The 72,089-nt window shown below is 43.8% G+C and overlaps 1 protein-coding gene and 1 pseudogene across 2 annotated transcripts; one reads left to right on the top strand and one right to left on the bottom strand.

Moving 5' to 3' along the window:
* The first annotated feature begins 43,057 nt into the window (after positions 1 to 43,057).
* LOC103634324 (plasma membrane ATPase 2-like) lies at positions 43,058 to 44,449 on the top strand (annotated as a pseudogene).
* A 12,958-nt stretch (positions 44,450 to 57,407) lies between these two features.
* LOC103633263 (glucan endo-1,3-beta-glucosidase 13) lies at positions 57,408 to 60,206 on the bottom strand. 2 transcript variants are annotated; one of them, XM_008654964.2, is made up of 5 exons: positions 60,096 to 60,206; positions 58,683 to 60,011; positions 58,299 to 58,556; positions 57,948 to 58,202; positions 57,408 to 57,768 (listed from the first exon to the last, which is right to left on the bottom strand). In XM_008654964.2, exons 1-5 carry the CDS (start codon positions 60,157 to 60,159, stop codon positions 57,731 to 57,733), a joined length of 1,944 nt encoding a protein of 647 aa, XP_008653186.1. In that variant the 5' UTR covers positions 60,160 to 60,206; the 3' UTR covers positions 57,408 to 57,730. The 2 variants fall into 2 exon arrangements, with proteins under 2 accessions (XP_008653186.1, XP_008653187.1); XM_008654965.2 differs by lacking the exon at positions 57,948 to 58,202.
* Positions 60,207 to 72,089: the final 11,883 nt, after the last annotated feature.

Raw genomic sequence — 72,089 nt, 5'->3', positions numbered from 1 at the left:
ATTTTGTATGAGGAACATGACAAGTTTGTTAATGTTCAAAAATCTCTTGCTTTAGAAATTAAAAGAAATGAAATGCTATCCTCTGAGTTGTCTGCTTGTCATGAATCTATCTCTAATCTAAAAGATTTAAATGTTGAATTAAATGCTAAACTAGAGGAAGCAAATGCAACTAGATCATGTGTAGAACATGTAGTTATTTGCAATAGATGTAAGGACTTTGATGTTAATGCCTGTGATGAACATCTTATTTCTATTGCTAAATTAAACGATGAGGTGGCAAGTCTTAATGCTCAACTTAAGGCTTGCAAAGTTGATTTTGATAAATTAAAATTTGCTAGGGATGCCTACACTGTTGGTAGACACCCCTCAATTAAGGATGGACTTGGTTTTCGAAAGGAAACCAAGAACTTAACAAGCCAAAGGACTCCCATTCTCAACAAGGAGAAAGGGAAGGCCCCTATGGCTAGTAGTCCTCAAAGGAACCATGCCTTTATTTATGATAGGAAAATTGCTAGTCGTTCTCATTACAATAGGAGTTATGATCATGTTGCTTATAATGATTCACATGCTATGATTGCCTCTAGTTCCACCTTTGTTCATGGTAGAAGTAGGCCTAGGAGAAATCATGTTGTGTCTCATGCGCCTAGGAGAATGTGCAATGGACCTTCTACTATTTATCATGCTTGCAATACTTCTTTTGTACTTTCATGTAAGAATGCAAAAGTAGTTGCTAGGAAGTTGGGATCCAAATGCAAGGGAGACAAGACTTGTATTTGGGTTTCAAAAGTTATTGTGACTAACCTTGCAGGACCCAACAAGAGTTGTGTACCTAAAACCCAAGCTTAAATTGCCTTGCAGGTTTATGCATCCGGGGGCTCAAGCTAGATTATCGACAGCGGATGCACGAACCATATGACGAGGGAGAAGAAAATGTTCACCTCCTACGTCAAGAACAAGGACTCCTAGGATTCGATCATCTTTGGAGATGGGATCCAAGGCAAGGTTAAAGGATTGGGAAAGATAGCCATCACATCCGAGCATTCTATCTCCAATGTGTTTTTAGTTGAATTGCTCGGGTACAACTTATTGTCTATGAGTCAATTATGTAACATGGGTTATAATTGTTTATTCATAAATGTAGATGTATCTGTCTTTACAAGGAGTGATGGTTCATTAGCTTTTAAGGGTGTATTAGATGGCAAGCTCTATTTAGTTGATTTTTCAAAAGAGAATGTCGATCTAGATGCATGCTTAATTGCTAAGACTAGTATGGGCTGGCTTTGGCATCGCTGTCTAGCACATGTTGGGATGAAGAACCTTCATAAGCTTCTAAAGGGAGATCATGTGTTAGGACTAACAGATGTCTGTTTTGAGAAAGACAGACCTTGTGCAGCATGTCAGGCAAGGAAACAGGTGGGAAGCACTCATCACAACAAGAATGTAATGATGACATCAAGACCACTGGAGCTTCTTCACATGGAACTTTTCGGACCCGTTGCCTACCTCAGCATCGGGGGAAGTAAGTATGGTCTTGTAATTGTTGATGATTTTTCATGCTTCACTTGGGTATTCTTTTTGTAGGATAAGTCAGAAACCCAAGAGACCCTAAAGTGCTTCTTAAGGAGAGCTCAAAATGAATTTGAGCTAAAGGTGAAGAAGATAAGAAGCGACAATGGGTCCGAGTTCAAGAATCTACAAGTTGAAGAGTGTCATGAGGAGGAAGGCATCAAGCACGAGTTCTCCGCTCCCTACACACCACAGCAAAATGGTGTGGTAGAGAGTAAGAATAGGACGCTAATCGACATGGCGAGAACAGTGCTTGGAGAGTTCAAGACGCCCGAGCGGTTTTGGTCGGAAGTTGTGAACACAGCCTACCACGCCATAAACTGGCTCTATCTGCATCGCCTCCTCAAGAAGACCTCCTACGAACTCCTTACCGGTAACAAACCCAATGTCTCTTACTTTCGTGTATTTGGGAGCAAATGCTACATTCTAGTGAAGAAAGGTAGACATTCTAAATTTGCTCCCAAGGCAGTAGAAGGGTTTTTACTAGGGTATGACTCAAATACAAAGGCGTATAGGGTCTTCAACAAATCATCAGGATTAGTTGAAGTCTCTAGCAACGTTGTATTTGATGAGACTAATGGCTCTCCAATAGAGCAAGTTGATCTTGATGACATAGATGAAGAAGAAGTTCCGACGGCCGCAATGCACATGATGGCGATAGGCGATGTGCGACCACAGGAACCACATGAAGAAGATCAACCATCTTCCTCAACAATGGTGCATCCCCCAACTCAAGAAGATGTCCAGGTACCTCAAGAAGAAGGGCAGGATCAAGGGGGGCACAGGAAGATCAAGTGGTGGAGGAAGAAGCACCACAGGCCCCTCTAACTCAAGTCCGAGCGTCGATCCAAAGACATCACCCCGTCGATCAGATCTTGGGTGACATCAGCAAGGGAGTAACTACTCGCTCACGATTAGCTAATTTTTGTGAGCATTACTTGTTTGTCTCTTCTATTGAGCCTTTCAAGGTACAAGAGGCCTTGCAGGATCCGGACTGGGTGTTGGCCATGCAGGAAGAGCTCAACAACTTCAAAAGAAATGAAGTCTAGAACCTGGTGCCACGTCCAAAGCAAAACGTTGTGGGAACCAAGTGGGTGTTCCACAACAAGCAAGATGAGCACGAAGTGGTGACAAGAAACAAGGCTCGACTTGTGGCAAAAGGTTATGCCCAAGTCGCAGGTTTGAACTTTGAGGAGACTTTTGCTCCTGTTGCTAGGCTAGAGTCAATTCGGATATTATTGGCCTATGCTGCTCACTACTCTTTTAGGATGTTCCAAATGGATGTGAAGAGCGCTTTCCTCAACGGGCCAATCAAGGAGGAGGTATACGTGGAACAACCCCCTGGCTTTAAGGATGACAGGTATCCCGACCATGTATATAAGCTCTCTAAGGCGCTCTATGGACTTAAGCAAGCCCCAAGAGCATGGTATGAATGCCTTAGAGATTTCTTTATTTCTAATGCTTTCAAGGTTGGGAAAGCCGATCCCACTCTTTTCACAAAGACTTGCAACGGTGATCTCTTTGTTTGCCAAATTTATGTTGATGACATAATATTTGGTTCTACTAACCAAGAGTCTTGTGAAGAGTTTAGCAGGGTGATGATGCAAAAAATCGAGATGTCGATGATGGGCGAATTGACCTACTTCCTTGGATTCCAAGTGAAGCAACTCAAGGACGACACTTTCATCTCCCAAACGAAGTACACTCAGGATCTTCTCAAGGGGTTTGGGATGAAGGACGCCAAGCCCGCGAAGACACCGATGGGAACTGACGGGCATATTGACCTCAACAAAGGAGGTAAGTCTGTTGATCAAAAGGCATACCGGTCAATGATAGGTTCATTACTTTATCTTTGTGCTAGTAGACCAGACATCATGCTTAGTGTATGTATATGTGCTAGATTTCAATCCGACCCCAAGGAATGTCACCTTGTGGCTGTTAAGCGAATTCTTAGGTATTTAGTTTATATGCCTTGCTTCGAGATCTGGTATCCAAAGGGGTCTACCTTTGACTTGATTGGATACTCAGACTCCGACTATGCTAGGTGCAAGGTTGATAGGAAGAGTACATCAGGGATGTGTCAATTTCTAGGAAGGTCCCTGGTGTCTTGGAGTTTGAAGAAACAAACATTCGTTGCCCTATCCACAACTGAGGCCGAGTACGTTGCCGCAGGACAGTGTTGCGCGCAACTGCTTTGGATGAGGCAAACCCTCCGGGGCTTTGGCTACAATCTGAGCAAAGTCCCACTTCTACGTGACAATGAGAGTGCAATCCGCTTGGCGGATAATCCTGTTAAACACAGCTGCACTAAGCACATAGACATCCGGCATCACTTCCTAAGAGGCCACCAGCAAAAGGGAGATATCGATGTGTACCATATTAGCACCGAGAACTAGCTAGCCGATATTTTCACTAAGCTTTTAGATGAGAAAAGGTTTTGCAGGTTGCACAGTGAGCTAAATGTCTTAGATTCGCGTAACTTGGATTGATCTATAACATACATATGTTCTATGCCTTTGATCATGTTACTTTATGCATTTAAATCAGTTATTGTTTATTTATGGTGCTCAAGTTGTACAAGTCACCCCCGGACCTCACAAGTCCGTATGTAGATGTGCACATGTTTAGGGGGAGATGTGCTGCAACTTGATCCCTTTGAGACTAATTTGTTTGTTTGAGTACACTTGATGTAGTCTCGAAGGTACATTGAAAGGGAAAATGAATTTGGACGACGCAAAGACTTCCACTGCACTCCGGTATTAGTGTATTTAATTCCAAGTTCATCCTTGTGCTCTCATTGCCTTTTGCTCTTAATTGACATTTTTGGTGAGGCAATAGGGTTAAAAAGCCAAAAATAATCCTGTTTTGGTGCTTAATGCCAAAGGGGGAGAAATTAAGGCCAAAGCAAATGGATCAGCCAACCACTTGTGAATTTTGAAAATACTAGAGTTAGAATTTGTGCTTTGACCAAAATACTCTTATTGCAAAATTTGGAGTCTTATGGGGGAGAATTTTAATTATGGGAAAAGGGGGAGTTTTTGGCACTTGATCAATTCTACTAATGGAATATCTCTCTTTGTGCCCAAACAAGCGTGTTGGACTTAGAGATAGGAAAAATAATTTGATTTGCAAAAACAAACGAAGTGGTGGCAAAGAATGATCCAAATATGCCAAATCCTAAGTAAGAAAATTGTGGCAAAGAATGATCCAAATATGCCAAATCCTAAGTAAAGAAAATTTGGTCTTCATTTGCATTAATATTGCACTTCTTTTGTTGCTTTTTGATGTGTTGGCATAAATCACCAAAAAGGGGGAGATTGAAAGGGAAATGTGCCCTTGGGCCATTTCTATAATTGTTTTGGTGATTAGATGCCCAACACAATGTTTTGAATTCTTATGTGCTAAACGAGCAAGAAATGCAAATCAAAGAACAAGGTATGTTTCTAGACTTAGTGAATTGTTTTTGAGTGCTAACATGCTCATCTTAGTGCTAGAAACAGAGGCAAGAAGAGAAGATTTGAATTGAAGAAGAGTTGGCTGTGTACAGCCAACACCTGCTCGGGCATGGTGCACCGGACAGTGTCCGGTAACCCTGAACCAGCTGCTCTCGGGAGTGACGCGGCTATAAATCACCGGACCGTCCGGTGGTGCAGCGGACTGTCCGGTGATTCGTCAGCGACGAACTCGTCGCTCTCGGGAAAAGAAAAAGGCAACGTGGCTATAATTCACCAGACTGTTCGGTGGTGCACCAGACTGTCCGGTGAGCCAACGGCGCCAGCAGCCAAAGGCCATCCGCGCGATCAACGTGCGACACGTGTGAAAGGGAATTAGGCTTACACCTATTTCCTAATTGATTTTGGTGGTTGAATTGCCCAACACAAATAATTGAAATAACTAGTTTGCTCTAGTCTATAAGTTTTACAGGTGCCAAAGGTTCACAATAAGCCAATAAAAAGACCAAGAAAGGGTTCAAACAAGAGAGCAAAAGACAACCCGGAAGGCACCCTGGTCTGGTGCACCGGACAGTGTCCGATGCACCAGGGAATTCGACGCCCAACTCTTCACCTTCGGGAATTTTCAGAGGAGCTCCGCTATAATTCACCGGACTGTCCGGTGCCCCACCGGACAGTGTCCGGTGCCCCACCGGACAGTGTCCGGTGCCCCAAGGGAGAGCGACTCTGAACTCGCCAGCTTCGGGAATCCGCTCCGCTATAATTCACCGGACTGTCTGGTGAGTCACCGGACAGTGTCCGGTGCAGTCCGGTGTGACAGCGGAGCAACGGCTACTTCGCGCGCAATGGTCGACTGCAACGCATTAAATGCGCGCCTGCGCGCGCAGAGGAGCAGAGCACGCGCGGGTGGCACACCGGACAGCCTACAGGGCCTATCTGGTACGCCACCGAACAGCCAGGCGGGCCCAAAAGTCAGAGCTCCAACGGTCGGAACCCAACGGCCAGGTGACGTGGCTGGCGCACCGGACTGTCCGGTGCGCCCGTCGACTACAGCCTCCACCAACGGTCAAGTTTGGTGGTTGGGGCTATAAATACCCCAACCACCCCACATTCAAGTTATCCAAGTTTCTACACTTCTACACCTTACAAGAGCTATAGCATTCATTGCAAGACACACCAAAGAGATCAAATCCTCTCCCAACTCCACACAAAGCTTTAGTGATTAGAGAGAGTGATTTGTTGTGTTCATTTGAGCTCTTGCGCTTGGATTGCTTCTTTTCTTTCTCATTCTTCTTGTGATCAAACTCAATTGTAACCGAGGCAAGAGACACCAATTGTGTGGTGGGCCTTGTGGGGACTTTGTGTCCCGTGTGATTGAGAAGAGAAGCTCACTCGGTCTAAGTGACCGTTTGAGAGAGGGAAAGGGTTGAAAGAGACCCGGTCTTCGTGACCACCTCAACGGGGAGTAGGTTTGAGAGAACCGAACCTCGGTAAAACAAATCCTTGTGTCTCACTTCTTTATTCGCTTGCGATTTGTTTTTACGCCCTCTCTCGGACTCGCATTATATTTCTAACGCTAACCCAACTTGTAGTTGTGATTAACTTTGTAAATTTCAGTTTCGCCCTATTCACCCCCCCTCTAGGCGACTTTTAATTGGTATCAAAGCCCGGTGCTTCATTAGAGCCTAACCGCTCGAAGTGATGTCGGGAGATCACGCCAAGAAGGAGATGGGGACCGGCGAGAAGCCCATTACAAGCCACGGGGAGGCTTCATCGGAAGAGTCCCGCAACAAAGGGAAAGGGAAGGAGAAGAAATCTTCTTCCCACAAGTCGCATCGAAGAGGCGACAAGCACAAGAAGATAAGGAAAGTGGTCTACTACGAGACCGACTCTTCATCACCATCGACCTCCGGCTCCGACGCGCCGTCCGTAACTTCTAAGCGCCATGGGCGCAAGAAGTTTAGTAAGATCCCCCTATGCTATCCTCGCATTCCTAAACATACGCCTTTACTTTTCGTCCCATTGGGCAAACCACCAACGTTTGATGGTGAAGATTATGCTAGGTGGAGTGATATGATGCGATATCACCTAACCTCACTCCACAAAAGTATATGGGATGTTGTTGAGTTTGGTGTACAGGTACCATCCGTAGGGGATGAAGATTATGATGAGGACGAAGTGGCCCAAATAGTGCACTTCAACTCACAAGCCACCACTATACTCCTCACCTCTCTAAGTCGAGAGGAGTATAACAAGGTGCAAGGATTGAAGAGTGCCAAGGAGATTTGGGACGTACTCAAGACCGCGCACGAAGGAGACGAGGTGACCAAAATCACCAAACGGGAGACGATCGAGGGGGAGCTCGGTCGCTTTCGACTTCGCCAAGGAGAAGAGCCACAAGAAATGTACAACCGGCTCAAGACTTTGGTGAACAAAGTGTGCAACCTCGGGAGTAAGAAATGGGATGACCATGAGATGGTTAAGGTTATTCTAAGATCCCTTATTTTCCTTAACCCCACTCAAGTTCAATTAATTCATGGTAATCCTAGATATACACAAATGACCCCCGAGGAAGTAATAGGTAATTTTGTGAGCTTTGAGTTGATGATCAAAGGCTCAAAGAAGATCATCGAGCTAGATGGCCCCTCCGCGCCTGAAGCACAACCGGTTGCATTCAAGGCGACGGAGGAGAAAAAGGAAGAGTCTACATCAAGTTGACAACCAATCGACGCCTCTAAGCTCGACAATGAGGAGATGGCGCTCATCATCAAGAGCTTCCGCCAAATCCTCAAGCAAAGGAGGGGGAAGGACTACAAGCCCCGCTCCAAGAAAGTGTGCTACAAGTGTGGTAAGCCCGGTCACTTTATTGCAAAATGTCCATTATCAAGTGACAGCGACAGGGACAACGACAAGAAGGGCAAGAGGAGAGAGAAGAAGAGGTACTACAAGAAGAAGGGCGGCGATGCCCATGTTTGCCGGGAGTGGGACTCCGACGAGAGCTCCTCCGACTCCTCATCCGACGAGGACGCCGCCAACATCGCCGTCACCAAGGGACTTCTCTTCCCCAACGTCGGCCACAAGTGCCTCATGGCAAAGGACGGCAAAAAGAAGAAGGTTAAATCCAAGTCCTCCACTAAATATGAGTCCTCTAGTGATGATAATGCTAGTGATGAGGAGGATAATTTGCGTACTCTTTTTGCCAACCTAAACATGCAACAAAAAGAAAAATTAAATGAATTAATTAGTGTCATCCATGAAAAGGATGAACTCTTGGACACCCAAGAGGACTTCCTAATCAAGGAAAACAAAAGGCATGTTAAGGTTAAAAATGCTTACGCTCTAGAAGTTGAAAAATGTGAAAAATTGTCTAGTGAGCTAAGCACTTGCCATGATACTATTGCCAACCTTAGAAATGAAAATGCTAAACTTATTGCTAAGGTTGATTCTAATGTTTGTAATGTTTCAATTCCCAATCTTAGAGATGATAATGTTGATTTACTTGCTAAGATTGAAGAATTGAATGATTCTCTTGCTAGTCTTAGAAATGAAAATGAAAAATTGACTGCTAAGGCTAAAGATTTTGATGATTGCAATGTTACTATTTCTAACCTTAGAAGTGAAAATGATATATTACATGTTAAGGTTGTAGAATTAAAATCTTGCAAACCCTCTACATCTACCGTTGAGCATACTTCCATTTGCACTAGATGTAGACACATTAATGTTGATGCTATCCATGACCATCTAGCTTTAATTAAGAAACAAAATGATCACATAGCTCAACTGAATGCTAAAATAAATGAGCATGACTTAGAAAATGAAAAGTTTAAATTTGCTAGAAGCATGCTCTATAGTGGGAGACGCCCTGGCATCAAGGATGGCATTGGCTTCCAAAAGGGAGACAATGTCAAACTTAATGCCCCTCCTAAGAAATTATCCAACTTTGTTAAGGGCAAGGCTCCCATGCCTCAGGATAACGAGGGTTACATTTTGTACCCTGCCGATTATCCCGAGCATAAAATTAGGAGAATTCATTCTAGGAAGTCTCACTCTGGCCCTAATCATGCTTTCATGTATAAGGGTGAGACATCTAGCTCTAGGCAACCAACCCGTGCTAAGTTGCCTAAGAAGAAAACTCCTACTGCATCAAATGATCATAGCATTTCATTAAAAACTTTTGATGCTTCTTATGTGCTAACCAACAAATCAGGCAAGGTAGTTGCCAAGTATATTGGGGGCAAACACAAGAGCTCCAAAACTTGTGTTTGGGTACCCAAAGTTCTTGTCTCTAATGCTAAAGGACCCAAAACTGTTTGGGTACCTAAAATCAAGAACTAAACTTGTTTTGTAGGTTTATGCATCCGGGGGCTCAAGTTGGATCATCGATAGCGGGTGCACAAACCACATGACAGGGGAGAAGAAGATGTTCTCCTCCTATGAGAAAAATCAAGACCCCCAACGAGCTATCACATTCGGGGATGGAAATCAAGGTTTGGTCAAAGGTTTGGGTAAAATTGCTATTTCACCTGACCATTCCATTTGCAATGTTTTTCTTGTAGATTCTTTACATTATAACTTGCGTTCCGTTTCCCAATTATGTCAAATGGGCTACAACTGTCTATTTACTGATGTAGGTGTCACTGTCTTTAGAAGGAGTGATAATTCAATAGCATTTAAGGGAGTGTTAGAGGGTCAGCTATACTTGGTAGATTTTGATAGAGCTGAACTCGACACTTGCTTAATTGCTAAGACTAACATGGGTTGGCTCTGGCACCGCCGACTAGCCCATGTTGGAATGAAGAATCTTCATAAGCTTCTAAAGGGGGAGCACATTTTAGGATTAACAAATGTTCATTTTGAGAAAGACAGGATTTGTAGCGCATGCCAAGCAGGGAAGCAAGTTGGTGTTCATCATCCGCATAAGAACATCATGACTACTGACAGGCCACTGGAGCTCCTACACATGGATCTATTCGGCCCGATTGCTTACATAAGCATCGACGGGAGTAAGTACTGTCTAGTTATTGTGGATGATTATTCTCGCTTCACTTGGGGATTCTTTTTGCAGGAAAAATCTCAAACCCAAGAGACCTTAAAGGGATTCTTGAGACGGGCTCAAAATGAGTTCGGCTTAAGGATCAAGAAAATAAGAAGCGACAACAGAACGGAGTTCAAGAACTCTCAAATTGAAGGCTTCCTTGAGGAGGAGGGCATCAAGCATGAGTTCTCTTCTCCCTACACGCCACAACAAAATGGTGTAGTGGAGAGAAAGAATAGAACTCTACTGGATATGGCGAGGACTATGCTTGATGAGTACAAGACTTCGGATCGGTTTTGGGCCGAGGCGGTCAACACCGCCTCCTACGCCATCAACCGGTTGTATCTGCACTGAATCCTCAAGAAGACGTCATACGAACTCCTAACCGGTAAAAGGCCCAACATTTCATATTTTAGAGTCTTTGGTAGCAAATGCTTTATTCTTGTTAAAAGAGGTAGAAAATCTAAATTTGCTCCTAAGACAGTAGAAGGATTTTTACTAGGATATGATTCAAACACAAGGGCATATAGAGTCTTTAACAAGTCCTCAGGACTAGTTGAAGTTTCTTGTGACGTTGTGTTTGAAGAGACTAACGGCTCTCAAGTAGAGCAAGTTGATCTTGATGAGATAGGTGAAGAAGAGGCTCCGTGCATCGCGCTAAGGAACATGTCCATTGGGGATGTGTGTCCTAAGGAATCCGAAGAGCCTCCAAATGAACAAGATCAACCATCCTCCTCCATGCAAGCATCTCCACCAACCCAAGATGAGGATGAGGCTCAAGATGATGAAGAGGAAGATCAAGAAGATGAGCCACCTCAAGAAGACGACAATGATCAAGGGGGAGATGCAAATAATCAAGACAAGGAGGATGAGCAAGTTGCAAGGCCGCCACACCCAAGAGTCCACCAAGCAATCCAACGAGATCACCCCGTCGACACCATCCTCGGCAACATTCATAAGGGGGTAACCACTAGATCTCGTGTTGCACATTTTTGTGAGCATTACTCTTTTGTTTCCTCTATTGAGCCACACAGGGTAGAGGAAGCACTTTAAGATTCGGATTGGGTGATGGCGATGCAAGAGGAGCTCAACAACTTCACTAGAAATGAGGTATGGCATTTAGTTCCACGTCCTAACCAAAATGTTGTAGGAACCAAGTGGGTCTTCCGCGACAAACAAGATGAGCATGGTGTGGTGACAAGGAACAAAGCCCGACTTGTGGCCAAGGGATATTCATAAGTCGAAGGTTTGGATTTCGGTGAAACCTATGCACCCGTAGCTAGGCTTGAGTCCATTCGTATATTATTAGCCTATGCTACTTACCATGGCTTCAAGCTTTATCAAATGGATGTGAAGAGTGCCTTCCTCAACGGACCAATCAAGGAGGAGATCTATGTTGAGCAACCTCCCGGCTTTGAAGACAGTGAGTATCCTAACCATGTCTATAGGCTCTCTAAGGTGCTTTATGGGCTCAAGCAAGCCCCAAGAGCATGGTATGAATACCTAAGAGATTTCCTTATTGCTAATGGTTTCAAAGTCGGTAAGGCCGATCCTACTTTATTTACTAAGACTCTTGCAAATGATTTGTTCGTATGCCAAATTTATGTTGATGATATTATATTTGGGTCTACTAATGAATCTACATGTGAGGAATTTAGTAGGATCATGACACAGAAATTCGAGATGTCAATGATGGGAGAGTTGAAGTATTTCTTGGGATTTCAAGTAAAGAAACTCCAAGAGGGCACCTTCATTAGCCAAACAAAGTATACTCAAGACATTCTAAACAAGTTTGGAATGAAGGATGCCAATCCCATCAAGACTCCCATGGGAACCAATGGGCATCTCGACCTCGACACGGAAGGTAAATCCGTCGATCAAAAGGTATACCGGTCGATGATAGGTTCATTACTCTATTTATGTGCATCTCGACCGGACATTATGCTTTCCGTATGCATGTGTGCAAGATTCCAAGCCGACCCTAAGGAAGCTCACCTTACGGCCGTAAAACGAATCTTGAGATATTTGGCTTATACTCCTAAGTTTGGGCTTTGGTACCCTCGGGGATCCACATTTGATTTGATTGGTTATTCGGATGCCGATTGGGCGGGGTGTAAGATTAATAGAAAGAGCACATCGGGGACTTGCCAGTTCTTGGGAAGATCCTTGGTGTCTTGGGCTTCAAAGAAGCAAAATTCTGTGGCTCTTTCAACCGCCGAAGCTGAGTATATTGCCGTAGGCCATTGTTGCGTGCAATTGCTTTGGATGAGGCAAACCCTTAGGGACTATGGTTACAAATTAACCAAAGTTCCTCTTCTATGTGATAATGAGAGTGCAATCCGCATGGCGGATAATCCCGTTGAGCATAGCCGCACTAAACACATAGCCATTCGGTATCATTTTCTAAGGGATCACCAACAAAAGGGGGATATCGAGATTGCATATGTTAGCACCAAAGAACAATTAGCCGATATCTTTACCAAACCATTGGATGAACAAACTTTTACCAAACTTAAGCATGAGCTAAATATTCTTGATTCTAGGAATTTTTATTGATGTCTTGCATACATAGCTCATATATATACCTTTGATCATCTCTTTCATGTGCTATGACTAATGTGTTCTTTCAAGTCCATTTCATGCTAAGTCATAGATTAAAAAAGAAAAGGAGTCTTCGGCGAAGACAAGGCTTCCACTCCGCTTCATCGACTCATTCATCCTTCGTCGTCGCTCCACCTCTCCAACTTTGGTATAATCTTCACTCCTTTATTTTTGTCCAAAGGGAGAGAAAATAGTTTAACAAGGGCTTATATTTCACTCTAAGTATCTGTTTTTGGCGATTCATGCCAAAGGGGGAGAAAGTATTAGCCCAAAGCAAAAGGACCGCACCACCACCTAATTTTAAACTAATGAATTTCAAATTGGTATCTTATTATGTTCAAAAGGGAGAGAAAGTAGTATTTTCAAAATTGATATCTTAAAACCCTCTTGAACACTAAGAGGATGAATTTATTGAGGGGAGTTTTGTTTAGTCAAAGGAAAAGCATGTGAAACAGAGGGAGAAAATTTCAAATCTTGAAAATGCTTCGCAAAATCTTATTCATTTACCTTTGACTATTTGCAAAAGGACTTTGAAAAGAATTTACAAAAGAATTTGCAAAAACAAAACATGTGGTGTAAGCGTGGTCCAAAATGTTAAAAATAAAGAAACAATCCATGCATATCTTATGAGAATTTATATTGGCTCAATTCTAAGTAACCTTTGCACTTACAATGATGCAAACTAGTTCAATTATGCACTTCTATATTTGTTTTGGTTTGTGTTGGCATCAATCACCAAAAAAGGGGAGATTGAAAGGGAATTAGGCTTACACCTATTTCCTAATTGATTTTGGTGGTTGAATTACCCAACACAAATAATTGGACTAACTAGTTTGCTCTAGTATATAAGTTTTATAGGTGCCAAATGTTTAGAATAAGCCAATAAAAAGACCAAGAAAGGGTTCAAACAAGTGTAATACCCACTTTGTAATTGGTTAGGAATAATACCAATAGAGAAACAGTTTCTCTTTATGTGAGTTTGATCTTTGTGCATCATCATATGTGAACACCATGTCCAAGAACTATTAATAAAAAGATATGCTACTAAATCCATGCATCATGTTGAATATTCTATTTTTGTGTGCATTTTGTAACAAGAAAATATTAAAGACCAAAAAGGGAAAATTAAAACCTAAAAGAAATCCTTGAAAATAGAGAAGGGAAAGGAATATTATTCAATACAAATAAAATTAGCATTAAAATTACTTCATCACAGTTGATAGGATTGGCCAGTATATAAAGTGCCACAAAGTTTGAATTTGGATTGAAGTTTGGATTTGAAAAAAAGAAAAGAAAACAAGAAAATAGTAAAAACAAAAGAAAAATAAATAGAAAAGGGAAAAGAACCTACCTGGGTCGGCTAGCATCATTTCGGCCCAATGCCCCTCACCGCTGCGAAGCCCACTCGGAGGATGGCGCCGACACGCGGGCCCCTCCCGTCAGCCGCGCTTGCGCCTCCGCGTGCATCGAGCTCTAGCGACCGACAAGTGGGACCGACCCGTCATCCGCATGCGCGCGTGTAGGCTCGCTGTCGCGCGGGCCCGTTTGGACGGTCTCTGGTGCGCGCCTGCTTTCGTTTGTTGACACTGACAGCGGGACCCGCATTGCCCTGTTCCTCTTCCTTCTGGTGACCCCGCGCGCGTGGGAGCTCTTACCGAACTCTGCGCAAAACCGGCCGGGGAAGGCGCTGGGATCGGGTCAGCTCCGTTCGGCGGACTCGATCGCGTCCGCGCGACCTTCTCGGGCGCCCAGAGAAAAACGTGGCCGCCGTTTTTCCCAGGCCATGCGATCCGAGAATTGACACCGCTCGGCTGATGCGCGGACCTCGCGCGGGCGGTTCTAACCATCATTCCGCCTTCCTCTCGTTCGGCGCGGACTCGCTAGTCCATAAGGTGCGAGCGCAGGCCCCTTCCTTCCCCGTATTTCCGCTCTCCACGTCATACACCACACCGCCGCCGCGCCGTGAGAGAACTAAGCCCGCCGCCACATCCGAACCAAGTGGTCACCGGCGTTGGGACCCCAGGGATTAGTCTAGGAGCGTCCGTGGGCCTTTTGGGCGGGTGGCGTGCCGTCCGTGGGGGAGATTGATCGACGAGCAAGGCGCAATTGCTCATCGGACTTCAAATCGCCACCGCGGTCCGCTCTTCGTTGTGGCCAGCATCGCCGTGGCATCGATTACCGGTAACAAGCCCATCCTTGTCCTCGTTATGCATTGCGCATAGTGTAGCAGCGACGAATTGGGGAATGGGGAAGCGGGAGCGCGGGGTGGCCGCCCGCCGGTAGCGAGCGCCACCGTGTGGATCGGGCCGCACCGCCGCTCTGGTCGTCTGGGGAAGAACCAGCCGTGGCCCTAGATCTAGGAGTTAACGGTGGTGATTAGATCACAGGGATGTTGCGCCTCGTCCATAGATTTAGGATCGGACGGCCGGTATTGATCAGAACACGCGTGTGATCCAAACCGTAGATCAGAAATCCGATGGCTATTCCCGCGCGCTGGTTTAAGATATCGGCGATCTAATCGGGGCCCTAGGATTATGATCGGACGATTCAGATTCATAGATACCCCTTCGGCCGAGAAATTTATAAAAGAGACCCTGTATTATCCCTGAATTAACCCGCCGTCCAGTGAGCGCTGTTCACTGTGTCTGGGCTATTTTGCGCCAGAGTCCCTGCCCTTTTACAAATTTGAGGCCCAGTCCAGAACATAACAAAATCAGAGAAAATGGTTATTAAATAGATTTTTAATAGAAAAATAATTGCTAGAACTTCATAAATTCATAGAAAATTCATACTAACTCCAAATTGAGCCATTCCACTTTCTAAAATTTTGTAATTTTATTATCTATCACCTAGAGCCTCTGTTATATCATGAAAACAGTAAGAAATTTATTTATCATTTAATCCTATTTAAAGCACATAAAACCTTTGAAAATCCATAACTTAAATTCTATAACTCCAAAAATTATGATTCCTGTTCCTAGGATTCTATTTTAATATGTAGATTATTACTGTGTATTTTATTTATATGTTTGGTGTAATGTTAATTTCTCTATATACACTGTGCTTGTTTGTATTGTGGCGAGTAGAAGAGCCCGTTGCTGAGGATCCTGGTGAGCAGCAGGTTGAAGTAGCTGAGTAGGAGCTCATTGAAGGCAAGTTGTGCCCTTGACCACTTTTTACCTAATAATGCTCTTTAATATCACTTATCCATGCATAGGTTAATTTTGACGGGACCCAATAGGTCACCCTAGATTTGTTATCTCATTACCTTGATTACCCCTGAATCACTGGGTAGTTTGCTATTGCTTTACATGGTTTTGGGATAATCATTGATTATATCTATGTTCCAATTATTCTTGTTATTCTGTTTATGTTCATGTCAAGTTCATTAATGTTAATTGGAACATAGAGCTTAACTTGAGTAACACGTGCCACCACAAGGGTTTAATGGGACGCCCTTGGCTGATTAATTAGGAAAGCTAGTGGAAGACTACCTTACCCGAAAGGGGCAAGGGCAGTAGGGGAGTGGTCAGTGTAGGGAGGTCCCTGGTTGATTTTGCTGGGATGGCAGTCAGCCAGGAACCCTGCATTGGAACTTCCCATAAACTGTAGCGGGTTTTCGGAAGCTAGTGGAACTTTGTAAAGGCCTCGTAGTGGATCCCTAGCCATTCACCTCGGTAGTGTCTAAGGGCCTTGCAAACCCTGGTGACATGGGATACACGACTTGTGGGTAAAGGGTACAACCTCTGCAGAGTGTAAAACTGGTATACTAGCCGTGCTCGCGGTCATGAGCAGCTCAGGACTCTCTGATGTTTAAATTATGGAACTTAAATTCAATTTTGTCATTTGCATTGCATGGGTTTGTTATTAATTTTGTTCTATTACTTTACTTATGGTTTGGTATTTACTTACACTTAGTAACTGCTAATAAAATTTTGACCAACTACTTAAAAGCAATGCTCAGCTTTAACCCCTATCATTGATTAGCCTTACACATCACATAAACTCACACCTTTGTGAGTTTATGTCCACTGGTTCCCCACAACTTGTTGAGCTATGATCATGTGTGAGCTCACCCTTGCTGTCTCACACCCCCCCCCCCACAGGAGAAGATCAGGTGGTTCAGGAGGAGCCGCCTAACACTGAGGAGTTCGATCTGATCTAGGTGGCGTTTCCCAGTCGACATTGGCGCCAACGATCCTTAGTTCGTTTTATGATTACACTTTTATTTTGTAATAAGTCTTCCGCTATGTAATGAATACTCTGATGTTTTATGACATTTATCTCTATACACTCTGTTATTATATATGTTGTCTTCTTGGCGCATGTATGAGATGCACCCGGCTTTGTTCCTTAAAACCGGGTGTTACAGAAGTGGTATCAGAGGAAATGTTGACCGTAGGACGAAACCTAGATAGAAATGGACAAACCCCTTTCCTACTTACCTTACTCTGACTCATTCTATACTTATCTCATCTTGATCTTGTCTCACCTTTTGCTATTCTACTCTGATTAATCTTATCTTTTCTACTCTAAGACAAAATGGATTTCACACCTTGGAATCCTACCACTATGATTTTTTTTAGAGATAGGGAACCTGAGATGAAAATAAAAGTATTTTCTTTAAAAATGTTGTTTGATTGTGCTGATGCTAAATGCCTGATTTGCTTCTTTGATTGATTGAATTATAGATGGACATCTTAGCATGTACCAACATAAGGAGTTGAATTAGCTTTAGTAGGTAAAATATTAATCTGCTTAGCTAATAAAATTCCCCAAAGTAACTTGCTTGTAAATACCTGCCTTGTCTACTATTTTCTTACCATATGTATCTAACTCAGATGGTCAATACCAGGCGGGGTGGTGGAATTGATTTGCCTCCCAATCGACACACTCGGAGAATATACAGACAACCCCAGCCACAACCTACAGAGATGGATCCTCCTAATCCTCCACCAGGCGGAGTTGACCCACTGGTTGCTGCTCAGATGGCGGTGATGCAGCAAATGGCGGACACTATGGCTGATATGCGTGCCCAGATACAGCAAGAACGCCAGGAGATGCGTCAGGAAAGAGAAGATATACGGCAGGAGTTGCGCCAGGAGCGGGATGAGATACGCCAGGAAAGGAGGGCACAACAACAGCAACAGCAGCAACAAGTGCCACTGCCTCCACCACCACCACCAGTTCCACCCCGTGATAAGCACCGGGAGTTCATGAGTCATAAGCCACCTACATTTGCAAGCTCACCGGATCCACTGGACACGGATGATTGGCTGAAGTCCATTGAGAAGATGCTGAATATTGCACAATGTACTGACCGGGAGAAGGTTTTATATGCTTCTGGACGTCTGACAGGTCCTGCTGCTGACTGGTGGGATTCTTATACTGCTGCCCACGATGCTGCTGATACTATTACTTGGGCAGAGTTCAGTACACAATTCAGGAACTACCATATTCCAGCTGGTATGATAAAGATCAAGAAGAAGGAGTTTCTGTCGCTGAAGCAAGGAAGTATGTCAGTTAGCGAGTACAGAGACAAGTTTATTCAGTTATCCAGATATGCCCCTGAAGAAGTTGCTGAAGACGAGAGGAAGCAGGAGCATTTCATTGAAGGACTTAATGGACCACTGCAGTATGCTCTAGTGGCACACACATTTCCATCATTTCAGAGGCTGCTTGATAAGGCCCTGGCTATTGAACACAAGCGTGTTCAGCTGGGAGATTTGAAGAGAAAGGCTATATCTCAAGGACAAGGAAGCAGCAGTGTTCGTCCTCGCTACAGTTCACCGCAGGGTACACCGACTCGACCAGGAGGACCGCGCCCAGTTCAGCAATCACCACTGAGGACTCCACCCCCTCGACAGGCTACCCCTACTGGCACCCCGACGAAGTTTTCAGGACAGAGTCCAGGTACTACTTGTTTCAAGTGTGGAAAGACTGGTCATTATGCAAATGTCTGCCCACAGAGGATGGCTACTACCCCAGTTCAGAACAGGCATCAAACACCAAGTTCTGGCAAGGGATATTCTATTGCCAAGGTTAATCAAGTCAGCGTTGATGCTACTCCGGATGGAGGGGACCTCGTAATTGGTATGTTTTATGTTAATGCAATTCCTGCAACCATATTATTTGATTCTGGTGCTACACATTCATTCATGTCTGCTCGATATGCCAACACTAATGAGATACCCCTGCTAAATATGAGAAAACCAATGATAGTAATCACACCTAAAGGGCCTGTTGAGGCGAATCAAATGACACGTAGATTGACATTAACCATTATGGGTAGAGAATTTGGAGCTACTGCTATAATATTGGAGTCAAGCAGTATAGATTTGATCCTTGGTATGTCATGGCTAAGAAAGGCAAAGGCCGTTATAGCATGTGGTAGAGGTACCGTAGAACTCACTACTACTAAGGGAGAAAGGTTTCAAGTTAATATTGCAGTAACCTCCTCACCCATGCGCGCAATGTTCTTTATACCGGAGGAGTTTGTTGGTGACAACATCCGGGTGGTTAGAGATTTTCCGAATGTCTTTCCGGAGGAGTTACCAGGGATGCCACCTGAGAGAGAAGTTGAGTTTGTTATTGATCTCTTACCTGGAACCGCCCCTATTTCTAAGCGGCCATATAGGATGTCCGTAGAGGAGTTGAAGGAACTTAAGAAGCAGTTAACTGAGTTACAAGAGGCTGGGTACATTCGTCCGAGTTCCTCACCTTGGGGAGCATCGGTTCTGTTTGTACAGAAGAAGGATGGATCGCATCGGATGTGTGTGGATTATAGATCTCTTAATGATGTTACGGTGAAGAACAAGTATCCGTTGCCCCGTATTGAGGATTTATTTGATCAGATGAGAGGTGCAAGAGTATTTTCGAAGATTGATCTCCGATCGGGATACCATCAGATGAGGATTAGACCATCGGATATTCCCAAGACGGCTTTCTCGACTCGATATGGATTATATGAGTTTACTGTTATGTCGTTTGGATTAACCAATGCGCCAGCTTATTTTATGAACTTAATGAACAAGGTGTTTATGGAGTATTTGGACAGATTCGTCGTGGTATTCATCGACGATATTCTTATCTATTCTAAGAGTGATAGTGATCACGAGGAACATCTAAGGATGGTGCTACAGAAGTTATGAGATAATCAACTCTATGCCAAGTTCAGCAAGTGCGAGTTTTGGATTGGCGAGGTGCCATTTCTTGGTCATATTATTTCTAATGGAGGAATTTCAGTGGATCCTGCTAAGGTTAAGGAGATAATGGAGTGGAGAGTACCCACTACAGTTACTGAGATTCGGAGTTTCTTGGGATTAGCAGGCTATTATCGGAGATTTATTGAAGGATTTTCTAAGATTGCTAAGCCTATGACTTCACTTTTGGAGAAGGAAAAAGAATTTAAGTGGGACGAGAAGTGTCAAGACAGCTTTGATCTATTGAAGAAGAGGTTGATGTCGCCACCGGTATTGGTTATGCCAGACCTACAGAAGGGGTTTGACATTTATTGTGATGCATGTGGCCAAGGACTTGGATGTGTGCTTATGCAAGAAGGACATGTGATTGCCTATGCATCTCGTCAGTTGTGGAAGCATGAATTGAACTACCCCACTCATGACTTGGAACTAGCAGCAGTTGTGCATGCTCTTAAGATTTGGAGACATTACATTATGGGGGACCAAGTGCCAAGTATATACGGATCATAAGAGTTTGAAGTATATATTCACTCAGAAGGATCTCAACCTTAGGCAACGCCGTTGGTTGGAGCTTATTAAGGATTATGATTTGGAGATTCACTATCACTCGGGCAAGGCAAATTTGGTTGCAGATGCCTTGAGTCGCAAGGAGCATGTTCATTCAGCTATTATTGCCCAGCTACCTGATGAGATTGTGGAGGATTTCAGGAGACTTAACCTGGGGATAGTTACTCATACTGAAGGAGTTACTATTGATGTGGAACCTACTTTGGAGCAGGAGATCCGCAAAGGACAAATTGGTGATGCTAAAATAAAAGAGATTAAGGATCTGATTACTGAAGGTCGAGTTCCGGAGTTCACGGAAGATGAGCAAGGCACTGTATGGTTCAAGGATAGAATGTGTGTTCCTGATATTAAAAGCCTTCGAGAGACTATATTGAAAGAGGCCCATGATTCAGATTATTCTATTCATCCTGGTAGTACTAAGATGTATCAGGATTTGAAGCGGAAGTATTGGTGGTATGGATTGAAAAGAGATGTAGCTGCACATGTGGCTATGTGCGATGTATGTCAAAGAGTTAAGGCTGAACACCAGAGGCCAGCTGGACTACTGCATCCACTGAAGATACCCGAGTGGAAATGGGAAGAGATTGGTATGGATTTTATTACTGGATTGCCTCGCACCCAGAAAGGATATGATGCAATATGGGTGATTGTGGATAGATTGACTAAAGTGGCTCACTTTATTCCTGTCAAGACTACTTATAAAGGTTCTCAGCTAGCAGAGTTATATATGGCTCGGATTGTGTGTTTACATGGAGTACCAAAGAAGATCGTGTCTGATCGAGGTTCGCAGTTTACCTCAAGGTTTTGGAGAAGCTTTCATGAGAACATGAGTACAAAGTTGAATTTTAGTACAGCTTATCACCCTCAGACTGATGGACAGACTGAAAGGACTAATCAAGTATTGGAAGATATGTTGAGAGCATGTGCCCTTCAGCATGGAGGAAGTTGGGATAAGAGTCTACCTTATGCTGAGTTCTCATATAATAATGGTTATCAGGCCAGTCTGAAGATGTCACCTTTTGAAGATTTGTATGGGAGGAAGTGCAGAACTCCTTTGTATTGGGATCAAACTGGAGAGAGACAGTTCTTTGGGCCTGAACTGATCCAAGAAGCAGAAGAACAAGTCCGTATAATTCGAGAGAATTTGAGAGTGGCTCAAACCAGGCAAAAGAGTTATGCTGATAATAGAAGGAGGCCACTGGAATTTGAAGAAGGAGATTATGTGTATCTCAAGGTGTCACCACTGCGTGGAATGAGAAGATTCAAAGTTAAGGGCAAATTGTCCCCTCGCTACATTGGACCATTCTTGATCTTTAGGAGAATTGGAGAGATGGCATACCAACTTGAGTTACCTGCTAGTCTATCAGATGTGCATAATGTGTTCCACGTGTCTCAACTTAAGAAGTGTCTCCGTGTTCCTGAGGAGCAGTTACCCATGGATGAGCTCAGTGTTCAAGGTGATTTGACTTACACGGAGTACCCGATCAAGATTCTGGACACTTTGACTCGAGTTACAAGGAATAAGGTTATAAAGATGTGCAAAGTCCAATGGAGTCACCATGGTGAAGATGAAGCAACTTGGGAAAGAGAAGAAGAGCTTCGTATAGATTTTCCCCATCTTTTCTCTAGTTCTTCTTAAATCTCGAGGACGAGATTATTTTTAAGGGGGGTAGGATTTGTAATACCCACTTTGTAATTGGTTAGGAATAATACCAATAGAGAAACAGTTTCTCTTTATGTGAGTTTGATCTTTGTGCATCATCATATGTGAACACCATGTCCAAGAACTATTAATAAAAAGATATGCTACTAAATCCATGCATCATGTTGAATATTCTATTTTTGTGTGCATTTTGTAACAAGAAAATATTAAAGACCAAAAAGGGAAAATTAAAACCTAAAAGAAATCCTTGAAAATAGAGAAGGGAAAGGAATATTATTCAATACAAATAAAATTAGCATTAAAATTACTTCATCACAGTTGATAGGATTGGCCAGTATATAAAGTGCCACAAACTTTGAATTTGGATTGAAGTTTGGATTTGAAAAAAAGAAAAGAAAACAAGAAAATAGTAAAAACAAAAGAAAAATAAATAGAAAAGGGAAAAGAACCTACCTGGGCCGGCTAGCATCATTTCGGCCCAATGCCCCTCACCGCTGCGAAGCCCACTCGGAGGATGGCGCCGACACGCGGGCCCCTCCCGTCAGCCGCGCTTGCGCCTCCGCGTGCATCGAGCTCTAGCGACCGACAAGTGGGACCGACCCGTCATCCGCACGCGCGCGTGTAGGCTCGCTGTCGCGCGGGCCCGTTTGGACGGTCTCTGGTGCGCGCCTGCTTCCGTTTGTTGACACTGACAGCGGGACCCGCATTGCCCTGTTCCTCTTCCTTCTGGTGACCCCGCGCGCGTGGGAGCTCTTACCGAACTCTGCGCAAAACCGGCCGGGGAAGGCGCTGGGATCGGGTCAGCTCCGTTCGGTGGACTCGATCGCGTCCGCGCGACCTTCTCGGGCGCCCAGAGAAAAACGTGGCCGCCGTTTTTCCCAGGCCATGCGATCCGAGAATTGACACCGCTCGGCTGATGCGCGGACCTCGCGCGGGCGGTTCTAACCATCATTCCGCCTTCCTCTCGTTCGGCGCGGACTCGCTAGTCCATAAGGTGCGAGCGCAGGCCCCTTCCTTCCTCGTATTTCCGCTCTCCACGTCATACACCACACCGCCGCCGCGCCGTGAGAGAACTAAGCCCGCCGCCACATCCGAACCAAGTGGTCACCGGCGTTGGGCCCCAGGGATTAGTCTAGGAGCGTCCGTGGGCCTTTTGGGCGGGTGGCGTGCCGTCCGTGGGGGAGATTGATCGACGAGCAAGGCGGAATTGCTCATCGGACTTCAAATCGCCGCCGCGGTCCGCTCTTCGTCGTGGCCAGCGTCGCCGTGGCATCGATTACCGGTAACAAGCCCATCCTTGTCCTCGTTATGCATTGCGCATAGTGTAGCAGCGACGAATTGGGGAATGGGGAAGCGGGAGCGCGGGGTGGCCGCCCGCCGGTAGCGAGCGCCACCGTGTGGATCGGGCCGCACCGCCGCTCTGGTCGTCTGGGGAAGAACCAGCCGTGGCCCTAGATCTAGGAGTTAACGGTGGTGATTAGATCACAGGGATGTTGCGCCTCGTCCATAGATTTAGGATCGGACGGCCGGTATTGATCAGAACACGCGTGTGATCCAAACCGTAGATCAGAAATCCGATGGCTATTCCCGCGCGCTGGTTTAAGATATCGGCGATCTAATCGGGGCCCTAGGATTATGATCGGACGATTCAGATTCATAGATACCCCTTCGGCCGAGAAATTTATAAAAGAGACCCTGTATTATCCCTGAATTAACCCGCCGTCCAGTGAGCGTTGTTCACTGTGTCTGGGCTATTTTGCGCCAGAGTCCCTGCCCTTTTACAAATTTGAGGCCCAGTCCAGAACATAACAAAATCAGAGAAAATGGTTATTAAATAGATTTTTAATAGAAAAATAATTGCTAGAACTTCATAAATTCATAGAAAATTCATACTAACTCCAAATTGAGCCATTCCACTTTCTAAAATTTTGTAATTTTATTATCTATCACCTAGAGCCTCTGTTATATCATGAAAACAGTAAGAAATTTATTTATCATTTAATCCTATTTAAAGCACATAAAACCTTTGAAAATCCATAACTTAAATTCTATAACTCCAAAAATTATGATTCCTGTTCCTAGGATTCTATTTTAATATGTAGATTATTACTGTGTATTTTATTTATATGTTTGGTGTAATGTTAATTTCTCTATATACACTGTGCTTGTTTGTATTGTGGCGAGTAGAAGAGCCCGTTGCTGAGGATCCTGGTGAGCAGCAGGTTGAAGTAGCTGAGCAGGAGCTCATTGAAGGCAAGTTGTGCCCTTGACCACTTTTTACCTAATAATGCTCTTTAATATCACTTATCCATGCATAGGTTAATTTTGACGGGACCCAATAGGTCACCCTAGATTTGTTTATCTCATTACCTTGATTACCCCTGAATCACTGGGTAGTTTGCTATTGCTTTACATGGTTTTGGGATAATCATTGATTATATCTATGTTCCAATTATTCTTGTTATTCTGTTTATGTTCATGTCAAGTTCATTAATGTTAATTGGAACATAGAGCTTAACTTGAGTAACACGTGCCACCACAAGGGTTTAATGGGACGCCCTTGGCTGATTAATTAGGAAAGCTAGTGGAAGACTACCTTACCCGAAAGGGGCAAGGGCAATAGGGGAGTGGTCAGTGTAGGGAGGTCCCTGGTTGATTTTGCTGGGATGGCAGTCAGCCAGGAACCCTGCATTGGAACTTCCCATAAACTGTAGCGGGTTTTCGGAAGCTAGTGGAACTTTGTAAAGGCCTCGTAGTGGATCCCTAGCCATTCACCTCGGTAGTGTCTAAGGGCCTTGCAAACCCTGGTGACATGGGATACACGACTTGTGGGTAAAGGGTACAACCTCTGCAGAGTGTAAAACTGGTATACTAGCCGTGCTCGCGGTCATGAGCAGCTCAGGACTCTCTGATGTTTAAATTATGGAACTTAAATTCAATTTTGTCATTTGCATTGCATGGGTTTGTTATTAATTTTGTTCTATTACTTTACTTATGGTTTGGTATTTACTTACACTTAGTAACTGCTAATAAAATTTTGACCAACTACTTAAAAGCAATGCTCAGCTTTAACCCCTATCATTGATTAGCCTTACATATCACATAAACTCACACCTTTGTGAGTTTATGTCCACTGGTTCCCCACAACTTGTTGAGCTATGATCATGTGTGAGCTCACCCTTGCTGTCTCACACCCCCCCACAGGAGAAGATCAGGTGGTTCAGGAGGAGCCGCCTAACACTGAGGAGTTCGATCTGATCTAGGTGGCGTTTCCCAGTCGACATTGGCGCCAACGATCCTTAGTTCGTTTTATGATTACACTTTTATTTTGTAATAAGTCTTCCGCTATGTAATAAATACTCTGATGTTTTATGACATTTATCTCTATACACTCTGTTATTATATATGTTGTCTTCTTGGCGCATGTATGAGATGCACCCGGCTTTGTTCCTTAAAACCGGGTGTTACAACAAGAGAGCAAAAGACAACCCGGAAGGCACCCTGGTCTGGCGCACCGGACTGTCCGGTGTGCCACCAAACAGTGTCCGGTGCACCACCGGACAGTGTCCGGTGCATCAGGGAACTCAACGCCCAACTCTTCACCTTCGGGAATTTTTAGAGGAGCTCCGCTATAATTCACCGGACTGTCCGGTGCCCCACCGGACAGTGTCCGGTGCCCCAAGGGAGAGCGACTCTGAACTCGCCAGCTTCGGAAATCCGCTCCGCTATAATTCACCGGACTGTCCGGTGTGACAGCGGAGCAACGGCTACTTCGCGCGCAACGGTCGACTACAATGCATTAAATGCGCGCCTGCACGCGTAGAGGAGCAGAGCACGCGCGGGTGGCACACCGGACAGCCTACAGGGCCTGTCCGGTGCGCCACCGGACAGCCAGGCGGGCCCACAAGTCAGAGCTCCAACGGTCGGAACCCAACAGCCAGGTGACGTGGCTGGCACACCGGACAGTGTCCGGTGGCGCACCGGACTGTCCGGTGCGCCCGTCGACTGCAGCCTCCACCAACGGTCAAGTTTGGTGGTTGGGGCTATAAATACCCCAACCACCCCACATTCAAGTTATCCAAGTTTCTACACTTCTACACCTTACAAGAGCTATAGCATTCATTGCAAGACACACCAAAGAGATCAAATCCTCTCCCAACTCCACACAAAGCTTTAGTGATTAGAGAGAGTGATTTGTTGTGTTCATTTGAGCTCTTGCGCTTGGATTGCTTCTTTTCTTTCTCATTCTTCTTGTGATCAAACTCAATTGTAACCGAGGCAAGAGACACCAATTGTGTGGTGGTCCTTGTGGGGACTTTGTGTCCCATGTGATTGAGAAGAGAAGCTCACTCGGTCTAAGTGACCGTTTGAGAGAGGGAAAGGGTTGAAAGAGACCCGGTCTTTGTGACCACCTCAACGGGGAGTAGGTTTGAGAGAACCGAACCTCGGTAAAACAAATCCTTGTGTCTCACTTCTTTATTCGCTTGCGATTTGTTTTTACGCCCTCTCTCGGACTCGCATTATATTTCTAACGCTAACCCGACTTGTAGTTGTGATTAACTTTGTAAATTTCAGTTTTGCCCTATTCACCCCCCTCTAGGCGACTTTCAACGTGGCTCGCTCCAACGGTCGGCTGGGTGCACCGAACGGTCCGGTGCGCCAACCGGTCCCGAGGAGCAACGGTCGGCTGCACCCGATATGGAAAGAGATCGCGCACCGGACATGAACAGTGGCTGTCCGGTGGTGCACCGGACTGTCCGGTGCACCACTCGACAGAAGGCAAGAATGGCCTTTCAAATTGATCTCCAACAGCTCCTAGCTGTCTTGGGGCTATAAAAGGGTCCCCTAGGCGCATGGAGCAGTACACCAAGCTCTCAAGAAACATTCTAAGACTCCCAGACTATGTCTCCACGCATTTGATTCGTTGTGTTAGTGATTTGAGCTCCGTTTGAGTTGCGAACTCCCTGTGCTGTGTTTTGAGCTCAAGTCTTGGCTTTTGTGCGTGGTTGTGCTACGGATTTAAGTCTTGTGTGTGTTGCTCTCCCAACCTTACTCTTGTGCTTTCTTTGTGATCTATATTGTAAGGGCGAGAGGCTCCAACTTATGGAGATTCCTCGCGAACGGGAAGAGTACTCAAAGATAAAAACACTGTGGTATTCAAGTTGATCATTGGATCGCTTGAAAGGGGTTGAGTGCAACCCTCGTCCATTGGGATGCCACAACGTGGAAGTAGGCAAGTGTTACTTGGCCGAACCACGAGATAAAAATCGCGTGTCTCAAAGATAAAAACATTGTTGCTTCTTGTGATTGTTTTGTCCGCACGAGCGTGTTCCATAGCCACTTGATTTCACTAACATCTTAATAATCAAATTTGTGGCTATTTATTGTTTGATTTTACAGGATCACCTATTCACCCCCTCTAGGTGCTCTCAGAGTGGTATACTCATTATATTGGAACCTTAGACCTAAGATCATCATTGTTTCTCGCTTTGTGTAGTGATGCATTTTGCGGTTGACAAATGCTACTTTATAACAGGGTAGTTATAAAAGCTATTTTTAGATGTTCCATGAAACATAGGATGGGACATGAGTAGATTAAGATAGAATTTGTCCCTCCTACATAACGAGAGAGATATCTCTGGACCCACGATGCAGTTAGATTTGAAAAGCACATAACCATGCCGATATGATTAAAGAGTTAATCATGATATGATTAAAGAATTTGTCACGAGTTATAGTCCACTACAAGATCAAGTGAATTCTTGAGCTATTACAAGGGTAGCATAAATTTTGCCTTGAGTTCGACAGATATTGTATGGCAAAATGATTAATACATGAGTATATCAAGATTCGGCTAATATGATCTTTATGTGTACATAAGATTCAATATATACTACTAGGCTCCATTATTGACTAACAGCTCGGAAGCAGTTTTTGATGATGTCCATACATATGAACCTAACGACTCACATACTTAAGGGACTGAAATAGTTACAGAAATAATTGACTCTAGTGCATGTAGAAGATTTTTCAATATATACCAAAAAGACAACCGCCATCCATCAAAATGCTAATGGGATACTAGGGTAAAGGCTCATCGGTAGGGGTTTTTATATATGAATATGAAGGGGCTATCATGCTAGAGGGAAGAAAATCATCTTAGCCGATACCTCTCTTCCTAGCTTTGTGGGTGCCCGAGATGTCTCTACTATTTCTCTCACTGCATGTTCGGTGCTAGCACACCAACGTCATGGTGTTTCATCCTCGCATGCTTGAATACCTGAAGGTGTTGTTGTTGTTGTGGTATTGATTAGCAATAAACTTGAGAAGAACATGTCAAACATGTTGCTGTTGCTGGTACGTGAGGACATACACCTACTTTCGCTACATCGATACACTCTTCTTATATTGCATTGTGCATCTATGGTAACAATCCATAATCATGTACTTACAAGATATTTTGATTCAACATGATTGATATGCTAATATGTAGCATACATGTTTCCCTGCATGCATCCCATCGGTGATGAAGAAGACTTCAAAAGGAGGGGGTGTTGAAATTCAGACAGCTGAAGCTGATAGGTTGTTAGCATCACTATTTGGAAATCCCATTGGAGTAAGTGGAGCTCCACGTTACTTTCCTACTATTAAAAAATCTCATTACACTCTAACTAGTAATCACTAATATGAATCAAATGTGTTTTATAAAAAAAATGTCCACATCTGTCATTAGAAAAATAACCCAAACAATGTCATTGATTTTTATCTAAACTACTCACCCTACTTATAAAACATAACCAAGTAAACCCTTAAATTTTAGTAGTCAAACTAAGGCCTGGGAACCTTGTTACACCGAGCCCAGTTTTTAGCAGCTCATCGGGCATGCTTCAACTTAGCAGCAAGGTTGTCGGTGACGTCCGGATCGTTTCCACCAAGGGCAAGGAGGGGAGGAAAGTGGGGGTTTGACCAGGTGTAGAGGAAGCCAATTAAGTGCCCGTTCAGTTCTTCCTGAATATATGCTTTACTGGATTGGTTTTGGATTGGAATAGTTCACAAATTTGTATTAGCTTGATGAGTTGGAATGGTTTTGGCCTCCAATCTGGACTAAATGAACAGAGCCTAAGGAGAGGGAGCTCTTGAACGCCGAGGGTGTCCAGGGCATCGTTGAAGGCGGCATAGAGACGGGGTCCACGACGTCGTTATTTTTGTCGAACAAGTCGCAGACCAAATTGAAGTCACCAAGGAGGACCCAGGGACTGCGGAGAAGAGGGAGCATGCTTATGATCTTGTCAAAGAAGACGTGCGGGAGCCGTGATTGGATAGGCGTACACGTTGGTGTATATTACCCATGCCTTGCTATCCATAGTCATCACTAGTACAGAGAAGCTCTATAGTGGCGGTCGTAAACCTATTTACAGTGGCGTTTTTCGTAACCGCCAGTACTAGGGGCCAGTAGAAATCATCATTTTTACAGGCGGGTAACTGAGGACCGCCAGTGAAAATCGATTTTCACTGGCGGTCGGTGTAATAAAACCGCCAGTGCAAATCATTTCCAGGAAACATAAAACAGATTTTAAAAATAGCAAAAAAATATTTTTATTAGGGGAGGCCTCGGCCCACCCATCCCACATGCCCGCACGTCTTCGTCGAAGTCGCAGGTCGTGGCACTTTTCGTGCACTACGTGGTTGCTAGAAATCGAACCCCTGACCTCACCTTCACGCGTACCCTCCTCTATCACTCCGTCTATGACATGCTTTGTGTCTAGTTTATAGTTTTGTTGCCCACATATTACAACCAAATGAGTGTAAATTGCTTGTTTGAGACCGTAAATGAATTCAAATAAAAAAGTTGCCAACTACAAGGTTGAATAATTTTTGAAGTTCTACAACTTTTATTTTGACACTTTTTTCATCCGAGGTCGTTTGCAAAATTTGAATTTTAAATTTGACAAATTTAGATACAATTTTTGAGAGCCGAAATGATTTTAAATAAAATAGTTGTCAACTATAAAGTTTTATAACTTTCAGAGATCTACAACTTTTATTTTGATGGTTTCATCATACGAGGTCGTTTGAAAAACTCGAAAAATTAAGTATAAAAATGATTTCTAGTGGCGGTTCCTTAAGAAAACCGCCACTAGTAATCGATTTTTACAGGCGGTTCCTTAAGAAAACTGTCACTAGAAATCATGGATTTATACTGGCGGTTTTCATAAGGAACCGCCTCTAGAAATATGATTTCTAGTGGCGGTTTTCTTAAGAAACCGCCACTAAAAATAGCATAGACGGTTGATAACCGAATCCGCCTGTAAAAATGTATCGCACCACAGGTTTTGAGCCTTTTTCTACTAGTGCATGCCGGTGTCAGTTTACATGTTGTTGAAATTGTAGAATCTAAATCGAACCGGAGGTCCTTAGGTAAGAAATCATAGAACCATAAACATAAAAGTCATTAAAAACATAGGCTTCACTGATTAATCTTAGAATTAGACCCCTTAATTAAGAACGTAAATACGTATAATCGTACAGCAAAACCGTAGATTTTAACAACTATGTGTTGCTTACCGCAAAATCTGTAAAATGCTAGTGACTTGTGTGGACGCTTGGTAGGCAGTGGCAGACCAACTGGCCAAGCAACCTGCAAGCCTAGCTGGAGTCTGACCAAATACTGACCGGAGATACGTTCTAGGGCCTTGTCGATGCAGCACTTCTCTACTATAAAACATCATAGAGGGCCCATAGATTGGACTGGAAAAGACACGGCGACTAAGAGAACATACCTAATTCTTCTTGCTACCTGCCGGGCTTTATTTTGGCCCAGTTATAGAAGAATGCAACAACAAGGAACTACAAAAATACAGGGTTAATGTTCACAGAAATAAATACCAATCCAAGTTAACCGCTTAGGGCTAGTTTAGGAAGTTTGGGAACCTCATTTTACCATGGAATTTCCATTTTCTCTTGAGAAAATAGAAATACATTGGAAAAATGGAGTTTCCAAACTAGCTCTAATTGTAGAATTCGATTTTGTTAAGGGGTTTGAGTTCAAAGGAAGTAGTAAATCTCAGTCAAAACCAGTAACTCGACGATAGATAGCTTCCGAGAGGGGCATGCCGCATGCGTAAGATAAATGTAGATGTTGTTGTTGATAGCTAGTTCTAAAGGGACTGTGGCTGCTGTACGCCCGAGCAATCAAGGACATTTTAATGCTGCCAATGTTGTGTGGTGGTTCCTAATTACTTCTTGTTAAAAGACACTAGGAATTGGAGGTCTGTCCACGCTTCAGGGGACTTTATCCATCTCGGCACTGACGCGTGTACGAATACGTCGGACTCGAAATTTTTCATTCATCTCGAGAGAGCGGACCGCGCGTTGCGTCCGCCTTCCGCGCGTTTCACCGTGCAATCCAGAGGACGGCTCCCTAACATACTCACCATCCCCGCGCCGCTGCCGCTCGATGGAGCTAGGCTCGCCGCCGCTCGACGGAGCTAGGCTCGTTGCCGCTCCACAGCAAGGTGTCCGTACCCATCGTGGTCAACTCTATCTCCGTCTCCCCTCCCCATACGTGCTCGCCAGATCCCCTCTGTCTCCACCACCGTGGTCGGCCCCCGCTCGCCTCCTCCGTCGACCTCGTCCGCTAGCTCCCTTCCTCCTCGTCGCCGCCACCGTCAGCCACGACCCCCCCCCTCCGGCCCCTTCATCTCTCACATCCACCTTCTCCCCTTCTCCAACCCCATCTTCCGGCTCGCCTCTGTCCCGCTCCCGTTCGTGAGCGAGAGGGTAGCTCCCTCATATGTCCCGTCCCTGCTCCGCCGCTCAGCAGCATTTATTAAAAAATGAAACGATGACGCCACCGAGTAAACACCCCAGAACTTGCCAGAGAGGTAGACGACGCCTGAAAGGGAATTAGGCTTACACCTAGTCCCTAATTAATTTTGGTGGTTGAATTGTCCAACACAAATAAAATGACTAACTAGTTTGCTCTAGTGTATAAGTTATACAGGTGCCAAAGGTTCACACTTAGCCAATAAAAAGACCAAGTATTGGGTTCAACAAAAGAGCAAAGGGACAACCGAAGGCACCTCTGGTCTGGCGCACCGGACTGTCCGGTGGCACACACCGGACAGTCCGGTGCACCAGAGGCACTTCGAGGCTGAACTCTTCACTCTCGGGAAAATCCGGAGGCGGCTCGCTATAATTCACCGGACTGTCCGGTGTACACCGGACAGTGTCCGGTGCTCCAAGAAAAGGCGACCTCGGAACTCGCCAGCCTCGGGAATTCGCCTCGGCTGCTCCGCTAAAATTCACCGGACATGTCCGGTGTACACCGGACTGTCCGGTGTAACTGCGGGGCAACGGCTACTTCGCGCCAACGGTCAGCTGCAACAACAATTAATGCGCGCCAGAGCGCGCAGAAGTCAGGCACGCGCGTAGTGGCGCACCGGACACTCTACAGTACATGTCCGGTGCGCCACCGGACATCCAGGCGGGCCCAGAAGACAGAGCTCCAACGGTCGGAACCCAACGGCTTTGGTGACGTGGCTGGCGCACCGGACTGTCCGGTGCACCATACGACAGCCAGCCTGCACCAAACGGCTAGTTTGGTCGTTGGGGCTATAAATACCCCCAACCAACCCACATTCAAGTCATCCAAGTTTTCCCACTTCAACTACTTACAAGAGCTCTAGCATTCAATTCTAGACACACCAAAGTGATCAAATCCTCTCCAAACTCCACACAACGCCCTAGTGATTAGTGAGAGAGATTTGCTTGTGTTCCTTCGAGCTCTTGCGCTTGGATTGCTTTCTTTCTTCTTTGATTCTTCATTGCGATCAAACTCACTTGTAATTGAGGCAAGAGACACCAATCTTGTGGTGGTCCTTGTGGGAACTTTGTGTTCCAAACATTTGAGAAGAGAAAGCTCACTCGGTCCGAGGGACCGTTTGAGAGAGGGTAAGGGTTGAAAGAGACCCGGCCTTTGTGGCCTCCTCAACGGGGAGTAGGTTTGCGAGAACCGAACCTCGGTAAAAAAAATCCACGTGTCACACTCCTTATTCGCTTGTGATTTGTTTTGTGCCCTCTCTCGCGGACTCGATTATATTTCTAACGCTAACCCGACTTGTAGTTGTGTTTATTTTTGAGAATTTCAGTTTCGCCCTATTCACCCCCCCCCCCCTCTAGGCGACTTTCAATTGGTATCAGAGCCTGGTGCTTCATTAGAGCCTAACCGCTCGAAGTGATGTCGGGAGATCACACCAAGAGGGAGATGGAGACCAGCGACAAGCCCACTACGAGCCACGGGAGCACTTCATCGGAAGAGTCCCGCACCAAGAGGAAGGAGAAGAAGAAGGACTCCTCCAAACGGAAGGAGAAAAGATCTTCTTCTTCACACCACAAAGAGAAGAAGGAAAAATCTTCTTCCCACAAGTCGCATCGGAAAGGCGACAAGCACAAGAGGATGTGGAAAGTGGTCTACTACGAGACCGACACTTCATCAACATCGACCTCCGACTCCGATGCGCCGTCCGTAACTTCTAAGCGCCAAGAGCGCAAGAAGTTTAGTAAGATCCTCTTACACTATCCTCGTACATCTAGACATACTCCATTACTTTCCGTTCCATTAGGCAAACCGCCAACCTTTGATGGCGAAGATTATGCTAGGTGGAGTGATTTAATGAAATTTCATCTAACCTCACTCCACAAAAGTATATGGAATGTTGTTGAGTTTGGAGCACAGATACCATCCATAGGGGATGAAGACTATGATACGGACGAAGTGGCCCAAATCGAGCACTTCAACTCCCAAGCCACAACCATACTCCTCGCCTCTCTAAGTAGAGAGGAATATAACAAGGTGCAAGGGTTGAAGAGTGCAAAGGAGATTTGGGACCTACTCAAGACCGCGCACGAAGGTGATGAACTCACCAAGATCACCAAGCGGGAAACGATCGAGGGGGAGCTCGGTCGTTTTCGTCTTCGCCAAGGGGAGGAGCCACAAGATATGTACAACCGGCTCAAAACCTTGGTGAACCAAGTGCGCAACCTCGGGAGCAAAAAGTGGGACGATCACGAGGTGGTTAAGGTTATTCTAAGATCTCTCATTTTCCTTAACCCTACTCAAGTACAATTAATTCGTGGCAACCCAAGATATACACTAATGACTCCCGAGGAAGTAATCGGGAATTTTGTGAGCTTTGAATGTATGATTAAGGGCTCAAAGAAGATCAACGAGCTTGATGAACCCTCCACGTCCGAGGCACAACCGGTGGCTTTTAAGGCGACAGAGGAGAAGAAGGAGTCTACACCAAGTAGACAACCAATTGACGCCTCCAAGCTCGACAATGAGGAGATGGCTTTAATCATCAAAAGCTTTCGCCAAATCCTCAAGCAACGGAAGGGGAAGGATTACAAATCCCGTTCCAAGAAGGTTTGCTACAAGTGTGGTAAGCTCGGTCACTTTATTGCTAAATGTCCATTATCAAGTGACAGTGACAGGGATAATGACAAGAAGGGCAAGAGGAGAGAAAAGAAGAGGTACCACAAGAAGAAGGGCGGTGATGCCCACGTGTGCCGGGAGTGGAACTCCGACGAGAGCTCCACCGACTCCTCCTCCGACGACGAGGACGCCGCCAACATCGCCGTCACCAAGGGACTCCTCTTCCCCAACGTCGGCCACAAGTGCCTCATGGCAAAGGACGGCAAAAGGAAGAAGGTTAAATCTAAATCCTCCACTAAATATGAATCCTCTAGTGATGATAATGCTAGTGATGAGGAAAATAATTTGCGTACCCTTTTTGTCGACCTAAACTTGCAACAAAAGGAAAAACTAAATGAGCTAATTAGTGCCATCCATGAAAAGGATGATTTCTTGGACTCCCAAGAGGACTTCCTAATCAAGGAAAATAAAAAGCATGTTAAGGTTAAGAATGCTTATGCTCTTGAGGTAGAAAAATGTGAGAAATTATCTAGTGAGCTAAGCACATGCCATGACACTATTGCCAACCTTAGAAATGAAAATGCTAAATTAATTGCTAAGGTTGATTCTCATGTTTGTATTGATTCAACTTCCAATCCTGGAAATGATAATGTTGATTTATTTGCTAGGATTGATGAGTTGAATGTCTCTATTGCTAGCCTTAGAAATGAGAATGAGAAATTGATTGCTAAGGCTAAAGAATTAGATGTTTGCAATGTTACAATTTCCAATCTTAGAGATAACAATGATATTTTGTGTGCTAAGATTGTTGAACTTAATTCTTGCAAACCCTCTACATCTACTATTGAGCATGTGTCTATTTGTACTAGATGTAGAGATATTGATGTTGATGCTATTCATGATCACATGGTCTTAATTAAACAACAAAATGATCATATAGCAAAATTAGATGCTAAAATTGCCGAGCATAACTTAGAAAATGAAAAGTTTAAATTTGCTAGAAGTATGCTCTATAATGGGAGACGCCCTGGCATCAAGGATGGCATTGGCTTCCAAAGGGGAGACAATGTCAAACTTAGTGCCCCTCCTAAAAATTGTCAAATTTTGTTAAGGGCAAGGCTCCCATGCCTCAGGATAACGAGGGTTACATTTTATATCCTGCCGGTTATCCTGAGAGCAAAATTAGGAGAATTCATTCTAGGAAGTCTCACTCTGGCCCTAATCATGCTTTTATGTATAAGGGTGAGACATCTAGGTCTAGCTCTAGGCAACCAACCCGTGCTAAGTTGCCTAGAAAGAAAACTCCTAGTGCATCAAATGATCATGGCATTTCATTTAAGACTTTTGATGCATCTTATGTTTTGACTAACAAATCCGGCAAGGTAGTTGCCAAGTTTGTTGGGGGCAAACACAAGGGCTCCAAGACTTGTGTTTGGGTACCCAAAGTTCTTGTTTCTAATGCCAAAGGACCCAAAACCGTTTGGGTACCTAAAATCAAGAACTAAACTTGTTTTGTAGGTTTATGCATCCGGAGGCTCAAGTTGGATCATCGATAGCGGGTGCACAAACCACATGACGGGGGAGAAGAAGATGTTCTCCTCCTACGAGAAAAACAAAGATCCCCAACGAGCTATCACATTCGGGGATGGAAACCAAGGTTTGGTCAAAGGTTTGGGTAAAATAGCTATATCTCCTGACCATTCCATCTCCAATGTTTTTCTTGTAGATTCTTTAGATTACAATTTGCTTTCCGTTTCGCAATTATGTCAAATGGGCTACAACTGTCTCTTTACTGATGTAGGTGTCACTGTCTTTAGAAGAAGTGATGATTCAATAGCATTTAAGGGAGTGTTGGAGGGTCAGCTATACTTGGTAGATTTTGATAGAGCTGAACTCGACACTTGCTTAATTGCTAAGACTAACATGGGTTGGCTCTGGCACCGCCGACTAGCCCATGTTGGAATGAAGAATCTTCATAAGCTTCTAAAGGGAGAGCACATTTTAGGACTAACAAATGTTCATTTTGAGAAAGACAGGATTTGTAGCGCATGCCAAGCCGGGAAGCAAGTTGGCACTCATCATCCACACAAGAACATCATGACAAGTGACAGGCCACTCGAGCTCCTACACATGGATTTATTCGGCCCGATCGCTTACATAAGCATCGACGGGAGTAAGTACTGTCTAGTTATTGTGGATGATTATTCTCGCTTCACTTGGGTATTCTTTTTACAGGAAAAAACTCATACCCAAGAGACCTTAAAGGGATTCTTGAGACGGGCTCAAAATGAGTTCGGCTTAAGGATCAAGAAAATTAGAAGCGACAACGGGACGGAGTTCAAGAACTCTCAAATTGAAGGCTTCCTTGAGGAGGAGGGCATCAAGCATGAGTTCTCTTCTCCCTACACCCCACAACAAAATGGTGTAGTGGAGAGGAAGAATCGAACTCTATTGGACATGGCAAGAACCATGCTTGATGAGTACAAGACGCCGGATCGGTTTTGGGCCGAAGCGGTTAACACCGCTTGCTACGCCATCAACCGATTATATCTACACCGAATCCTCAAGAAGACATCCTATGAACTCCTAACCGGTAAAAAGCCAAATATTTCATATTTTAGAGTTTTTGGTAGCAAATGTTTTATTCTTGTTAAAAGAGGTAGAAAATCTAAATTTGCTCCTAAAACTGTAGAAGGCTTTTTACTAGGATATGACTCAAACACAAGGGCATATAGAGTCTTTAACAAGTCCTCAGGACTTGTTGAAGTTTCTTGTGACGTTGTGTTTGATGAGACTAATGGCTCTCAAGTAGAGCAAGTTGATCTTGATGAGATAGGTGAAGAACAGGCTCCGTGCATCACGCTAAGGAACATGTCCATTGGGGATGTGTGTCCTAAGGAATCCGAAGAGCCTCCAAATGCACAAGATCAACCATCCTCCTCCACACAAGCATCTCCACCAACCCAAAATGAGGACGAGGCTCAAGTTGATGAAGTAGAAGATCAAAGAGATGAGCCACCTCAAGATGACGACAATGATCAAGGGGGAGATGCAAACAATCAAGACAAGGAGGATGAAGAACCAAGGCCGCCACACCCAAGAGTCCACCAAGCAATCCAACGAGATCACCCCGTCGACACCATCCTCGGCGACATTCATAAGGGGGTAACCACTCGATCTCGTGTTGCGCATTTTTGTGAGCATTACTCTTTTGTTTCCTCTATTGAGCCACACAGGGTAGAGGAAGCACTCCAAGATTCGGATTGGGTGATGGCGATGCAAGAGGAGCTCAACAACTTCACTAGGAATGAGGTATGGCATTTAGTTCCACGTCCTAACCAAAATGTTGTAGGAACCAAGTGGGTCTTCCGCAACAAGCAAGACGAACATGGTGTGGTGACAAGGAACAAAGCTCGACTCGTGGCCAAGGGGTATTCACAAGTCGAAGGTTTGGATTTTGGTGAAACCTATGCACCCGAAGCTAGGCTTGAGTCCATTCGCATATTATTAGCCTATGCTACTTACCATGGCTTCAAGCTTTATCAAATGGACGTGAAGAGTGCCTTCCTCAACGGACCAATCAAGGAGGAGGTCTATGTTGAGCAACCTCCCGGCTTTGAAGATAGTGAGTACCCTAACCATGTCTATAGGCTCTCTAAGGCGCTTTATGGGCTCAAGCAAGCCCAAAGAGCATGGTATGAATGCCTTAGAGATTTCCTTATTGCTAATGGCTTCAAAGTCGGCAAGGCCGATCCTACTTTATTCACTAAAACTCTTGACAATGATTTGTTTGTATGCCAAATTTATGTTGATGATATTATATTTGGGTCTACTAATGAATCTACATGTGAAGAATTTAGTAGGATCATGACACAGAAATCCGAGATGTCTATGATGGGGGAGTTGAAGTATTTCTTAGGATTTCAAGTGAAGCAACTCCAAGAAGGCACCTTCATTAGCCAAACGAAGTATACTCAAGACATTCTAAGCAAGTTTGGAATGAAGGATGCCAAGCCCATCAAGACTCCCATGGGAACAAATGGGCATCTCGACCTCGACACAGGAGGTAAGTCCGTGGATCAAAAGGTATACCGGTCAATGATTGGTTCATTGCTTTATTTATGTGCATCTCGACCAGACATTATGCTTTCCGTATGCATGTGTGCAAGATTCCAATCCTACCCTAAGGAATCCCACCTTACGGCCGTAAAACGAATCTTGAGATATTTGGCTTATACTCCTAAGTTTGGGCTTTGGTACCCTCGGGGATCCACATTTGATTTGATTGGTTATTCGGATGCTGATTGGGCGGGGTGTAAGATTAATAGAAAGAGCACATCGGGGACTTGCCAGTTCTTGGGAAGATCCTTGGTGTCTTGGGCTTCAAAGAAGCAAAATTCGGTCGCTCTTTCTACCGCCGAAGCCGAGTATATTGCCACAGGCCACTGTTGCGTGCAATTACTTTGGATGAGGCAAACCCTGCGGGACTACGGTTACAAACTAACCAAAGTTCCTCTTCTATGTGATAATGAGAGTGCAATCCGCATGGCGGACAATCCCGTTGAGCATAGCCGCACTAAACACATAGCCATTCGGTATCATTTTCTTCGGGATCACCAACAAAAGGGGGATATCGAGATTTCATACATTAACACTAAAGATCAATTAGCCGATATCTTTACCAAGCCTCTTGATGAACAAACTTTTACCAAACTTAGGCATGAGCTCAATATTCTTGATTCTAGGAATTTCTTTTGCTAATTTGCACACATAGCTCATAAACATACCTTTGATCATGTCCCTTTGATATATGCTATGACTAATGTGTTTTCAAGTGTATTTCAAACCAAGTCATAGGTATATTGAAAGGAAATTGGAGTCTTCGGCGAAGACAAAGGCTTCCACTCCACTCTACTACTCATCCTTCGCCGTCGCTCCGCTTCACTCTCCGTCTTTGGTATAATCTTCACTCATATGTTTTATTTGCCAAAGGGGAGAATGTAGTTAGAAAAGGGCTTATATCTCACTCAAAGTATCCGTTTTTGGCGATTCATGCCAAAGGGGGAGAAAGTATGAGCCCAAAGCAAAAGGACCGCACCACCACCCTAATTTTAAAATGATTTTCAAATTGATAAATTTCAAATTAGTATCTCTTTATGTTCTAAAGGGGGAGAAAGTAGTACTTTCAAAACTTGATATCTTAAAAACCCTCTTGAACACTAAGAGGAGAATTTATTTGAGGGGGAGTTTTGTTTAGTCAAAGGAAAAACATTTGAAACAAGGGGAGAAAATTTCAAACTTGAAAATGCTTCGCAAAATCTTACTCATTTACCTTTGACTATTTTGCAAAAAGACTTTGGAAAGGATTTACAAAAAGAATTTGCAAAAACAAAACATGTGGTGCAAGCGTGGTCCAAAATGTTAAAAATAAAGAAACAATCCATGCATATCTAGTAAGTAATATTTATTGGCTCAATTCCAAGCAACCTTTGCACTTACATTATGAAAACTAGTTCAATTATGCACTTTTATATTTGCTTTGGTTTGTGTTGGCAACAATCACCAAAAAGGGGGAGATTGAAAGGGAATTAGGCTTAGACCTAGTCCCTAATTAATTTTGGTGGTTGAATTGCCCAACACAAATAAAAGGACTAACTTGTTTGCTCTAGTGTATAAGTTATACAGGTGCCAAAGGTTCACACTTAGCCAATAAAAAGACCAAGTATTGGGTTCAACAAAAGAGCAAACGGACAACCGAAGGCACCTCTGGTCTGGCGCACCGGACTGTCCGGTGTGCCACCGGACATGTCCGGTGCACCAGAGGCACTTCGAGGCTGAACTCTTCACTCTCGGGAAAATCCGGAGGCGGCTCGCTATAATTCACCGGACTGTCCGGTGTACACCGGATAGTGTCCGGTGCTCCAAGAAAAGGCGACCTCGGAACTCGCCAGCCTCGGGAATTCGCCTCGGCTGCTCCGCTAAAATTCACCGGACATGTCCGGTGTACACCGGACTGTCCGGTGTAACTGCGGGGCAACGGCTACTTCGCGCCAACGGTCACCTGCAACAACAATTAATGCGCGCCAGAGCGCGCAGAAGGCAGGCACGCGCGTAGTGGCGCACCGGACACTCTACAGTACATGTCCGGTGCGACACCGGACATCCAGGCGGGCCCAGAAGACAGAGCTCCAACGGTCGGAACCCAACGGCTTTGGTGACGTGGCTGGCGCACCGGACAGTCCGGTGTGCACCGGACTGTCCGGTGCACCATACGACAGCCAGCCTGCACCAAACGGCTAGTTTGGTGGTTGGGGCTATAAATACCCCCAACCACCCCACATTCAAGTCATCCAAGTTTTCCCACTTCAACTACTTACAAGAGCTCTAGCATTCAATTCTAGACACACCAAAGTGATCAAATCCTCTCCAAACTCCACACAACGCCCTAGTGATTAGTGAGAGAGATTTGCTTGTGTTCCTTCGAGCTCTTGCGCTTGGATTGCTTTCTTTCTTCTTTGATTCTTCATTGCGATCAAACTCACTTGTAATTGAGGCAAGAGACACCAATCTTGTGGTGGTCCTTGTGGGAACTTTGTGTTCCAAACATTTGAGAAGAGAAAGCTCACTCGGTCCGAGGGACCGTTTGAGAGAGGGTAAGGGTTGAAAGAGACCCGGCCTTTGTGGCCTCCTCAACGGGAAGTAGGTTTGCGAGAACCGAACCTCGGTAAAAAAAATCCACGTGTCACACTCCTTATTCGCTTGCGATTTGTTTTGTGCCCTCTCTCGCGGACTCGATTATATTTCTAACGCTAACCCGACTTGTAGTTGTGTTTATTTTTGAGAATTTTAGTTTCGCCCTATTCACCCCCCCTCTAGGCGACTTTCAACGCCGCCGCCGACAGCGACTCCGCGGCTTCCGCTGCACTCTCCGACGATTACCGCTTTTCCAGGTAAAAAAAGATTCGTATGCTTCCCTTCTCTACCCACTGGCCGTCCCTTACTATGGCTCCCGCATCCGTTTCGAGGGCGACAGCAAGCCCATGGCTTCCTCGGTCGTCGACGTCCACCTCCGGCCAGTTTCGAGGGACTGCGAGCTCGCGGCTTCCTCTGTCGTCAGCGTCTACATTCGGCCATTGTCACCTTTTTAGGTAAAGAAATGCTTTTAATGTTTTTGTTCGCTTTCCGCCGTTCGTGGCTTACTGCAAATTACACATTTATTTTCCTCATTGCTCTCCAAACTCATGTTGCAATGCGCTCTACATCTACAGCCGCAAACCCACACACTTTTCTCATTTTCTTAGGATATTACAAACCCTAAATCTAAGGGCAGGTATTGTGGACCTGCAGTTGCCTTTTGCTGCTCACGTGTTAGCAAAGCTGTGTTTCTGTTTTATGATTGCAATATTTCCCTAGAAAAAGGGAACAGTTCTTGCGCACCTTTCTTATTTTGGTCTTCTACGGAGTATATTCCTTTTTACATGCATTTACTGAATAGTTTGCGGAGACTTATCTTTTGGTACATTTAAAAGAGACATTATCATTCAAAAACACAACAAAGACCTTAAACGTATTTGTTCCATATGTCCAGTTTATATGGCACTGCAATATCCATTGCTATTTACTTTTGGTGAGCGTGGATTTCAAATTGGTGTTCCATATGTTGAAATGAAGAATGCAGATAATAATAGAAGGTCTCATGTGACTATGCAAGATTTCTTTTGCTATTGTTTTCATTATAAGAAAAAAGAGCCAAACCCTTTTCTATGTTATGGACTATTATCAGGTCACTCTAAGGTTTCTCCAAATGTATGTCAACTTCAATATATTTACAAACCAATCCGTTTCACCTTCTACAACAATGTGCAAACTGTCAATAAACATTTCTCCAAATGTAAGTCAACTTCAATGTATTTACTATTTCGAGTTCATTTTGTTTACCAATTTATTTACATTTATATGTTCTGTTCTAACGCATAATTATACATACAAGCAACAAGTCAATCTTAGAATTGAAGACCAGGACCTGGAAACTTTTGAATCACCACAAAAAGGTACTAAACTCAGATACATAACATGGCAACCTCCTTACTTCCCACACATTCACCATTTTACTATTCTTTTTCGGATCAGATCTAAGTACAGGTCCTTAAAATTCAATTCTGACAAAAATGACTCCGACAAATACAAATGTATGATCTAATTCACTCTACTTTCCCGTCCATACAATCTATTGCAATTCCTTACTTCAATTACAACAACATTTTGTTGAACTTTAAAGTAACTTATTTACCTTAAACTGCAGGAAAGACGTTCTGATTTCAAAGTTAATCCTTGAAAACAATGCCAGATGTATATAACTAATGCCTTATCTGGAAAACAGGATCCTCATGTCTTTTTGTCTATGCATCCTGATATATGTAGACTGAAATGCTACCAGAAACATATTGTTTGCAACTCAGTCTTTTATGTAGCCATAATATATTATATAATGCCCATAATCATCGAAGCACTTTATATCCGTATTGTAATATAATGTCTCTCTTCTACAACTGTACGCCAGTATTAAGTATTTAATTTGCATGCGCGCGCTGGCGCGCGCCATTGATCTAATGTGTACAAACATTGTTCCTATACTATAATAATGAATGTAGATATTGAGTACTCTGTTGATAGGGCGCCCGTAAGGTACCTGAAAGTGTTCGTGTGCGTGTGTGCGATAGCGCCGCCAGGTGTACGTGTGCCCCGAGCCTAGCTGCATACACCATTCCCCTGCTTGAGCCCTCGAGGAGACCTCACTGAGGATCAAGAAGCACTTCTGCAATTGGATAAATGACTGGTATGGATGTACTTTGTAGTGACAAAACTAGAACTCTGACTCTAAATAGACTCACAGTGGACAAGAACCTCATTGAAGTTACACTTGAACAACCATCGTTGGTCCTTCATATCTAACCTTAAAACACTTATATATGCTTGGTTCAGGTTTTTGAAAGGGAGTTCACTCAGGACCAAGTAATTATGAAGGCTGCTAGAGCCTCCCGGATAGAAAATCAAGGTGCTATTGATACTGCAATAGTTGGCATGCTAGCTGATCCAAAAGAGTTATAATACTTTTTGAATAGGGATGGAATATGAATATATATACATACGTGTCTTATTTGTTTGGTGATATGAACAGCTAACAATATTTCCCATAGGCCTGTGCTGGTATTCAAGAGGTTCATTTCCTTCCGTTTAATCCTACCGACAAAAGAACTGCCTTGACATACACTGATAGTGATGGGAAGATGTGCCGTGTTAGTAAAAGTGTGCTAGAGCAGGTCTTAAGAAACTAGATTGCAACATAGCTTCAAAAGTATGACATGATTTTTCTGTTTACATCAAAATCTTGTTGATCAAGAAAGTGACATGCAGATTCTCAACCTTGCCTACAATAAGTCAGGAATAGAACAAAGAGTTCATGCCCTAAATGACAAGTTTGCTGAGCGTGAACTTAGATCACTTGCTGTAGTGTATTAGGTGGGTGAACTTAGAAGGATAGTCATCCAGAATACGCTTAAACATTGCTGAATCTAAGCTAGCTATAGATCATGTAGTATCAACAATTATTTTAAAGTGATGTCGTTCTGATTATGGATGTTCTCTTATTCATACAACAAGTGCCAGATGGAAAGAAAGAGTGTCCTGGTGGGCCATGGTATTTTTTTGCTCTTAGGCCACTCTTTGATCCTCCAAGGCTTGGTCGCTCGCTTGTCATTTTCATGGTTTCAGGTTTGGTTGGGCCGCTCAGGAGGCTACAAGGCATCAGACCCCTTTGGTTACCTGCATTCAGTTGCAAGATGATGTGCGATTATTTTAAATGTCTACATGCAGGTAAGCCACATTTACTGTGTGGACATTGGAACAATTGGGAATAAGGCCTAACTTGGTAATTGGCAGCATGAACAGGTACTGAAGTGGGGTGTATAGTCCTGCCTTTTTTGTACTGCCAGAATACATCACAACTCAGAAGAAAGCATACTTCAAAAGCGAGAGAGGATATTTACTTTGAGAACTATATGAGTTATGAGGTATGTTTCTGCAATCCCATTCTTCCAATTATTAGGCTAGCTAGGTTTACATAATGCAAGATGATTATGAGAAATTTTATCTCGAATGCATGGAGTAGGATTAATAACATCGTTTGCGTCGAGTGTCATCCTTTCCTAGAATGCAGTCACCCTATAACATTGTTTGCATCTCAAATGCAGTGACCCTAAACCAAAACCTTAGGACCATCCTTCCCTAGAACACTTCTCTTTTGAACTAGAAGGATCTCATTTGCATCGAGTGTCATCTTTGGTTTTAGTTTTGAGGGCAAACCACCATCGGCAAAAGAATTTACAACCTGCATGGAGTAGGATGAATAACATCGTTACAGATTATTTATGCCATAATAACAATAAATCAAAGGGACATGACAATGAAGATCAGGTAAAGAACCTCGGATAGACTAATACCTCTTTTCCTTCTCTTGATGTACTCTCCTTTGGGATTAATATCAGTGGCCAGTTGACATTGTGGTCACCTGAGAGCTCCTGTGGGGACTAGTGCTTAGATCAAAGCTTTTTAGACATAAGGAACAAATTGTCTAGATGGTTTAAAACAAGTGTTCCAATGACATAGTCTATATTGATGGAGAGATGACATTGCTTGTGCAGAGGATGAGAGCACTGGCTATATGTATTACCCAATAAAACTCTACTTGAGATATGTTTATTAGTTATCTTAACTTGTTTAGTTGTATTTCTTTGTTTCCTTGGATAATAACTTTTCCCTTGATTTTTGTATTTATAGCAAAGGAGATTCCTATGAGAAGTGGGAAATTGAAAAAAATGGTTAACAAAGAAATTCGTTTCTGCAACAAAATCTCAACATGTTATTAGCGATATAAGGGATGCCATGCCAGCTTCTAGTGCTTTTGAGAATATAGTGGAACAACTGAATAAAAATGCGTAAACACTTTAAAATAAGAGAAAATCGTTTCTCGGCAACGAGCTCAGGGAAGGTGTTTTTTGGACCTTCGGCTCCCCGAAGCTTAAGAGACTTTTTTCACGGATCAAGCTCGTTACGAAAAACGATCTAGCACCGCGAAAGGGGCTACTGTTGGGTCTATGCTTCGTCGCCGAAGGTCTTCAAGGGAGAAGCGGCTTTATAATGTGTGAGCAGGTATCTTCGGACTCGTATCAGAAAGGGAGAAGCTCAAAAGATACAAAGGTTGACACAGCGCCGAAGCTGTGAAGCAGGAAAGCTTCGGCATGTTCGCAGAAAAGGGAACCGACTTAAAGATGAAAAGGCCATTTAGACCTCGATAGAGTGCTATAGAATTATCACCAAATGTAAAGGGCATGTATGTAATTTTGTATGGGTTGTACCCCGCGCCTATAAATAGGTGAACAGTACCCCCGTACTGTTCAGGTGGACTTGGCATTTGCTTTTGCGTCGCACTTGTATTTTCATCTCCTTCCAAGCCGAAGCATTTGAGAACAAGTCCCCAACATTGGCGCCCACCTCCGGTGAACTCACTTCCACTTTTTGAGCTGATGGCTTCGTTCAACGACCAAGTTGGAGCTGCTTCGGACCCGAAGCTGGTGCTCCCGATCACAGGTGGCTCGTCCTTAGAGCCAGCTAACAAGAAACAGAAGAAGGAAGCACAGAGAAGGGTACAGCATGTTGGGGTGCAAGGACCCTTCATCAAGTCAAGATGGTCTCACATTCCTATTACCTTCTCCCAAGAGGACCTTCAGCTCAAAGATTACCCACACAACGATGCCATGGTTATCTCTTGTGTTATCAAAGGATTTCTGGTCCACAATGTCTTGGTTGACACAGGCAGTGCAGCTGACATCATATTTGCTAAGGCCTTCAGACAAATGCAAGAGCCAGAAGATAAGATTCATGATGCTACACATCCTCTCTGTGGCTTCGGAGGAAGACAGATTGTAGCACTGGGCAAGATCACCATGTCAGTGACCTTCGGATTCATCAACAACACTAGAACTGAGCAAGTTGTGTTTGACATTGTTGACATGGAATACCCTTACAATGCAATTATTGGTCGTGGTACTCTCAATGCCTTCGAAGCAATCCTTCATCCTGCCTATCTTTGCATGAAGATACCTTCGGATCAGGGACCCATCGCTATCCATGGAAGTCAGGAAGCTGCAAGAAGGGCCGAAGGTAATTGGACTGACTCAAAAGCAATCCATAACATAGATGGAGCTGAAGCTTGTGAACAGTACAAATTCAGAAGAGAGAAAGCAGCTTCAGCAGACCAGCCGAAGCCTATGCTCTTATGTGAGGACATAGCAGAGCAGAAGGTGCTGTTAGGCTCTCAACTATCTGAAGAGCAGGAAAAAACCTTGATAAGGTTTTTGTTCAATAACAAAGATGTTTTTGCATGGTCAGCCAATGATCTATGCGGAGTTAATAGGGATGTTATTGAGCACTCGCTCAATGTCGATCCATCCTTCAGACCCAGAAAGCAAAGGCTTCAAAAAATGTCAGATGATAAGGCCGAAGGTGCTCGCAATGAAGTCAAAAGACTCCTCAGTGCAGGAGTTATCAGAGAAGTGAAGTACCCAGAATGGCTGGCTAACACTGTTATGGTAAAAAAGGCCAATGGCAAGTGGCGAATGTGCATCGATTTTACAGATCTTAACAAAGCTTGCCCGAAGGATGAATTCCCACTACCAAGGATAGATTTTTTAGTTGATGCAGCAGCTTCTTCAGAGCTCATGAGTCTGTTAGACTGTTATTCAGTCTATCACCAAATTTGGATGAAGAAGGAAGATGAGCCGAAGACTAGCTTCATAACTCCAAGTGGCACATATTGCTATCTTCGGATGCCTGAGGGGCTCAAAAACGATGGAGGAAGTTTCAGCCGAATGACTGCGAAGGTTCTCCAATCTCAAATAGGCAGAAACGTGCTAACTTATGTTGATGACATCATTGTCAAAAGCACGAAGCAGGAGAATCATATTGCTGATCTGCAGGAAACCTTCGCCAGTTTCAGGCAGGCTGGCTTAAAGTTAAATCCAGAAAAATGCGTCTTCGGAGTGAAGAAGGGGAAATTTCTTGGATGCTTGGTTTCAACGAAGGGGATTGAAGCTAATCTAAGTAAAATTGAAGCTATACTTCGGATGGAACCACCAACTACAAAGAAGGGGGCTCAAAGATTGACAGGAAGATTGGCATCTCTCAATAGATTTATATCCAGATCAGTAGAGAGAAACTTACCATTCTTCGAAGTGCTGAAGTCAGCCGAAGTCTTTCAATGGGGACCAATCCAACAGAAGGCCTTTGAAGAGCTAAAACAGTATTTAATAGATCTAACCACATTGACTCCACCAATGCCAGGGGCTCCTTTGTTATTATATGTGGCAGCTTCGCACTCAGCGGTAAGTGCAGCGCTTGTCCAGGAGAAGCTTGATGGTCAAGTCAAGAGGCAGGCCCCAATATATTTTGTATCCGAGGTTCTTAGTTTGTCAAAGAAAAATTATACAGAGTTGGAGAAGGTACTGTATGCTGTCTTGATGGCCTCCAGGAAGCTTCGGCACTATTTCCAAGCTTACAACATAATTGTTCCTTCTTCACAACCTCTGAAGGATATTATGAGGAACCGAGAAGCTACTGGAAGGATTGGAAAATGGGCTGCAGAGCTCAATGAATTTTGTATTGAATATGTTCATAGATCTTTGATTCAGTCACAGGCGCTGGCAGACTTTATTGCTGATTGGACGCCAGGGGCTCAGGAGGAGGAAACGAATAAAGACAACGAAGCCTGGACAGTGTTTTGTGATGGATCTTGGGGAACCTTCGGAGCAGGAGCGGCTGCTGTGTTGGTTTCACCTTCCAAAGTCAAAATTTGTTATGCGGCAAAGCTTGATTTTAATTGCACAAATAACATTGCTGAGTACGAAGCATTGGTTCTAGGTCTTCGGAAGTTAAAAGCAATGGGAATCAGAAGGGCCGTACTTAAAACTGATTCCCAGGTTGTTTCGGGTCATATTGACAAAAGTTGTAAGGCTAAGGATCCGAAGCTTGAAAAATATCTGGATATGGTTCGAAGAGTCGAAGCTTCCTTCGAAGGGTTTTCTGTCAAGAATATCCCTCGAGGACAAAATGAGCATGCTGATCTGCTAGCTAAGTCAGCAGCACAGGGGCTGCCTTTACCTTCGGATGTGTTCTTCGAAACAATAAAAGCACCTTCGGTGGAACTTCTTGAAAGAGCAGTTCTTAATATATCTCCTGTTTTTAGCGAAGATTGGAGAACCGAGATCATCTCTTACCTTCAGGGTAAATTTCTTTCAGATGACGAAGCTTATAACAAGAGGATAGAAGCAAGAGCTCGTCCATATGTCATGATAGAAGGGGAGTTGTACAAACATGGAGTTTGTGCTCCGCTGCTCAAATGCTTATCCAGAACCGAAGGTATAGAGTTAATGAAAGAAATACATGCAGGCCTGTGTGGATCTCACATCGGATCTAGGCCGTTACTCGGAAAAATTTTCCGTCAAGGGTTTTATTGGCCGAAGGCAGCTTCGGATGCAGCAGAATTGGTTCAAAAGTGCGAAGGTTGTCAGAAATGTGCAAGAGATCAAAAACAACCTTCGTCCCTAACACAGCTCATACAACCCACTTGGCCATTGCAAAGGTGGGGCCTTGACTTGTTAGGTCCGTTACCACCGGCCCAAGGGAACCTGAGATATGTTGTAGTAGCTGTGGAATATTTTTCTAAATGGATTGAGGCAAAGCCTTTAGCAACAATAACTTCGGCCACCGTCCAAAAGTTTTTCTGGCAGAATATTGTTTGTCGTTTCGGGGTGCCAAAGGCCATCACTGTGGACAATGGGACACAGTTTGACTCCGAAGCTTTCAGGGATTTCTGTGACCAAATTGGTACGAAGATCCATTTTGCATCAGTTAGGCACCCGGAGTCAAATGGACTCGTTGAAAGAGCCAACGGCATTATAATGACAGGAATAATGAAGTTAATCTTCAATCAACCCAGAGGAAAATGGCCAGATCAGTTAACCAAAGTGGTGTGGAGCCACAACACGACAACATCAAGGTCTACAGGCTTCACTCCATTCAAGTTGTTATTCGGTGACGAAGCAATAACTCCAGAGGAAGCTAAAACCGGATCAATAAGGATAATAGCTTCGGCAGAATCAGATTCCGAAGCTGCTTATTCTATAGAAAAAGATGCTTTAGAAGGGATCAGACTGCAAGCCGTGGAGAATATCAATAAATATCAAGCTGAAACAGTCAAATGGCGGGATAGAAAGGTTCGGCTAAAAAATATTGAGCCAGGGCACTTGGTGCTTCGGAGGGTGGCCAACCCGGAAACAGTGGGCAAATTGCAGTTGAAATGGGACGGGCCTTTCTTAGTAGCATCTTCGTCAAGACCCGGTTCATACAGATTGAAAGATATGGACGGCAATGACATTCCTAGGTCTTGGAATGCGGATGAGCTTCGGCGATATTATGTATAATTCGATGTAATTTTTCACATTTTTATTTTTTCTTTCATGGCACCCTTTTCCTTTCCAAAGGGGGAGAAAGGTTTTTAATGGGGCCAGCATATGTAATTTCCTTTTTTAGTCTTATAAGAGCAAAATCCCCCAAAGAATGTAAATGTAAAAGCTGAGAGCGCACCATCGAGTGCCAAAAAGTAAAAACGAAGAAGCTCCAAAGACGTTCCTAAGGGAATGCAGAGCTTACAGCGAAAAGTCAACGCTGATTCCGCCAAAAGTAAAGGCGAAGAAGCTCCAAAGACGTTCCTAAGGGAATGCAGAGCTTACAGCGAAAAGTCAACGCTGATTCCGCCAAAAGTAAAGGCGAAGAAGCTCCAAAGACGTTCCTAAGGGAATGCAGAGCTTACAGCGAAAAGTCAACGCTGATTCCGCCAAAAGTAAAGGCGAAGAAGCTCCAAAGTCGTTCCTAAGGGAATGCAGAGCTGAGGTGTGATTGTTTTTAAGAAAACAATGGCTATGAATATGGCTTCGGATACGTGTTTGGCCATTCATTTGCACATCACATTACATCATAGCATTTGCATTCATAAACATTCATCTAGGCATATGTAGGATAATCATCTTCATCGCATAAAATGGTTGCTTCGGCAAGAAGAGAAAAAGAAAGGGAAAGAAGGGCTTCGTGCACAAAGAAGAAGGGAAAATGTTGTTTTCTATGAAGGAGAGCTTCGGAAAAAAGGAAAATGTTGTTTTCTATGCTTCGTTGCATACGAAAAGAAGGGAAGGTGTTTTTTCGCCTTCGGCTCAAAAAAAAAGGAAATTTCGTCCACATCAAAGCATTTCTCATACATCAGTGAAAGGTTAAGGATATATTACAAGGTATGAACAGTATACATTAAAAACAAGTTTTGTTTACATTTACTAAAGTTATCTTAAAAGTTTTTCAAGTACTGTCTGCAGTCTACTGTCTAAATCTCCAAGGAGCTTCGGCTTCGGCGTTATTTTTGATCATCAGCTTCGGCTTCGTCATCCTACATGAATAAGGTCGTTGGAAGTCAAAATCAAGTTTACAGGAAAAGGTAAGCACAAGGTATGATTTCTTACTGGATCAAGGTGGCTACGAGCTTCGTCTCCAGCTTTCTCTCGACCACCTTTTGTCCATATCATTTTTACAAATCGATTCGAGATGCTTCGGGCGAGATCAGGGATGTCATCCAGGATTGATGGTGACAAAGTGAAATTTGGCCTGTTGACAATTTTTCCATGATCACAGCCAGCCTTCATGAAGGCTGCAGCAGTCCCTCGAGAAGCCACCCAGGCACAGAAGTCACCATGCCCAGCTATGACTTCGTCGAGCTCGTCAATCTCCCCCTCAATGTGTTCGAAGGTTTTTGGTAGATCTTCAGCTGAGGGGGTAAATTTTTCGCTGCTGGCTCCAACTGAGTAAAAAATCTTTCTTAGTCGTTGAATGCACTTGTTGCTAAATTCCAGGCATTTTTCTTGAAGATTTGTCAGTAGTTTTCTCAAATCCGAATTTTGCTGAGCTTCGGCTTCAAGTTTTGCATTGAGATCTTGTTTTTCTCGTTCGAACTGCTCAGACTGGCGGAGAAGCTTCGTGTTCAGTTCTGATATTTTTGCTTCAGCTTCCGCCAGTAAACCTTCGGCTGCCTGGAGCTCAAAGTTCTTTTTCTCAAAAGCATCTGATTGCTCCTTTATTTTGTTTTCCAAATTTCCGATTATAATTTCATGCTTTTTATCTTCAAGATCTTGCTGCATTTGCAAGGCTTTGCTCAATAACATACTCTACACAAACACAACCTTCGTCAGACATGTTTTTATTAGAAGCAATAAACGTTAAGGGACAAGTCATTCACCTTGAAGTTGGAGTAAAATAAACTACCAACGACATGTTGTCGTCGGTAGCGGCTGATGTCTGTTTCTAGCTTCGGGAATCCAATACTCTTGGACAGAGTACTGATAACTTTGGCCCCTGTTTGGTCCCGAATACACTCTAATTTCTCGTCATCAACGCCTCCGAAGAGGAGTGCCCCAGGTTTGTATCCACAGGATTGGGCATACTCTTTAAGCTCTTCTATTTCAGCTTTTGTTAGATGTTCTCCAACTAAGTTTTGGAACGCGAAGGCTTCGTTTTCTGAAGCTTCATCGGCAATTTCTTTTCCTTTCTTTGACGCTGCGATCACAGTCTCTTCGGCAGCAGTGGCAGCTTCTTCTGCAGCCATGTCTAGCAGCATTTGGTCAATATGTTCAATTGTGCTCTCTAAATTCAAATCTTCAGCTGAGGTAACTTCGGCGGCTGCGGCCTCCGAAGGTGCAATTTCAATATCTGCCCCCTCTGCAGCTGCTCGTGTTTTTTGGGCCGAAGCTCTTGGCGGCGTTTTGTCAATTACCTCTGTCACGGTAATGATTCTTTGTTTCCTTGCCTTGATTGTTTTCTTCGATTTCTCGGGCTCCTTGTCCTTCTGAAAAAACTTTGTCAGTTGAGGACCCAGTGGACTTAGCTTCGCAGGTAAGGATTCAGTCATTACCTTCAGAATTTCCTCAACAACAGCAGCAGAAGGTGATGCGGGAGTTTCTTCTGCTTCGGATATTTGTTGCTTCGGAGAAGAAGCTTTCCTTTTCTTCGGAATTTTCTTCGTTACTGGCTCTTTTTCACCTTCATCTAAGCCTTCAGTTACCCTTTTCCTTTTTTGGTCTCCGGCACCTTTGTTCAGATTTTCGTAGTCTGGGTATTCGAAACCCAAGGCGTCCAACACTCGATTTAGCCTTCGTTTCGGACGAGTGCCGAAGGCTGCGGTCATCAATTGATCTTCTTTTTTGGAATAATTGCCAAGTATTTCATTACACATTGCTTCAATCATATCTAGCCACTCTTGGCAAGGTGCTTTAAAGTACTTTTTAAACTTGAAATAGTAAGGTAAACGTACGAGTTCACCTTCTTTCTTTTCCCCCTGTAGCTTCGGCATTTCCCATTCTCTCAAACTGGGAAAAACTTTGAATGCTAAAAACTCTTGAACCAGGTCCCTTGTGCTGATATGCTCTGCAATAATTCTGAATTCACTCATTGCTTGTTGTGTTGGACCTTCGGGTGTCATATTGCAGCGAGGTCGGGTTTCTCCGAAGATTAATTCCAGCGGGCTTTGTACAAGCTTTTCCTTGTCGTCATCAACCTTGACATAGAACCACTCTGATTTCCAGCCTGCTGCCCACTTGCTTCGGTAGCTAATTACAGGGAACTTTGTAGTTTTCCGATAGGCAAAGTTATAGCAACCAAAATTATCGTGCAATCCATCTTTTCTAGCCTTTGTTTGATAATGCAGCTCGTGAACCCGGCAGAAGCTGTCCGCAAATGGTTCCATTGCTTGGCTTCGGAGTGCCCAGATATAAACAATAAGCCTAACGATAGCATTAGGGGTCAGCTGATGAAAATAGATACCGAACCTCTTCAGCACCTCTCCAATGATCCCATGTAGGGGGAATCTTAGTCCAGCCTTTAAAAAGCTCTTGAAAATAACAATTTCATCTTTCTCCGGTCTTGGGGTAGTCTCTTCTCCCCCGAAGCGCAAAAGCTTCTTCTGATTTTCAGTGAAAAAGCCCGATTTTACCATCTTGGATAGATCAGTCTTCGAAACAGTAGATTTTCCGAAGTCCAAGTGGCTCGGCTTGCTTGGCATGGCAATGCGATAATCATCTTCGGAATCAGTTTCCTCAATATCTTCTTCCTCTGCTTCAGCGATTGCTTGTTTTGCTTGTTCTGTATCATCATGAGGGATCTTTTCCGAAGTTACTAGACCCGATCGTTGCATGGCTTCGGAGATGGGGAGAGTCTCCGAAGCTTCAGTTTCTTCTTCCTCGCGCTCAACCCTGGCGGTAGAGCGGACTCTGGCCATTCAATTATAAACTTGTGAAACTTTAAAATTTTCTTCCTCCGAAGCAGGTTTCAAACTGGAGCTTCGTTCGGTTCTAACAGACAAGCTTCGGTGATGGTTAAAAATTTTGGCAGGGAAACAGTGCAAATAGCAATGAATGCTGTGGTAACTTCACACCTACTCGTCTGTTTATATAGTGCTGCAGGTAAGAAGGCGAAGCGCCAGAGTTTTTACACCAGGCGCACACCCGCGTGCGCTCGCTGCGCAGTGGACCGCAGGGACAAACAGTAAACTCTGCAAGGTGGGACCGCTACGTGCTGGGAAATTAAATCGTTTCTCGGCAACGAGCTCAGGGAAGGTGTTTTTTGGACCTTCGGCTCCCCGAAGCTTAAGAGACTTTTTTCACGGATCAAGCTCGTTACGAAAAACGATCTAGCACCGCGAAAGGGGCTACTGTTGGGTCTATGCTTCGTCGCCGAAGGTCTTCAAGGGAGAAGCGGCTTTATAATGTGTGAGCAGGTATCTTCGGACTCGTATCAGAAAGGGAGAAGCTCAAAAGATACAAAGGTTGACACAGCGCCGAAGCTGTGAAGCAGGAAAGCTTCGGCATGTTCGCAGAAAAGGGAACCGACTTAAAGATGAAAAGGCCATTTAGACCTCGATAGAGTGCTATAGAATTATCACCAAATGTAAAGGGCATGTATGTAATTTTGTATGGGTTGTACCCCGCGCCTATAAATAGGTGAACAGTACCCCCGTACTGTTCAGGTGGACTTGGCATTTGCTTTTGCGTCGCACTTGTATTTTCATCTCCTTCCAAGCCGAAGCATTTGAGAACAAGTCCCCAACACTAGAAGAGATTTGTTGTATGGTTTTAGTTTAACATGCTCCATGTTACTATGAGAATTCTATTCGGTTATCTGCATCATTTGAACTGCAATTATAGTTTTTTGCAGTTAACAGTGCCAGATGTGAAGAACATCAATGAGGACACTGAAATGATTCATGTTGTTAAAACTGAAGATCCGAATGATGCATCTGGTGTGGTTTCTGCGGTGATTACAAATGTTGGTGTTGCTTCCTGTATTACAGGTGAAGCTCTCTTGGTTAATATGCATTTAGAGGACATTGCGACTGAAACAAAGGACTCAGAGATTCAATAGGCAGTGGGTAGGATTCCTTTCTGCTCTGCTAGGGAGGGTAGTGAATGCTGCTGCTACAACCTTAGAAATGATGGAAAAGATGTTGAGCCTTCAGTTTTATTTTTAAATGCTCATTATTACTTGTCATCGTTACGCAACCTATATTAATCTTAGCTTCTAATGTCTTTTCGCCTAAATGTGTTGTGCTGTTGTGTTTGTTTAGATCTTATTCTTACTATCTAATTATTATAGTTGCATAGAGCCATGTTGTCTCGACATTTGCTTTTACCTTCAACTACGGTAGGGCGCCTGAATGGGTGCCTGATGTTCTAGTAAAACTATAAAAGCGATGGCTTGTCTTGAGACAGAGGCACTAGCGCGCTTGCGGAGAATTATTGAGTCTATATACTGATTGTGGCTTCTGATTTGTCTAAGGGCATGTTTAGTTCGCTGGCTAACTTACCATACTTTGTTTAACTTTTCTGTTTAAAGTTAGTTCTTCGATTCAGATGACTAAACTTAACTTAGACAAAGTATGGCACAGTTAGCCATGAACCAAACATGTCCTAAATGTGGTAAGACACCTAAAATCCTTTGATTGTGTGCGCTTCACACACGAAGGCATGAGGTTTAATGGTGAGACTTATTTTCACTACCAAAATCCAGCTCTTTGCCGAATGTCTAGCTCTTTGTTGAGAGCAATTTATCTTTTTTCCTCGGCAAAACATACTTTGCTGAGTACCGCGCTCGACATAGTATAGCACTCGATGAAGAGTATTTTTGCCGAGAGCCAAACACTCGGCATAAAACGGCTCTCGACAAAGACATCTTTGCCGAGAGCCCCGTGCTCAGCAAAAACGGTCACCGACAAAGCGCCGTCAGCTGACGCCAGTTAACTTTGCCGAGTGTCCCAGTCAAACACTCGGTAATATAATTTCTTTGCCGAGTGTATCATTCAGACATTTGACAAAATTTATTTGTTTTTTTCTTTTTTCCATCAAAATTTTTGTACTGTGTTCATACAGCCACTAGACTTACATGTTCAAATTTGGCACAATTATCAAAGTGTTTGCTATAACATTTAGATTTAGTTTGTTTAATTGAATTTCTTCGGATAATTCAGATTTGAACTGCAAGTCACTCCAAAAATGGAAAATAGTGAATGCAAAAAATGATATTTATGTTATTTAGCACAAGTTACAACCTATTTTAGGAACATACCATAACTTTCGAACACCATGCTCAAGAAACATCACCACGAACTTGTTATTCAGTTGTTTTAAAATTGTATAAAACACAAACAAAGTCAGAAAATAATGTAACTTGTCGACATGTCATGATATCATATGTAAAGACTCTGAAAAAATTTGACACTATATCGTGAAAATTATCACGCACTATGTGTAGAAACATATCCAGCCTCCACAGAAGTTTTATCATTTCATGTGATATATGTTTTGTTTGTTTCGATGGAATAATAAAAACAAATAAAAAGAGGGGTTTCTGGTTACTTGGCCGAGTGTTACACTCGACAAAGAATGTCTTTGTCGAGTGCAATAATCATAGCACTCGGTAAAGAAGGCACACCTGAGAACCGGTAAAGCTTCTTTATCATGTGCTTTAGTCCTAGCACTTAGCAAAAAATCTCCCTTTGCCAAGTGTCGGCGAACGCGCTCGGTAAAGGGACTACAAAGGGGCCCACTGGTACTCCCTTTACCGAGTGCTAGACAGACAGGCACCCTTTGTCGAGTGTCAGTTTGTGGTTCTCGGCACAGAGGCTATCGTGGAGAGCTTTCTTTATCGAGTGCCAGGCCAGCAGGCACTAGGCAAAAGGCTCCCTCTTTGCTGAGTATAAAGTTTCTGTCACCATCACTTGTTGTTGTCACGATGATTTTTCTTTGCCGAGTATCAGATGGTACTCGACAAGACTTTGCGGAATGCCCGACATAATACACTCGACAAAGAGGCCATTGTTGATGCACATAGTTCACCGAGTCCACTCGACAAAGAGATTACCAAGTGTTTTTTAAAACTTTGCCGAGTGCTTGCATTGCGGCACTCGGCAAAGCAGTCTGTTCCAGTAGTGTATCTTGCGAAGTATGCATTCATGTTCGCTTGGAGCTGGCCGGCATGTTTCGCCTGGTTCCCCTCCTTTGTTCCTTGATGTAAACATTTTGAAATGAGAAATATATATACCTACCTTCCTCTCGAAAAAAGTTATGGATTTGAGATTTTCAAGAACACGTTCGAGATTTAAACAAAATTACACGTCCAATTAATTTTCACTGTCAGAGCAAAGTTTTCACTGCTGAAATAAGATGAACCATCTAGTAGATAGAGACTTAAAGGTTATTTCATATTATTTTTCATCAAGAGATTGTACAGAAGTACCAATAGCATGCATTATTAGCAGTGAAGACAACACGTTGACATGTGGTATTACACGTACTATTGCAAAGATTTGAGGGGAGGGAGCACCCGGCACAGTCGATTTGCAGGCGCAGGATTTTATTAATAATTTATTAGATAATAGTTTGCCACGCAGAACGATGGAAAATTTATTCCCATCCCAGAAATACTGATCGAGATATATGTTAGCATCTTCATATCGTCGCCTCAAGCAAGCTAAATGTGATGTAGTTTTGTTTCTCGAGTTGATCAGCCGGCGTTCGATGGAAGCACACAGTTTCCCACCTCTGCAGTAAACAACAGAATAAACACCGGACGGTTATTAGGCTCATGCAAGAAACATATGACGTATTAGCTTGTCTAGGTTACTAGGTACATATATTTTGCTATGTATTTAAAATACACAGTAAAATCAATAATGTATTTAGAAAGAAACAAAATATGTTATCCGTCCGATGGAACTCACTGGGTTGCTGGTAAACAATAGAGCCGGCGCCGGAGAAGTCGCACGCCACTCTAGCCCGGTTGTTGCGCTGGTAGTAGCCGTTGAACGCGTACGAGGCATGGGAGGCCTTGTTGTCCGGCTGGAAGCACGCTCCCCCGGGCTGGATGGCGCGGCAGTCCGCGCCATGGCCGCACGCGTAGTCCAGCGCCGTTTGCAGCCGCGCGTCCCCGACACCCGGGTTCGCCACGCACCAGCTTGCCGTCGCGGCGCAGAAGCCTACGTACATGCATGCGGCATGCCTCGCCTCGGTGAACAATAATCAATCAATAATGGACACTACCGGGTGCCGTGATGATGAGATGAATCGCGTACTGGGTTGCTGGTAAACAATAGAGCCGGCGCCGGAGAAGTCGCACGCCACTCTAGCCCGGCCGTTCCGCTGGTAGTAGCTGTTGAACGCGTACGAGGCGTGCGCGGCCACGGTGTCGGGCTGGAAGCAGGAGCCGCCGGACTGGATGGCGCTGCAGTCCGCGCCGTGGCCGCACGCGTAGTCCAGCGCCTGCTGCAGCTGTGCGCCCCCGGCCCCTGGCTTGGCGACGCACCAGCTTGGCTTCGCGCTGCTGCAAGTGACTGCCATATGCCACGGCGGTTAAATAAAATAAATTATTGTTAGTAACTGATCGAAGACGAGACGCATGGTGGAAGTGGAAGCAAGCAGATCGATCGATCGATCGATCGAGTACGCGAATCACACACCGGCTGGTGCCTGGTAGACGATGGAGGCCGCGCCGCTGAAATCGCACGCGCTGGTGGCCCGGCCGTTCCGCTGGTAGTAGCTGTCGAACGCATACGAGGCGTGCGCGAGCTTGGTGTCCGGCTCGAAGCACGACCCGCTGGGCTGGATGGCGCTGCAGTCCGCCCCGTGGCCGCACGCGTAGTCCAGCGCCTGCTGCAGCCTGTCGTCCCCGACGGCCGCGTTCGCCACGCACCAGCTCGCCGCCGCCGGGCCTGCCGGCGGTTGGCCGCCGCCGCCGCCGCCGCCGCGGAAGTTGAAGTCGTAGATCTTCTGCATGTTGGGGTAGAACAAGCCGAAGTTGTTCTCCACGTCGTCCGGATCGGCGCTCTTGTTGTTCTCGTTGAAGAGCGCGAAGATGTAGACGTGCATGTCGGCGCGAGGGCGGTGCGGGGTGCCCGTGTTGCCGGACAGCACGCGGTTGATGACGTAGTTGTTGTACGCTCGGGCGTTGGCGACCGAGGCCTCAGGCTCTGAGCCTCCGTCATCCAACAGACGGCGCCTGCTGCTTCCGACGCCACGCCGGGGTGGTCTGTGCTTTCCTATCTTCCCTTTGTTGGGGCACCCGGTCTCCCCGAGAACGGCCTCCACGTTGCCGAACCCGAGGGCCTCCATGGCGTAGTGCGTGGCGTCGAGCTGGGCGTCCAGGAGGCTGTAGTACTTGTTGCTGCCGTCGAGCACGGCGTGCTGGGCGTTCCCCAGGGCGTAGTCCAGGGGGATGTCGTCCGGCTGCTGCATCTGGGTCAAGCACGGGTAGATGTTGACGGTGAGGAACGAGCCGGTCCGCTGCAGGAGCTGCAGCATGGGCTTCATCACCGGCTGCGCGATGTCGTCCCGGAACCTGGAGCCGGACGGCGGGAACGAATCCCTGACGGCCGAGAAGGCGATCGGCGTGGACACCTTGACGGCGTTGGCGAGGCCCAGATCCGCCAGCGCCTTCTGCACGTTCTTCATGGCGGGGACGAGGGTCATCTTGTCCACGTTCGGGTCGTCGAACACCTCGTTCCCGACGGCGACGGCGTTGATCTGCGTCCTGGGTAAGTACTTCTTCACGTTGTCCTGCACCCACTGCGCCGCGTACACCGGGTCCCTGGCCGCGTGGGCCAGGTTCTGGTTGGGCATCATCACCATCGCCTTGATGCCCGTGTTGGCCAGCGACGTCAGCACGGTTGCGTTGGCGTCATATATCTTCACCATGGTGATGCCGTTCTGCTTGAGCAGCTGCACCACCGACGCAGGGTTCGGCAGGTCGTTCGCCACCATTCCATAGTTCACACCAACCTCGCCCGCCTCTGCGATATACACGATCATATCGATCGTATTATTGCCCAGCTAGGAAGTGCAGTGCACGATCATCATATCGATGGTATTATTACCTGCGGCACAAGAGAAGAGGAGGAGCACCAGAAATGCTGTCCCGAGGCGGAGAGTGAACGCCATTGATCCGCTCTCCAGCGTAGCAAAGGTGAGTGCGGGACAAGCACAAGGGTTGCATGGAAATTTATAGGCGCGGGCGCGGCACTGCTGCAGGCGACAATTAAGTTCAGGGTCGAGCTGAGGTAATGCGCATGCATCACAGATTACAGAAGGTATTTTGAATGTTCTCTGGAAACACCCCCAGCCGGCAATAAAATTGGGGGAAAAAATGTAGCTTTCGACTTAACCGCTGTGTGCCCGTGTCCCTCTCCTCTCCTCGAGACGTGATCAAAATGCATATTATGGCTTGGAAAATGCATAAGTACGTGATACGTGCATAACACCACAGTTTCATATGCTCCGGAAGAGTTGTAATTTTGGCATGAATTAGTTGGGGTTGTATTTTTTATACGGATTTTATGTCAGTTTTCAACTTCTGATAGGATAAGTCCATCCCACTCTTCTCTATATATAACCAATTAAGAATATCTTATCGATAAAAAGTAATACATCTGCTTTTATCTTTATTTTCGAGCCATATAGCTTAGCTTTTTAACCTTGTATCTATCTGTCTTCCGACGACGGTGTTTGTGGAGTAGATTGCTAAAGGGATGTTTGAATACACTGAAACTAACAGTTAGTTAGCTAAAAATTGTTAGTGGAATTAGCTAGCTAATAAATAGTTATCAAAAGCTTAACTTTTTTGTAGGGTTCCTGACCTTGGAAGGTGGCAGCCCACCAAGCGAGGCAGCAAGTACCATCACATTACTTGGTTTAGCTTCCCAATCCTACCGGTGTGAGGAATATTCCTTTGGGACATGATAGATTGTTAGAAATATAGTCATTTTCTATATTATTTTAATTCCATAAATTAACATTATGATGATGACATATAACAGATAATTAATCATAGAAATCGTGATCTCAAATATATCCATAACAATATGGATCATGAGAACATAAAGCATATGAATCATATAAATATAATAAGCATATAAACATGATACATGTATTATGATGGAATAACTGAAAATAAACAGATAGCAACATAAACAACATGATTGTAAAATTAAAACAAACAGATATAACATATTATAATATGACAGAACATATGAGATAAGTTCATGGCTATGTATGAAACAACAGAGATGAATATATGAAACATATATAATCTGCAGAACGTAAAACAGTAAGGAGATAAATTGATCATACCCTCACATGCGCTCTGAGGAACCAGATCTTTGTCCAGCTTCTCTTGTCATGTCGCCAGGAAGAAGAAGATGTTTTGGGCAGTCGCGTAGACGCTCCCCAAAAACCTAATTGCCGATCCCCCGTGCAAGGTCTCGAACGGCAAGGGCTTCGGAGGCATCTGCCCTCTCGCTTCTCTGTGCGCACAGAGCTACGAGATGGAAACACCCACACTTGCGGCTAGACTGTGATTCTGAAGGTTCTGCTCTCGTGTACCAAATGACAAGGGTTCTCCCCTACTTAACCTCTCGCGGAGGGAAGCTGAAGGAGAAGGGTCGCATGCGGCTGATCAAGAGACGGGCATCTGAAAGGTTTGGTTAATGAGTGCTAAAAATTAATACAACCACACCACGCCCGCTCGCCTGCCTGCCTGCCTCGCCTCGCCTCGCCACGCCATGCCATGCCTAGCCCGAGCCCGGCCCAGCCGGCGGCGACGCGCGCGCGCGTGGGGCATGCCCTTGTACGATTCTTGACTTCTCAAATTAAGTGGAATAATTCCCACCATATAAGTCAAGCCAACGACCCTTGGACTTCCAATATGATACTATTGGTATTCTCCACCATTACACACCATAGAGTTTATTGAATAAATGGGCCAAGCCCATAAAAGATCCAACAATCCCCACCAAACTCTAGGGTTTGTAATGATAAAGTATCAGAATCACAATCCTTTGATATACCAGTGTTTCGGTGGAGACTGTTAAGTTGAACATCTATCTAGAATAAGAGTTTCACTCATTCACAACTGAACAATGGACTAAGCCTTGAATTGACAGTTTTGTGCGAAATAAGATTCGCTCAAATCCTTTGCTGATACTAGGCTGCAAAAGGGCATTCCCGCTGTTTAGAAGCATATAAGTCACACTTTAGTGCCTTTCATGAGTATTTAGGGATTACCCAAGTCCCATAGACTGTGACTAGCAGTCTGACTCATATAGGTGTATTCCTCAGAAGATGTTCTGTAGGACAACATCTCACCTTTATAAGACTCTTGGAATACATTAAGGTAAAAACCATCCTGCCTTACAGATAGGAAAGATGTGCATCAGAAATGAGTTAAGGAAGGGATCTTTCCTCACAACCTACTTCTAGCTTGTTTCTCCACTCTACTTCACGGGATCTCCGATCACATAGAGCAGGTTACTAGAGTAGATTTCACATGGGTCTCATACCCATTTCTCTCGATGCACTTTCTATCACGTTGCGTGACAGACCCTTAGTGAATTGATCTGCCAGATTATTCGATGTGTGGACATAATCCACCGTTATAACTCTGGAGTTTTTCAGCTTTCTAACATATTTCAATCTTCTCTTAACATGCCTTGTAGACTTCATGTTATTCCTAGAACTGTTAACCTTTGTAATCACCGTTTGGTTGTCACAGTTCATGGAAATAGCCAATATTGGTTTTTCAACTACCGGTAAATCCAATAGAAAATCACGAAGCCACTCGGCCTCAGCCCCAGCAGTGTCTAATGCTGCGAGTTCTGCTTCCATTGTAGACTTCGTTAAGATAGTTTGCTTGCAAGACTTCCAGGAAACAGCGCCACCTCCAAACAGAAACACATATCCGCTTGTGGCATAAAGCTCATCAGCATCAGAAATCCAGTTGGCATCACAATAGCCTTCCAGCACTTTTGGGTTTCCAGTATAATGAATATCGTATGTCATAGTACCTTTCAAATATCGCAACACTCTCTCAAGAGCACACCAGTGATCATCTCCTGGTTTCGACACAAACCGACTTAGCTTACTCACATCATAAAAGATGTCTGGCCTTGTTGCACTTGCAAGGTACATGAGCGAGCCAATGATTTGGGAGTATGTCAATTGATCCCTTGCTATTCTCCGGTTCTTTCTCAATAGCATACTAGGGTCATAAGGTGTTGGAGCAGGATCACAGTCACTAAAACCAAAGCGACTCAATACCTTTTCCACATAATGAGATTGTAACAAAGTTACCCCACCATCACCTTCTCTAACAAGCTTGATGTTAAGAATGACATCAGCTTCTCCCAAATCTTTCATTTTGAAATTGCTCGATAGAAGATTTTTAACTTCCTCAATCACATTGAGATTTGATCCAAAGATGAAGATGTCATCAACATAAAGGCACAGCATAACAGACTCACCCCCACCATACCGATAATACACACACGTGTCAGATTCATTTACAACAAAGCCAGCAGCTGTAAGAGTATTATCAAACTTTTCATACCATTGCTTAGGTGCTTGTTTTAGGCCATACAATGATTTTATCAACCTGCACACCTTGTTCTCTTGACCATCCGCAATGAACCCTTCTGGCTGATCCATGTAGATCTCCTCATCCAACTCTCCATTTAGGAAAGCTGTCTTAACATCCATCTGATGAATGATAAGACCATAAGAGGCTGCCACAACTATTAATGTGCGAATTGTAGTCAATCGAGCCACTGGTGAGTAGGTATCAAAGAAATCTTCACCCTCTTTTTGGGTATATCCTTTGGCCACAAGCCTTGCCTTGTACCTCTCGATTGTACCATCAGGCCTAAGCTTTTTGTTGAAGATCCATTTGCAACCTATAGGTTGACAACCATAAGGACGGTCAACGACATCCCAAGTTCCATTAGACATAATAGATTCCATCTCACTCCTTACTGCTTCCTTCCATAAGTCAGCATCAGGAGAGGAATATGCCTCACTAATGGTATAGTTGGTGTGTCTTACACAAGGTACACTATAAAGTCATTACCAAAGGATTTTGCAACCCTCTGTCTCTTGCTCTTTTGAGTGACTATAGTGTCATCCTCCTCAGGGATGTGCACGTGAGAATCCTCAGCATGATTTATAGGAATCGACAGTTCGTGCTCATGGGGAATTATAGTCTCATGACTTGTATCACTAGGTGTATTCTTCATGGGAAACTCATTCTAAAAAAATGTTGCGTCTCTTGATTCCATGATAGTATCAACATACATATCAGGCACATCAGATTTTATAATTAAGAACCTATACCTAGTGCTGTGAAAAGAGTACCCAAGGAATATACAATCAATAGTTTTAGGCCCAAGTTTATGCTTTTTGTTGATTGGCACATTCACTTTAGCCAAGCAACCCCAAGTGCGCAAATATGAGAGATTTAATCTTCTCTTTTCCCATTCCTCAAATGGTGTGATCTCTTTGTTCTTTGTTGGAACTCTATTCAGGACATGACATGCCGTCAAAATCGCCTCACCCCACCATGCCTTGGATAATCCCGCTGTACTCAACATGGCATTCACCAAATCTGTTAGAGTGCAGTTTTTCCTTTCAGCAATCCCATTGGATTGTGGTGAGAATGGTGGTGTCCTCTCATGAATAATACCATGTTCCACGCAGAACTCATCGAACACATTAGAGAAATATTCTCCACCTCGATCGGACCTTAACCATTTTATTTTCCTCTCAAGTTGGTTCTCAACTTCAGCTTTATAGGTCTTAAAATAATTAAACGCTTCATCCTTTGTTTTTAAGAGATACACATAGCAAAATCTGGTGGAGTCATCTATAAAACTGAGAAAGTATCTTTTACCACCTTTGGTCAAAATTCCATTCATCTCGCACAGATCAGAATGAACAAGTTCTAGAGGTGCCAAACTCCTCGCCTCAGTAGCCTTGTGAGGCTTGCGGGGTTGTTTTGATTCAACACACACATGGCACTTAGACTTTTTGACCAAGTTAAATTTAGGAATTAGATTTAGATTTGCTAACCGCATAAGACAGTCAAAGCTTGCATGACAAAAACGTGAATGCCATAAATCTGACTCATCAGAAAAATTAACGGAATTCACCATTTTATTACACACATCATGCAGTGATAAGCGGAACAAGCCTCCACAGTCATATCCTTTACCAACAAAAGTACCATGTTTCGACACAACACATTTATTTGACTCAAGAACAACTTTGTATCCATCTCGACATAGCATAGAAGCACTAACGAGATTCTTCTTGATAGAGGGCACATGATGCACACTCTTCAATGGCACCGTCTTTCCCGAAGTAAACTTCAGAATGACCGTACCAACACCAAGAACATGAGCACGTGACCCATTTCCCATTAACAAGGCGCCAGACCTCCCGACCTGGTAGGAGGAGAACATAGAGGCATCAGCACACACATGAATATTTGGACCACTGTCCATCCACCACTCAGGTGAATTACAAACTGAAAGAACAAATGGTAAAGAATTACCATACCCAGATGTTCCATCTCCAGTTTCAGTGGTTACAACATTAGCTGATTTCTTGTCCTGTGTGAACTTGCGATCAGGGCACTCTCTAGCCCAATGTTGATCACTGCCATAGACAAAGTATCCTCCCTTTCCCTTGTTATTGTTATTGTTCTTCTTTTTAAACTATGCTATTTGAACAGGTTTCTTTGTATTCTCTTGTTTGTTCTGGTTTTTCTTCTTGTTGAACTTGCGGAAGTTTCTCTTCTGCACCACATTAGTAGTAGAGGTCTCCACGCCTTTTCTATTGTCCTTTGTTCTAACCCTTTCCTCAACATCAAGAGTACCAATGAGCTCTTCCACATTGAACTCTTGTCTCTTATGTTTGAGAGAGGTAGCAAAGTCCTTCCAAGCAGGCCCGGTCCTATAATTTTGAGGGCCCTAGGCGAACTCACCGTGATGGCCCCTCTATAATATATAAAAAATCTTATAATACATATACACACAAATATTTAGCATGCAAAAAAATACGTTGATATATTTAATTTAACATGTCAAATATTTATCGAAGAATAAAGTCAACCAAGATAACAATATATATATATACCTTGAGGCTAATATGATTACCTTAATGAAGAACAAAACTCTATGACATCCATTGCTTTTCAAGAAAAGATACTTCTTCGAGCATTTCTTGATGCAAAATCATCAAGGACTGCATTGAAATCAACAGTGTCCACGATATCCTTCTCGATAGAGCACATAGCTAAGCCATTCAACCTTTCTTGCGACATAGTTGATCTCAGATAATTCTTCAATAATTTCAGTTTTGAGAAACTTCTTTCAGCTGAAGCTACAGTCACAGGTATAGTTAAGAGAATTCGATAGGCAACTGTAACATTTGGATAGCAATCTGCATCCATAACAAACTTCAGAATCTCAAGCGCTGACATCGAACAATCTTGTAAACTTACTTGCAACACCTTTAATTCTGAATAAAAATCATTAATCTCAACATCGGATGAGTTCTCATGAGTAAATTTTTCAGCAAATATCTTGCAGTGCGACCAAAGATTTACTTCATCTAAGGATTTTAAATTTCCAGAGTTAAACAAGAACCCAAAAACATTATCAAATGCTTTCATCTGCTCAAATCTACTAGTCAATGAAGCTATTGCAGCATCAATCATGACAAGGAAGTACTCTCTTCTAAACAAGTCTATAGCAGATTGTTGCATTTCCTCATCCTCGTCTTCTTGTTCATCAAAATGTTTCTTTCTCTTTCCTTTCCTTTTTGTAGGAAATATTGGCTCGATGTCAAGTTCAGATGAAATCATTCTTGCCGTATCCATACTAGAAGTGAATCCTTCATCTCTATACTTCTTAAAATATGATATGACACCTTCGATGTGTTTAAGAGTAGCATCTATACTCACAATTTTAGATTGCAACTTCTTGCTCACCTTATTTATAGAGAATAAAATATCGTGCCAAATAACCAATCCAACTAAAAATTCAAAATTCTCAAGTGCACTCACCAAAGATTGGCAATCACTAACTGTCGATGGGTCATTGTCAAGTGCACTCACCTCCTCTAATGCTTTTAGAGCAGATCTTATTTGAGGAGTTTGGTATCTGATAGCCTGAACACTTTTTATTCGGCTTTCCCATCGTGTATTAGACCATGACTTCACTGTTAATCCTGGGACATTATCAACAAAAATTTTCCACCTTTTGGTAGATTTTGCAAACAATGTGTATATACGTTGGATAATACCAAAAAAAGTAATAGCTTGCCTACAAGATTTAAAATATCACAAATAGTAAGATTCAATCTTATGGCATATTGTATCATATAAAATAAATAATATCATACCTGCAAGATTTTCCCATATCACAAAGAGTAAGATTTAGACTATGACATGCACATGGCATATATAGTGCTCTTGGATTAATTTCAAGCATGCGAGTCTGAACACCTTGATGTTTCCCCTTCATATTTGAACCATTATCATATCCTTGTCCCCTCACATCAACAATATTCAAATCGAGAGAGACCAGTGCACTCTTTAATTCATCAAAAAGACCCAATCCTGATGTGTCATCTACCTTCAAGAACTCTAGGAAGAACTCCTCAACCCTTGGAACTGTCCCCGATATATTCACACACCGTATAATCATTGTCATTTGTTCTTCATGGCTCACATCCGGAGTACAATCTAAAATCACAGAAAAATACTTAGCAGCCTTGATGACCTTTAATATAGTTTGTTTCACACAATCTGCAAGAAGGGAAATAATCTCATTCTGGATTCTATGCCCAAGATAGTGATGATGAATCTCACTATTTTGAATCCGCCTAATATGGTCTTGAATCACATGATCAAATTCACTCATCATTTCAATTATGCCCAGAAAGTTACCATTATTAGCTTGGTATAGTTTGTCATTTGTCCCTCGGAAAGCCAAATTATGTTTAGCAAGAAACTTGACAGCAGAAACAATTCTTAAAAAAACTTGTCTCCAACGCTCTCTCTCCTTTGAAATTTCCCGTTGCAAATCATCATCAATTGTTTTATGTTTGCTCAACCTCATCCTAAGTTCATTCCAAGTATTCATGTTTGTCAGATGATCAACACTGCTATCATGTTCTTTGAGTCTCCTACTGAGACGCTGCCAGTCCCTCACTCCATCAGATGCTAACAAAGACTTGCTTTTGCTTGACTTGAACAACTTGCAACAAAAACAATAAACTTTGTTCACATGTTTAGAGTAAACTAACCACTTTCTATCAACCGACTCGCCATTACTTAAATTTCTGGAATAGTAAGCATATGAAAAATGTCTGCCAATGGAATCCTTAGGAAAAACCAGATTCATATCTCTTACCGGGCCCTTTTCAATTAAGATATCCCTTTTGTTATTGTCAAGATTATCCCATGTTCTAGGATCAAAGATAGATAAACCAGAACTATCTTGTTCATCATCATTTGATTTTTCATGATCAGATAAGGGCTGCAAGTTTTCCCGCATCATACTATCCTCAACTGCATTAATTGCTGTAACTAAATTTTCTTCCATTGAACCATCTTCACTGATCTCACCTTCTGCATTTAAATTATGATCATGTTCATGATCATGGTCTTGTTGCGTATGCTCATCAGCAGGATCAGATTCCTGTCCTTCAACTTCGTTCACATCAATATTAAAGAACTTATGTAAAGCGCCCTTTTGCGATTCAACCAATTGTTCTTCATGTTTTCTCTTTTTTCTTTTTTGATAACCTGATAATGATTTCTTAGGCAACATCTAAGACCTAATCAGAAAAGCAAATAATTAAAATTTTAAAGAACACGTATCATGTATGACATGTGCACTAAAATATTTTTTTAAACATCTAATCTAACAGCCTGTACGGTACATAATATGAAGCGGTGCAAGGAAATCACCAAATCAGTAAATTAAATCACCTATTCACCTGGATGGTGTCGCTGTAGAAGATGACGATGATGGATCGGCGGATGGTGTCGCTGTAGAAGATGACGATTGACGGATCGGCTCGGCTGCTCGTCGCCTGGGCGGCCTGGACTGTGGGCTCTTGGTTGCAGGTTGCCGAATGCCGATGGCCGGAAGTCGAAAACCTAGCGCCGGGCGCTGGCGGAGTGGCGGGCGGCGAGTCGCTGAGTCGGCGAGACGGCGACTGGTGTTCTACTAATTCCCTGAACTCCTGTGCGGCGCATACGTACGTCTCCTGGACTGCCTTCCTGGACTCCTGTAGTCTCCTGTGCATTGGGCATGGAGTCATGGAGACGTAGAGCCTAGCTCTTGGGCTTCTAGGGACACAGCCTGCCAGCCTACATCCTTATCTCTACACTCTACTACATATTAGATATTGGGCCCCTGTTTTTTTGGGCCCCCGGCGGTCGCCTCTAGTGCATGGGCCTTGGGCCGGCTCTGCTTCCAAGAAGGTGGCAACTTGGCGATTATACCTCCAGCCACAAACTTGTCAGGCAAAAGACAAGGAAAAAGTTCGAGTTCCTTAGCTAGTGCCTGAAACTCATGAGCCTGTTCCACTACAGATCGGTTCTCAACCATCTTGTAGTCATACAGCTGCTCCATGAGATACAGCTCGCTACCAGCGTCAGTTACTCCAAACTTTCCAACAAGTGCATCCCACAGCTCTTTCCATGTAGGTAGGATGATATAGCTTTTCTAGAATTTTGTATCAAGTGTGCTAATTACTGCTCCTCGAAAGAGGTTGTCTTCAGCCTTAAACTTAGCCTCATCCTCAGGAGGTAAGTTGACAGGCTTGCCCTCAGCGGCATAAAAACAAGACATTGTAGTAAGCCACAATTCCATCTTAGCTTTCCATATCAAGAAGTTTTTACCATCAAAAGGATCACGAAGTAGCATAGCAGCAAAACCTCTGACAAAAAAATGCCTAACATTAGGTTTTTGGATTGTTAGAAATATAGGCATTTTCCATATCATTTTAATTCCATAAATTAACATTATGATGATGACATATAACAGATAATTAATCATAGAAATCGTTATCTCAAATATATCCATAAGAATATGGATCATGAGAACATAAAGCATATGAATCATATAAATATAATAAGCATATAAACATGATACATGTATTATGATGGAATAACTGAAAATAAACAGATAGCAACATAAATAGCATGATTGTAAAATTAAAACAAACAGATATAACATATTATAATATGACAGAACATATGAGATAAGTTCATGGCTACGTATGAAACAGCAGAGATGAATATATGAAACATATATGATCTACAGAATGCAAAACAGTAAGGAGATAAATTGATCATACCCTCCCATGCGCTCTGAGGATCCAGATCCTTGTCCAGCTTCTCTTGTCATGTCGCCAGGAAGAAGAAGATGTTTTGGGCAGTCGCGTAGACACTCCGCCGTGCAAGGTCTCGAACGGCAAGGGCTTCGGAGGCACCTGCCCTCTCGCTTCTCTGTGCGCGCAGAACTACGAGACTGGAGTGTGATTCTGAAGGTTCAGCTCTCGTGTACCAAATGACAGAGGTTCTCCCCTACTTAACCTCTCGCGGAGGGAAGCTGAAGGAGAAGGGTTGCATGTGGCTGATCAAGAGACGGGCATCTGAAAGGTTTGGTTAATGAGTGCTAAAAATTAACACAACCACGCCCGCCCGCTCGCCGCCTGCCACGCCCGCCCCGAGCCCGGCCCGACCGGCGGCGACGACGCGCGTGTGTGGCACGCCCTTGTACGTTTCTTGACTTCTCAAATTAAGTGTAATAATTCTCACCATATAAGTCAAGCCAACGACCCTTGGACTTTCAATATGGTACTATTGGTATTCTCCACCATTACACACCATAGAATTTATTGAATAAATGGGCCAAGCCCATAAAAGATCCAACAATAGATGCCCTAAACTTGGCATGCGTGGGCAGAGCCATAGACCCTATGAGGGGTCTATTCCATCACCTTCTATGAGGTTGTGTCAGCCACTTTGGGTTCAAGATCATGCTCAGTGCATAGGGCAACATGACGGATGAGGGCACGGTCGCACCTGAGCTCATAAGTCAGCCTCTCCCTACATACAACCATGTCCTTAACATGCACCGAATGCCACAAGAAAGACAGATCTAGACAAGGGACAATGTTAACTCTAGCTTCTAACGGTCAACTCTTAGTTTCTATAGAAGATGTTAGAAGCAGCTTAGGATTGTAGGCCACAATCAAGGATGAGGGAAGGCACCCCACATTACCACCAACCAAAAAAATAGGACCCAAAACCCTAGAAAACCTAAATGAACCAGCTCTCCTTGTACTCTCTTGACCCTCTAGTATATATAAGGTGGTCAGTAGCTCCTATAGAGGGGATGTTAATTGATCAACAAACCAATCAAATGATCGAACCCTAGATCACTAACTTAGCGCTCACATACCATCTCTCTTTTTCCCGCCATTATAAGAACTCAATTGAGCATTTTAACATGAAAAATTGTTGTTGGACGTAGAGTTTACATGCCCAAACTATGATATATCATTTGTATCTTGAGTGCTTAACCACCAAAGTCACATGCATCAGCCTAGAAATCAGATCAGTAATCACTGTTGTGGCACCATATCCACTACAACTGGCACGCTATATGGGGGAACGTCATGCATGATCACAGACCTTTCAGCCATGTTGCTTCTCATTCCACTCCATGTATTTTTATAGGATACTCTCCGGATCATAAGGGATATTGGTGTCTTAATCTTACTACAAATTATCTCCTGATCTCTAGACATGTTGAGTTCGATGAGACATGCTTCCTCTTTACTGCCTCCCTCTCTATCGAATGAGTTTATTTTTTTATTTAATATGGATCTGGTGCTTCCACCATCGGAACACAGCTTAGTGCAAGTTCCACTTTAATTTGGTGTCTAGTACTTTAGCACTAGCGTGTATTACTAGTTCATGCATCTTAGTTTAAATAGATTCATGACTAGAAGTGATA

Source organism: Zea mays, chromosome 7, assembly GCF_902167145.1.
Source record: "Zea mays cultivar B73 chromosome 7, Zm-B73-REFERENCE-NAM-5.0, whole genome shotgun sequence".
NCBI classification, from domain to species: Eukaryota; Viridiplantae; Streptophyta; class Magnoliopsida; order Poales; family Poaceae; genus Zea; species Zea mays.
Note: the sequence above shows the minus strand (reverse complement) of the source record. Positions and strands in the feature narration are given on the sequence as shown.

Coding starts and splice junctions, on each gene's coding strand:
- LOC103633263 (XM_008654964.2), bottom strand. CDS start 60,159: ATGGCGTTCACTCTCCGCCTCGGGACAGCATTTCTGGTGCTCCTCCTC. Junction 60,012..60,095: donor CCTCTTCTCTTGTGCCGCAG/GTAATAATACCA, acceptor TGTATATCGCAG/AGGCGGGCGAGGTTGGTGTG. Junction 57,769..57,947: donor TATTGTTTACCAGCAACCCA/GTGAGTTCCATC, acceptor TGTTTACTGCAG/AGGTGGGAAACTGTGTGCTT.